Source organism: Marmota flaviventris, chromosome X, assembly GCF_047511675.1.
Source record: "Marmota flaviventris isolate mMarFla1 chromosome X, mMarFla1.hap1, whole genome shotgun sequence".
Taxonomy (NCBI): Eukaryota; Metazoa; Chordata; class Mammalia; order Rodentia; family Sciuridae; genus Marmota; species Marmota flaviventris.
Genome location: NC_092518.1, coordinates 60721828 through 60793916, shown reverse-complemented (window position 1 = coordinate 60793916; position 72089 = coordinate 60721828).

Sequence of the window (72089 nt, the reverse complement as noted above, 5' to 3'; positions counted from 1 at the left end):
ATACAAATGCCAGGATAATCTATATAAAATTAAACCCTAACTCTTTCCTAAATAAACCTTTCAACTTATATCCATTGTCTATAGGATGAAGTAAATATTAGTGTATGAGTTCAGCTACATCAACAGGACTTAAAGGTACAAATCCCTCTTCCAAATTTTCCCAAAGACAACTTCAAACACTGGAAACTATGTTCTTCCAACCCATTTAAATCCAATGCAATGGGCTGCTCAGTGGTAGAGCACCAGCCTGGTTTGTGTGAAGTGCTGGGTTTGATCTTAAGCACCACATAAAAATAAATAAAAAAATAAAGGTATTGTGACCATATAAAACTAAAAATATTTTAAAAAATCCCATTCTATTTGCAATGATATCCATGTTCTTTAATATAATATCATTTATAAGCTGACATCTGTCCACCTCTGTAGCAACTTTTCACCTCTATTCTTAAACAACATAAGCACTAAACTACATATTATTTTATACCCCTGTGGAAATGTACTTGTATGTGCATACACAACAGTCAATTTTGAAATTTTTGATTGATGTTTTACCTTTGCCTTGAAAGCCTAGATAATATAAAGTATTATTCATAGTCACCATATTCACAATTCCAATTTTGTTTACTCTCTAACTCACTGTAGTCTGGTTTCTGCCTCTTATCCTTCTCCAGAAGCAGTCCTGACAAAGATCTCCAGTTAACTTCTACCTCTCAAAGCTAATAGACACCATTTTAAAATTTTTTTTCAGTTATAGATGAACACAATACCTTTATTTTATTTATTTATATGTGGTGCTGAGGATCAACCTAGAGTCTCACACATATGAGGCAAGCACTGTGCCACTGAGCTACTACCCCGGTCCCCCCAATAAACGCCTTTTAAGCTCTAATTTTTCTTGAAATCACTACAACACATGGCAATGCTGATTATTCCATCCATGAGATTTTCTTATGTATTTGTATAATATCCTTATCATTTTATGACCTGCTTTATGATTGCATTTTTTCTGCTTCATCTCTCAAGGTACCACAGTCAGGTTCTTTCTCTTCTCAGTCTACACACTCCTCCTGAGTAATCTGATTTATGCAAATCACTTCAACTTCCTTCTCTGTTCTAATGATTCCTTTCTTTTTCATTAACCCTTATTTTTCTCTCCTGATTATCAGTATATATCCATCTGAATGTCTCAGAAGACATTCAAATTCAATATATTGAACTAATTGTCCTTTCAATGATTCTGTCCCTTCTTTTTTTTTTTTTTTCTAGTTGGTTGCACTAACATCCATCCCATTGCTTAAACTGGAAATCTCAGAAAGGGCATTACTATTTTCCTTCCCCTCACTTCCCCGACCATGTCTGAATCAAAATAAGTTTTATTGATTCTATCTCACAAATAACTCAGAATCTAATTGCTTCTTTCTGTTCCTGCTGATGCTATGCCCCTTTAAGATCATATCATTTCATGCTTAAAGTAATGCAATAAACTCCCTAGTCTCTGTGCCTCTAATACTTCCTAATCCATCTTCTTCTGTCATAGTGCCCTTTCCATCTGAAACCCTCTGTACATGACTCAAAATTTTTCAATAAGTATGTACTACCTAGAGGCGAGTCCTAAAAATATACCACTCCCACTCTCAACCTTAGAGCACAGGTCACTAACAAATTATAAGCTCTTTCTAACTGAGCTCAACATGGCTTCAAAATACTTTTAACATACTTTTCCAAGAAGCTACAATGAACTTATCATAGTTGGAAAGCAAGATTAACTATCACTTCAGTCTTGGGTTCAGAGGATTAATCGAAACTACTCTGCATAGGTGTCAAGTCTCTTCATGATCAATGCTTCTTACTACCTAACCAAGCTTGTCTCTGGTAACTTCAGGACAATGCAGTTTTACTCCAGCAACGTTTAACTACTTGCACTTCCTGAAGGACGGCGTGTTCTTTCACGTTTTTGAACATCTGTATAGGCTATTCCTTTCACCTGGGAAGACTACCTCTTTTTTTGTCTACATGGTCATCTTAGTCAGTTCTTCAAATATTAGCTCAAATGTCACCACTTCTGTGAAGGCTTAATTAGTAAAACCTGATGCTCATTCTTAAAGGTAGTATTATATACTTCATATAGCTCAATTGAGGTGATTGTCACATATAATTGTGTTAAAATATATACACATCCATCTCCTTTTGAAAGTGTGGTTTGTGTTAAAATATATACACATCCATCTCTTTTTGAAATAGAATACTCACAATTTCCTTGTGTTCTTTCGGATGTTTTACCAAACTCATATAATCCTCACAATAACCTTATGAGGTAAGTATATTATTATCCCATTCCTATATTACAGATGAAGAAAATTAGTCACACGCAGATTAACTACTTTACTCAAAGTTGCACACCTAACAAGTAATGGAGCTGGGATTCAGACTCCAAATGCTTCAAGATACTGTGTCTAGCCATTATATCATGTTGCCTAAACTCAAGTTTTTTTCTTCAATTCTAAACACAGTCTTGATAGTAGGACTTAGTAATACTTGCTTGCTAGGACAAAAGATTAAGTGAGAGGGTATAGAAAAGATAAAGGGAGATGGGGAAAAAGAGGAAGGGCAAATAGCTTTAAAATCAGGAGATTGGGGAAATTTCCTGAGAGTGAACTTCAGATTAAGCAAACTTTCCAGAGATCAGGCAACCTGATAAAATTGGGATAGTGCATTTTCATTACAGGAACATACAGGGAGTCTAACACTACAGCAACACTAGATCAGAAACATGTCAATATGATTTTACTAAATATCAAAATATTCTGACTCATCCATGTAGTGGAATTTTATGCAGTCATTAAAAGTCATGTTTTTGAAGATTATTTAATGAGATGAGGAAATACCTATGGTATGCTTTTAAAATAAGATGAAAAGCATAACTTCACATAGATAACAATGACAATTTGTCACTATATACAACCATTTTAATTGTCTGCTTTCTCATATAGTACTTCCAGTTTTCAGATTTTGGCCTACAGATATAATTGCATAAAGTGTAATAATATAAGTACAACAATGTCCATTGAAGCATTGCTTAGAATTGAAAAATAAACAAAAAACTAGAAATGACCTGCAAATTATTCAGTGATAGATTGGCTGAATAATTTATATCACATTCATAAAACATTTAAAAGGATGATTGGGTTCATATGTATGCAAAGAAGTATGCAAGAAGTTAAAACAGTATGCAAGAAGTTACTTAATCAAAAGTAACAGTACCATCCATTATAAGATGAAGCATCACTTACATATCATTATGAAAGAAAAAAAAAAACTATGGCAAAATATAGAGGTTCTCAAACTTTAATTTCGACTCATTTTCATTAACAAATTACTGGGAATCCCAAAATATTTTTAAGGTATATCTGTCGATATTTACTATGCTAGAAATTAAAATTGATAAAAAATATGTATGTATGTACCCAGTACATAATACAATTGATTATATTTTTAAAAATTAGTGAGAAGGGTGGCTTTTATGTTTTTGCCAATTCCTTTAATGTTAAGGTTAATAGAAGACAGTGTATTTACTCACTTCTTACTTTGATCTGTCAAGATATGCTGCTTTACCTGAAAATTTATATGGAACGAGACATTTCTCAGGATAGCAAAAAAAAAAAAAAAAAAAAAAAAAACAATGCTAGAAGCATCACAATAACTGAATACAGAGCTACAACTACTAAAACAGCACTGTACTGGTATAAGTATAGGCATATAGAACAATGGAACAAAATAGAAAATCCAAAAATTAATTCATACTCAGCTAGCTAAGGTGTGTAGAAAAGACTAAAGTTTGAAATCTGGAATATATAAGGAACTAAAAAACAAACAACCCAATGAAAAATAGGCTATGGAACTAAATTGACACTTTTCAAAAAAGGAAATACATGGTGGCACACACCTATGGTCCCACTGACTTTGGAGGCTAAGTAGGAAGGATCACACATTCATGGAATCCTGAGTCATTTAGTAAGACTCTATCTAAAAATGAAACTAGAAAGGACTGGGGATGTAGCTCAGTGGAGTACCTCTCTGTTCAATCATCAGTATGGAAAAACAACAACAACAGACATACAACTGGCCAACAAATACATGAAAAATGTTCAATTTCACTAATTGACAGAGAAATGCAAATCAAAACCACAATGAGATATCTTACCCCATTTAGAATGTCTATCCTCAAAACAATAAGTAATAGCAATGCTAGCTAGCAAGAATACAGGAAAAAAGGGACTTTTATACACTATTGATGGGAACATAAATTTAATTAGTCCATCCACAATGAAAAACAATATGAAGATTCCTCAAAAAATTAAAAATAGAGCTATCATATGACCGAGCAATTCCATGATTGGGTTTACTCCAAAAAATTCATTCTTTATAGCAGAATGATACTTGATGGCATTGTTCAGGTTTATCACAATGCTATTCACAATAGCCAAAATTTGGAATCAACTCAGATGCCCTTGAATAGTTTAAAAAAAAGAACACTTTATACATTTACGAAATTAAATATTATTCAGCCATAAAAATTAAAATCCTGTCTTTGCAGTAATTTGGATGCAATTCGAGAATATTATGTTGCATGCAACCAGCCAGACACTGAAAGACAAGGACCACAGATTCTCATTCATTTAAGAAAACCAATAAGTCAACCATGTAGAAGTAAGGTACAGCATAGTGGTTACTAGAGATAGGGAAGAACAAGGGGGAAAGAAGGCAGAAAGAAATTAAGAGGAATTTTTATGGACTGGAAAGAGTGCTGTGGTAAGGAGGAGAGAAGATTGAGAGTAGAATTAGAGTAGATGGACGTGATTAATGCACGATTTATGCATGGTTAGAAATATCACACCGAATACTATCAATTTGTGTAATTAACATATTCATAATTATAATAAAAATTCTGCTTCACTTAGATATATAGTTGGAAAATGAAGGGACATGTTAATAATCTTTTCAGATAATTGAGGATATTATTCTCTGATACTAACTACATCAAAATTCAACAAGTGGTACTTTCCTAAAATGATCAGCTGCAATGTGTCATCTGAAACCATTTCAATTACCTGTTTGAGCTCTATTACATAAAAATTTCTTGATCATGCATCACTTTGAATGAAGTTTTAATTACAGGGTTTTGTAACTTTATAGGTCATTTGGAAAATATCGGTTCATTGACTTATGCATTTGTATTATTCATATTATTGTACAATATAAAAATACTATTTATTAATATCACTAGGGGCATCAATTAAAAAAAAAAAAAACTTCACAGTGGCAGATACAAGTTTTCCAAAATTCTAATTTTCACTTGCTTGCTCAAAGTTTATGATTGGCAAAATAGAAAAAAGAAGAAAAAATGACATCTATTCTTCTCCCTTAAATGACAAGTTCTTTTTGTTCAGTTTCTAAGGAAATGTCTGTCAAAAATCCAAATTCTGAATAATAATAATAATAATAATAATAATTTGTCAGCTATTCTCTCAAGTTATGATGGTATTCCTTGAGTAAAGGGAACTAGTTCAGTTAGCAACTCAAAAAAAGTTATTTTCCTAGAGACAATGTTATGCTCGAATTCGGGACCCCCAAAAGACCACCAGAGACCAAGATCCATGTAAGCAGCAAAGAGGCATTTATTGCGAGCTAGTTTGGTCCTCCGCATGTGCACACAGCAACTGGTGACGCTGAGAGGCCCTGAGCCCAGGGTTTGTCAGATCAGGCAGGGAGGCTTTATTGAGATATCACTCCCGGGCGGAACTTGATCAGACTCACAGAGGGGACAGGGGAAGGGTCTGAAGAGAAACCTTGTGGAAGCTCGACTGGACTAGACTTTTATGGGGCTTACAGCAGGAAGGGAAGGGCTCAGGACAGGAAAAGGTGTTCCTAGGGTCCCTTGCCCCCTTGAAGTTGCTCAGGGGAGTTGGCTGAACTCCAGGATTGGCCAGGGGGTCCTGTTGATTGACAGGCGTTAGTCAGGAGATCTGGCTGATTGACAGGCGTTTCCGCCGGCATCTGATTGATGTTCTTTTCCGGTGCGGGCTGCTTTGTTCTAAGTTGCCACCAAGTCGCCACCAAGTTGCCGCCACTGACCTAACAGGGTTTGCAGCAGTTTTATACACTCTTTGGGGAAGGCAGGGACCCCCACATACATCATAGCATCTCTTAGCAAATCATCACACACCGCGGGAAAATCAAATAACAACTCTAAAACATGATTAGCACATTCACTGGCAGGAACAAGTTGGGTAGGGATAATTGGTTACTACAAGAGGGGGATTCATTTGAACTGATTGGTTTAAGCCAAGAGGGGTGTTCCTGCTGAACTACATGGTTTCCCAACACCATAAACTACTGGGAGGGTCTTCTGGCATCCCAGGTATTTCCCTGTCTCATGCTGAATGGTGGCTGCTAGAGGGTTGCTATGGGTCCCCACCTAGCCTGACTGAGTCAGGGACACCTGGCGCAGCAGATCTCTCCTGTTATTTGTAGATAAACAACTTAGCAGAGTGGGAATGTGCCTAGGAGTGCTCTGTGGGTCTTTCCAAAGACAAAGGTCATGTCCTTTCCTTGGACAGGCTTTGCTCTGAGGTAGAAGCTGGTTTTTCAACAATACATATCCTTTCATGTGCACCAAAAATACCCTGTGAAGTTGGACATAGTAGCGTACCTCTAAGTTTTAGTCAGCCTTTTCACTGCTGTGACCAAAAGACCTGACAAAAACAACTTTAGGGGAGGAAAAGTTTATTTGGTGTTCATGTTTTCAGAGGTTCAGTCTATTGATGGCCAACTCCTTTGTGCTGGGCCCCAGATGAGGCAGAACATCATGGCAGAAGGGTAAGAAGGAGGATAACAGCTAGGGACATGACAATCAGAAAGCAGAGAGAGAAAAGTAGTGCTTTATTCACCAGGACAAAATATACTCAAGAGGCTTGTCCCCAATGACCTACTTCCTTCAGCCACACCCCGCTTGCCTATAGTTACCACCTAGTTAAACCATTCAACTGGATTAATGTGCTAGCTTTGGAATTATGATCCTCCTGCCTCAGCCTCCAGAGCCTCTAGGATTATAGGCATGCACCACCAAGCCTGAGTTAATTTTTTTGATTATGAAATGGTAGATAAAATAGGAATTTTTTTTTCTTTTCCATAGCTCACTATTCAATAAATGATACTGCTGGTTACCATGAGGAGTCCTTGCTTCCCTGAATATTGAAGTATAACACCAGAGAAGTACAATGAGACAAGAGTAAAGTAAAAGGCTTTCTTAAAGGAAAGCAGAAAAGACATACTCCCCCAGGAAGAAGGGGATCTAAAGGCAGAATCCATGGGATGGGGAGGACTTATCCCTTTTATATCTAAGGATTTCTTTTGTCCTTCTACATTTCTGTCATTTATCTTGCTTATTTCCCTCTACCCTGCTTGTGATGGGGGATACCAGTGGGAAGGCCAAAAGGTGGAAAACAGGTGGACCAAGGGGCCTGGGAGAAGTGATCCAGGCCAGAAGGGCCTAGGGTGATATGATGAGCACCTCGCTATTTGCTGGCAGCTGCTTCATTAACAATTCTTTAGGATGGACCTGGGGCCTGGGGGGACATTAACATTTCAATCTCCCAGGTGTAGTTCTGATTTTCCAGGCTCAGATCAGACTACATTTTCTTTGTAGACTTCATTTTCTTTATTTGAGTTAATATCAGATCCGATTTACCTAGCTACACTAACTACCTATCTTTATATCTGGCTTCATAAGTATGTTGAATTTGTGGTTCATAGGAACCTGAAACTTCTCTCAAGTTTTGTAAAGCTTTGTCTTTTACTTCTTTCTCAGACTTGGAGTCTCATTACCCAACTCCTTTCTCTTTGTTATATGTCTTTCAAGCAACCTATGCATTTTTTGTATTAATTTTCTATTCTACTCTAGCAAATTACCACAAATTTAATTACAATACAAATTTATTATCTAATTTTTCTGTATGTCAGAAGGTCAAAATGGGTCTTCGTGGGCTAAAAATCAAGGTTTTTAGGATAGGGCTTTATTGCAATGGAAACTGTGGGGGAAAATCTGTCCCTTTCTAGTTTCTAGAGGCCTTTTGCATTTATTGATTCATGTCCCTTATTCTTCTTCTGTTTTTTTTTTTTTTTTGTAGTTGTAGATGGACAGAATGCCTTTATTTTATGTGTTTATTTTTATATGGTGCTGAGGATTGAACCTAGTGCCTTACACATGCAATGCAAGTGCTCTGCCACTGAGCTACAGTCCCAGCTGACTTCTTCCGTTTTATTAAAATACATTTTTAGTTGTAGATGAACACAATATCTTTATCTACTTACAGCCTGACTTCTTCCATTTTTAAGGACACTAGTGATGACACTGGGCCCACCCATGTAATCCATGATAGCCTCTTTATCTTGAGGTTAGCAGATTCATAATCTTAATTCCATCTGCAATCTTTGTTGCCCATTGACATATCAATTAACATAGTCACTTCTGGGAACAAAGATGTGGATAACTTGGGGGGTCATTATTCCATCTATCACTTATTGAAAGCTAATTCTGGAAGTAACACCCCCTGTCTTAGAGAGGTGACTGACACTGGAGTCTTGTTCACTTAATTCCAGGACCCTCTGTGGTGTTTCTTTTCCCAGAGATTTCAAGAGCTGACATTAAAATGGCTGATTTTATAGTAAAATAGACCTCATTCAATTCTTAACCATGCTAGCTTTGTAATTTTAGAAAATAACTTATTCTTTCTATATCTTCCTCTATTATTGGTAAAGTCAGCAGAATAGTACCAACTTCAATTAAATCATTTAAAAAGTACTTAGTAGATGTTTACCACATTCCATACATTGGACCAGCAATTTGAGGTACTAAGACAAAAATGTTTCAGTTCTTTTCCTGAAGTCACTCACAATAAAACTTTTACATGAGTGATTAGAAAGATAACTTTATACACATAGAACGGAGTGGTTGATTTTGACTGTAATCTTATGTGGTGATATGTATGAAATGAACATTAAAATCTAAGAATGCATTTATCAGGAAGACAGAAAGTAAACTTTATGAACAAAAGAAGAAACAAGTTGTTATATATTTTTTTTTTCTTTAATTTGGTCTTGACATCTCTGGAGAGAGGATATAAACTCTAGCTCTGCCTGACAGATCTCCGGGAGATTTTGTTGGAGATATTTACAATAAACCTTTCACAGGATATTTTTTATCCTGGTTGATGGCCTCATGCCTACGTGTCTGACCCATGATCAGGTGTTCTCATAGGAAACTTTCTTATACTGGCAGACACCTTGTGTCTCTTGTCTGACATGTGTCTAGTTTATTCTTGCCAAGATAGATATTCTTAGGAAAGCTTTCACCAGGAGGAAATTAGATCTAAGTGTACTGGTTGGACAGATCATAGGGGAGGTAACATAACAAAAAGGCCTGAAATGACAAGAGTATTTTAATACTTCCACATCCACAAGAGAAGTATACCAACAATGGCTAATGGGAAGATCATGAGGGTAATGCACTCAACAAACAGTTGTGATGCCAGAGGGAAATTCACAGATGGGCTAAAACTGGTATGGGGCATTACTGAAACAGGTTTTCCATGAGGAGGCCTAATTGATAGGTTTAGGGCAAGTGATGCAGGTTCCACTGGTTCACACCATGGTTGATAATGTGATCACTGAGGCATACCTAAGCAGTCTATGTAGAGTGTGAGGGCCAGCAAGGCATGTCAAGTAGGTTATATTTACATATTTCATAAAGAAGTTGTCACCAGGAGGCAGTTGTGTAAGGCACAAATCTTGATCAATGACATCAAACAACTGGGAAGAGTCAAAGAACAGAATTTATGTTAAGGGCGATTAAGTCCTATTTCTGGTGTAAGTTAAACTAAGATTCAGAATTCACTTTTGTAAGTAAAAGTTGAGACAGGAATTGCCTCATATGTCCTAAAAATTATAAACTAGTCACTACTGATGGAGCATGAGATGGAAAGGTATGACTGAGTGAAGTTAAAGGAGCACCATGGGCCATGGATCTAGAGTGATAGTGTTATGAAAGTCATGTTAAGCTCTGTTATGATCAGAAATAAAATATGTCTAATTTAATGAACTGGGAAATCTGTGGGTGTATCCCCAATGATATGAGAGTTATCTGATAATTTAAATAATTGAAGTATTTATATTTCTATTAGATATGCTTTACAATTGATATTCTCATATCCCTATTGCAACCAATTATATCCCTAACATTGCAGTGTTCCCATTTGCCTTTGTACTTATTATGGATGGTGTTGATAACAAGATAAAATACCTCACAGAACACTAAAGGAACAAAACTTTTAGCCATTCAAACAGAGGAAAATGAAGGAAAATTGAATCACAACATAGCCAACTGCATAAAGCCACTAAGACTGAACATAAACACTGTAGTAGGTACATCCATAGTGATAGCATAATAAGATATACTATGTGATCCCTGGCCTTCATATATAAACAAGTAGTTGTGGCTCATTAACAATGAACATAATAACAAATAAGCAATAAGAAATTTGTCACTAAATGATTTATTTGTATTTTTCAATACTGAATTTTAGGATACACCAGTGAATTTTTTACCCTTTCAGAATAATGGCTTAGCTGTTAAAATGAGTGTATTATTTAAAATTTTATAAAAAGGATAACAAGTATAGAAATCAGTAGACTAAAAAGGATTTTTAAAAATGAGGTAACTTTTTATAGCTTTATTTTATTCATTTAGTTTTTATGTAGTGTTGAGATTTGAACTCAGGGCCTCACATGTGCTAGGCAAGTGCTCTACAACTGAGCCACAAGCCTAGCCCTAAAAAAGGACTTTTTTTTAACAAATTAAAGGGGACTTCAGAGATGTTAAAAAAAATGTGTAATCCTGGATTGGATTCTGGACCAGGAGAAAGAATCTATACAGTAAATTACTGGGTCAAACTATGAAATTTTAAAATGGACTAGAGATCAGCTATTATATGCATTTCATAATCACATTATGATTCCTTGCCCTTAAGCAATACTTAGTAAATTAGTTAAGGGCAAAGGAGAATGATGTCTGAAACTTGTTCTCAGATGGTAGAAAAGACAATGATAAAGTAAGTGTGGCAAAATCTGCATGATAGTTGTGTTTGTATGTTTGAGATCATTCCATATTAAAAGTTTAAAAAACAAAAGAAAGGTAATGACTAAGATGATGACCATCCTTTTCCAAAGTGAAAGAATGAGGGAAAAATGAAACAAAAATACACCCTTCCACTCAAAATCAGCATGAACAATTTAATTTTAGTAAAAGCATTATTTATCACATTAATTTCATGTTATTCATTCATATATTATTGCCTTTGAAACTGACTTTGTATTTAAATTATAAATTAATTATATGAAAATTATTGACACCCCAAGACTCCACAGTTTAATGTTTTTTTTTCCCATTGTGAATAACATAATATGCAAATAACTGAACTGAAACCCAGAGGTCTGGTATAATACACATATTTCTCAAATTTGAGAAATATTACTGGAATCATTGAGGAATAGACAAGGCACAGTGTGGACAGCTATTAAGATAACATCTTTTGCTCTGTGAGGAGACTGAATTGAAAGGGCCAAGGAGAAGGTAAATCCAAATGTAGACCTTTGAATGGCCCTGTCACTTCTCTTTGCAAACTCACTATTTTTGCCATTCCTTGTTACTTTGAAACAAGGATTACAATATTCCAGTGATGGAAAAGTCCGGCAAGATTTCTTAATCCAAGCTCTTCTAGGTAAATATGGGGAAACTGAATCTCAGAAAGGGGACTATATTATTTAGTCACATAGCCTGGTAATTCGGCTGAGCTGTGAAAAGAACCTTTATGACTTTAATTATGCCATACTGAAATTGTTGTTTCTAACTGTGGGTCTGAATAGTCCCTTCTATAATAGCACTTTGTTCATTCTGAGTCTTTATATGATGCAGGTTAATGCTTGTTTATATCTGTGAGAAACTCAATGAATATGTATTCCCTCTCAGAATAAATTAATTCGTCAACCAATATGTATCCTTATGCTGTCATTATTTCTTTCCCATTATTGAAACAAATGACCATGACAATACTTACACAAACATTAGCAGCTGGCACAGGGTACATTGTGTCTATCATATTAACATTTGTACATCACATCAATAGTTTTTTTTTTTTTTTTAAGGGCCTAGTGTGATCTTTTGTTTCCAATGCTCTTGATGTTCATTTTAATTTTTTTCAAAGTTTCCAGGCCTACTTCTCATTCTGATGTAATATGGCATTCAATCATACTATAATACAAAACAAACAGAGAGAACATTTATACTGCCATAAATAGCAGAACAAGGTATATTTCTCACCACCACTACCCTGAATCAGGACCTCTTATTCGCTTGAATGGACAACTGCAAACAGATCACTATCCATTTTCCCATCTGCAATCTACCTACACCCTACCACCCACATCTGCCCCCTCCAAATATCCCTTCCTTACCCAATGTTGACTCAAAAAATGGTTTACAAAATCATGTGCAAATTCCTGAGCAATACTCAAGATCCTCTATATTTTGGCTCTTACCATATATATGATGTGATTCCAGAAGTGAAGTCAGGGAAACAGATGAGGGTTATAGTATCAGATGTACTTAGAGGTGAATTACAATTCTGCCATTTTCTTTGTAACCTTCATTATATCTGGATCACAGTTCCCTAATCTGTGAAACAAGTCAATAGTTATGATCATAGGATTGTTGGAAGAAGAATGAATAATGTAATATCTGTAAAACTGCCTTGCTAAATTGCTTTCAACCATATAATCTGTGTGTGTGTGTGTGTGTGTGTGTGTGTGTGTGTGAGAGAGAGAGAGAGAGAGAGAGAGAGAGAGAGAGAGAGAGAGGAAAAAGAAATCAGTAAGAACTGTCCCTGAGGATACTCACATGTCATACTTATTAGAAAAAGACTTCAAATCAGCACTTCTCACTATTCTCAAGGAGCTAAAAGAAATCATGTCTCAAGGAAAAATGGAAATATTATAATAATGCCTGGATAAATTAAAATTCTCTTTAATTAAAAATAGAATTAAAAAATCAAATGGAAACTCTGCACTTCAAAAGTATAAAAATATAAGGGAAAATTTCATTAGTTGAGTGCAGTAGAAAATTTGCTCAGAATGAGTCATTAATTAGCAAACTAAACTCAGGTCAACTGAGACTATTAAGTATTAAGGCTAAATAAAACAACAAAAAGGAACAAAGCTTTGCAATCTGTGAGGTATTATTATGTACCAACATGTGTTATGAGTGTATCTGAAGGAATGGGTAGACAGAAAAGGCAGAAGGAATATCTGAGGAAATTATAGCCAAAAATAGCCTAAATTTTGGTGGGGAGGGGTACCAGGAATTGAACTCAGGGACACTCGACCCCTGAGCCACATCCCCAGCTCTATTTTATATTTTATTAGAGACAGGGTACCACTGAGTTGCTTTGTGTCTCACCTTTGCTGAGGCTGGCTTTGAACTTGTGATCCTCCTGAGTCACCTGGGATTACAGGCATGTACCACTGCACCCAGCCAAATCATCTCAAATTTGATGACAACCCATTTACACATGGAGGAGGGAGATAGACAAACTGCAAGGAGGATAAACTCAAGAAAACACATGTCTATTGTCATCATGATCAAGCTGTTGAAAAGAAGCAGCAAGTGGTAAATGCTGTGTCAACTAAATGAAATCTTCAATAAGATTAATAGCTCATTTCAAACTGGGTGTGCTGCACCCCTGTAATCCCAGCATCTCTGGAGGCTGAGGCAGGAGGATCACGAATTCAAGGCCAGCCACAGCAAAAGCGAGGCCCTAAGCAACTCAGTGAGACCCTGTCTCTAAATAAAATACAAAATAGGGCTGGGGATGTGGCTCAGTGGTCGAGTGCTCCTGAGTTCAAAAACTGATTTCTTTGTTATATATAAATTTAGGTGGACACAATATCTTTATTTTTATGTGGTACTGAGGATTGAACCCAGTGCTTCATGCATGCTAGGCATACACTCTACAACTGAGCCACATTCCCAGCCCCAAAAAGCTTATTTCTCAACTGAGGCATGGAAACCAAAAGGCAGTGAGATGGAATAGCCAAAATCTGAAGAAAATAAAAACTTAAATTTTGCATCTAGCAAAACTTTCTTTAAAAAGTGAAGAAGGAATTAAGATAAGTTCAGATAAACAAAACTGAAACATTTTGTTGGTAACTGACTTGCCTTACAATAAATATTGAAAAGAATCTTTCAGAATAAAATGAAAGATAGTACTTAAAATCTATCTGAAGAAACAAAGATCACCATGAAGGTAACTGCATAAGTAAATATAAAAGAAGGTATACATTTATTTTTTGTTTATGAATTATTTTTCCTCCTCCTTGGTTTAAAAGATAAATGCATAAAACAATTACAAATCTATATTGATGAGAACACAATGTATAAAAATGCAATTTCAAACATTAATAGTCTAAAAAGAAGTGGAAGAGTCACATTAGAGCAAAGTTTATGAACATTACTAAAAATAAATTGATATAATCCAAACTAAAGTGTTTTGAATTAAAATGTTAATGGCAAACAATTCCTAGGATCACCACTAAGAAAATAACCCAAAATAATTAGTAATAGAAACTGGAAGGAAATTAAGATGTTACATTAAAACATCCATTGAACAAAAAAATAGGCCATAATAGTAGAATTGAAGATGAGAAATAAGACAAATAGATAGCAAATATGAATGGCATACATGAATCCTACCTCATCAGTACTTGTATTAAATGTGAATTAATAAATCTCCCAAATAAAATCAAAGGTTGGTAGCATGAATAAAAATAACTACATGTTCCTACATGAGATACAACACATTCACACATGCAATAGTTTGAAAATTAAAGGCTGAAAGATATTCCACATTAACAGGAGCCAAAAGAGAACTGTAACACCTATACTAAGACAGAGAAAATAGATGAAACTGATATTAGAAAAAAATAAGGGGCTTTTAAAGAAAAAGGATCAAGTCATCAAAGTACTAATTTTGATATATATGCACCTAACAATAGTCTCAAAATACATGAGATAAAAACTGTCAGAATTCAAAAAAATAAATACATAATTCAACTAGAATGGTTGAAACTGCAAAATTCCAGTTTTACTTATGGATAGAACAATAAGATGGACTGTCATCAAGGAATTCAAAGTCTTAAACATCACTAATAAGGTATGCCTAACAGATATCTATAGATCATTCCATCCAACAGCATCATACATATATTTGTCAAGTGCATGTGAAACATTCTTCAAGATAGATATTTATGGTTATTCTAGACTATGAAATAAGTCTTAAAGAATTTAGAACTTAAAAATACCACGAAGTATGTTAGAAATCAATAACTGAGAAATGAAGATAATTTCCAAATGGGTGAAATTAACACCACATGGCTGTATATTCAGTGAATGGAAAAATAATATAGAAAACATTTTTACATGCTTTAAAGTGATTAACAATGAAGTCAAATATACTGAAATATAAGAGATGTAGGAAATATATTATGCAGAGGGAAATTTATAGTTGTAACACCTATGTAAGAAAAATGATATATATTCTCACAAATAGTTGTTCATGAGAGTTTATAGACATTTTATTAATAATTTCCAAAAGAAAGCATCCAAGACATCCTTCAATATATTAATGAGTAAACAAAGTAAAAAATTCTGGGATATTCATACAATGAAGTATTATTTGTCAATAACAAAGAAAGAAGCTATTACACCACAAAAAGAAATGGAGAGTCTTAAATGCATTTTATTAACTAGAAGATGCCAGTCTGAAAAAGCTATTTATTATATGATTTCAACTATAGGATGTTCTGAAAAAGGAAAAACAATCAGTGGTTGACAGGGGTTCGGAGAGAAGAGGGCAAAGATGAATGAAGACAGCACAGGGTGCTTTTAGAACAGTGAAAATATTCTAAGTTATGATAATGGTGGATTGCCTTTATGTATTTGTCAAAACCCTTAGAACTGTAAACACTAAGTGAAAACTAATGTGAGTTCCAGACTTTAGTTAATAATAATGTATCAATATTTGTTCATCAATTATAATAAATGTGCCACAAAAATGCAAGATCTTAGTAATAGGAAAAACTGTACTTACGAAAGTAAGGGAGAGGAGATATATAGGAACCCTTTGTACTTTTTGCACAATTTTTCTGTAAACCAAAAACTCTTCTAAAAAAAGAACTATTGAAAACAAGAATAATTTCTAATAAATAACCAAATATACTGTCTTAAGAAACACAAAAAGAGCAAAAGAAAAAAGAAAGAAACCCATAGTAAGCATAAAAAAGGAAATAATTGGCATTAAAGTAAAAGTCAATCAAATAAATAATAGAAAAGAGTTATTTAAACCAACAAAATTGATGAATCTTTAGCTAATATAAACAAGAAAAAAGAGATGAATCAAGGTAGTAAAATCAGGCATGAAGAAGGAACATTACTACCAACTCCACAAAAAAGAAGAATATAAGAATACTATGAACAATAAGTTGCTAAAAATCAGATAATGAAGATAAAATGAATAGATTCTTAGAAATACACAAGCTATCAAAACTGGCACAAGAACAAACACAAAACATAAATGTATCTACAAAAATAAATAGATTATTAGAAATAAAACAAATTTCACAAAGAAATATCTAGGTCAACATGATTTCACTGGTGAAATGTACCATATGTTTAAAGAGGAAAAATAAAGCAATTCTTCAAATTCTTTCAAAAAATAAGATGAAAGAACTTTTTACCTCCATTCTGTGAAGCTATCAAGTATTACTCTGATAGCAAAAGCAGAAAATCACAGAAAAACAATGACCTTTGTAAGTATAGATATAAAGGAAAAAAAGAACAAACAAACTGGCAAACCTGACCTAGCAACACATTAAAAAAATATACATCGTGACTAAATCTCATTTTTCCCAGGAATGCAAGGTTATTTCAACTTATAACAATTAAGCAATATAATCAGGAACAAGGCAAGGCTGACCAGTTTCCACTTCTAATGAACATGTTATTCGAATGCCTAGCCAGAACAACCAGGTAAGAAAAAAATGACTAAATGTTAATAAAGTCAGAAAGGAAGAAATAAAATCATCTCTGTTCTGAAAATAAAAACAAAACCAAAAAGTGATAAACTAATAAACAAATTCTGTAGAGTTGCAGGATACAAAATTAACATAAAAATTAGTTGTGTTACTAAACAATGACAACAAACTAAAAAAAAAACAGAAAAACAATGAAATTTGTAGTAGCACCAAAAATAATAAAATAATTAAGAATAAATTTAAACAAGGAATGTACCCTAGTTAGTGGTGCTATAACAGAATACCACAGATTGGATGAATTAAATAGGAAGCATTTATTTCTCATAATTCAGGAAAAACTTAATGCAGAGGAAAAGCCACCCCAGAGAGTAATACCTGGTGGAACCAAAGGAAAAATACTACTTTAGTTAGGCCCTGCTAGGGCAATGCCTGGTGGAATAATTGGAGTAGAAGTAGCCTTTCAGACCATGAGCATACAACTCCAGCCTAGGATAGCTGTAAACATGAAATTACAATCCATGAGAGCTGTGGGTGGACCAGACCCAGGAAATCCATGGGAACAGGACTGGTTGAGGCCTTGGCTTTAAAGCTTAATATTCTTTTTTCCTATTGAATTCTTGACTTACTTGGGAACAGTACCCTCTCTTCATGCCCCTTTTTCCCTTTTGAAATGTGACTATCTATCCTTTGCCTATTCTACCAGTGTATATTTGAAGAAGATAATTTGAATTGATTTCTCAGGTTCATAGCTGATGAGAATTTGCCTTTTGATGAATTGTTCCTTGAGTTTTACCCATATCTTATTTAGATGAGAATCTGAACTTGGGAGTTTTGAGTTGATTCTTTAGTGAGTTAAGTCCTTTGGAATTATTTGGATGGAATGCATATGTCTTATATTATAAGAAGGACATTAATTTTACTCCAAAAATTACCATGGAAACATCCCCAATACAGTAGTTTTGAGACATGGAAATTTATGAGGTAATTAAATCATAAGGATAGAGCCTAGAGTACAATTATCATATGAGTGGATTCATTAGCACAAGAGTGTTTTGTTTATAAAAGCAAATATGGTCTCCTTTTGCCCTCCTGAGGTCTCTGGCCCTTTCACCTGTCATGGAATGACACAGCAAGAGAGCTCTCACCAGATGTGGGTCCCTCAATTGTAAATTTACAGCCTCCAGTACTATAAGAAACAAATATCTGTTTAAAAATTACAAAGTCACAGGTATTCTGTTGGGGCAGCACAAAATGAGCTGCATTCAATAAAAATCATACAGGTATCAACTTGTAGCTTTCTTATCTTGGGTCTCTGTCTGCTTTTGGTGTCAGAGTAGTACTGGCCTCATAAAAGATTGGGAAGTATTATCTTCACATTTTTTGAAAGAATTTGAGAAGAATTTGGAAGGATTTAAATGTTTGATAGCTTACTGTAGTGAAGATGTCAGGTCCTGGGATTTTCTTTGATGGAGACTTTTTTGGTTGCTTATTCAATCACCAAATCCATAATTGTTCTGTTCAGATTTTCTTCATGATTCAGTCTTAACAGTTTGTGTATATCTAGGAATTTCTCTGTCTACCCCACCCAACACACACATGTTCTCGAACAGTAGAAGAAGTGAATTGAAGGGGAGGGAGAAGGGGAATGAAATGGTAGGTATTTGGAAATCAAGTGACCCACACTGTATGTATGAATATATCACAAGGAATCTCAGTTTATGTATAATTATAATGCAACAATTAAAAAAAAATAAATAGAAAGGAGCCCAGTAGAGTAGATGAAAGAGATCAGGGGAGGGAAGAGGAGAGAGAAAAGGGAAATACTAGGGTATGATATAGAACCAATTATGTGCATGAATGAATATGTCCTATGAATTCCAGTATAATGCACAATCATAATTCACTAATAAAAATATTTTAAAACATTCTCCAAAAATATATATAAATTGCCAGCACATACATGAAAAAAAAATATTCAGCATCATTCATCATCAAGGAAACAAATTAAAACCAGAGAGAGATTACCTCATATCTGTTGGGATGGCTATTGTAAAATAATCAAGAGATACATATTGAGAAGGATAAGGAGACAAAGGAACCCTTGTAAACTCTTGGTAGGAATGTAGATAAGGGCAGTATTTACAGAAAAAAGTATGGAAGCCTTATCAAAAAAAATCAAAATAGAACTACCATATGATCCAGAAATCCCTCTTCTGGGTTTATACAAGAAGGAAATGAAAACAACAGCATGCAGAGGTTTATGCATGGACATATTAACAGAAGACTTATTCTGAATAAACAAGATATGAAAACAACCTGTCTGTTGATGGAGGCCTAAAAATCATGATATCTACTTATATCATCTATCTATCTAGATGGATAATTATCAAGAAATTATTAAATATATATGTACATATGAATATTATTCAGCTTTAAAAAAAGAGAGTTCTGGGCCGGGATTGTGACTCAGTGGCAGAACACTTTCCTACCATGCGTGAGGCACTGGGTTTGATTTTTGGCACCACATAAAAGAATAAATAAATAAATAAACAAATAAATAAATGTTAAAAGAGGGAGTTCCTTTCATTTGCAACAAATGCATGAACCTGGAGAACATTACCATAAGTAAAATAAGTTACCCATGGAAAAACAAATACTGTGTAATTTTTCTTATATGTTGAACCTAAAAAAAATTAACTGCATACAAACAGAGCTGTGGTTAAGAAAGCAAATAGAGAGAGATGAAAAGATGTAAGTCAAAGGTACTAAAGTAGAGTAATGTAGGATAAATAATTCGAGATATCTAATGTATATCATGGAGTCTACAGTCAGGAGTATTATATTACATACTGGAAATTTGTAAACAAAGTAGATTTTTCGTGCTTTTATTTACAAAAATAAATGGTGACTATGTAAGGTGATGGATCTATTAATTGTCTTGAGTTTAGTAATCAATTGATTATGTATGTGTATATAAAACTTATGCTATCAACTTTAAATATACACAATCAAAAAGAAAGTCATTTGTTGTGTGAGAAATGGGGAGTGATAGAGGGACTGTAAAAGGGCATAAAGAAATTTTTGGGAGTGATATGTATACTATCTTGATTGTGGTAATGAATTTATGAGTGCATAAGTAAACTAAAACATCACATTATACACTTTATATATGTATAGCTTATTGTATGGTAAGTAATACCTCAATAAAAAGATGTTTTACTATCCCCCTTCCAGTATTTCTAGTGTCCTTTTCTGAGAGTACATTCTTTCTATCACAGAAATTCTCCTTCTCTAAGATTTAAGTTCAGTTATGCTTATACTTTCCAAGGCTCCCATTATCTCATTTGCAGTGCCTGGATTCATATCCAAATTCTGCCACTTATCAGCTATGTGACCTTGTATAATTTCTCTGTGCCTCAGCTTCATTATGTGGTAAATAAAGATAATGATATCACCTACCAAAAATGGCTGTTGTAAATATATGAAAAAATGTTCATCATCTCTAGCAATCAGAGAAATGCAAATCAAAATTACTCTAAGATATCATCTCACTCCAGTCAGAATGGCAGCTACTATGAAGACAAACAATGACAAGTGTTGGTGAGGATATTGAGAAAAAGGCACACTCATACATTGCTGGTGAGACTGCAAATTGGTGCAGCCAATTTAGAAAGCAGTATGGAGATTCCTTGGAAATCTGGGAATGGAACCACCATTTGACCCAGCTATTCCTCTCCTTGGACTATACCCAAAGGACTTAAAAACAGCATACTACAGGGATACAGCCACATCAATGTTTATAGCAGTAGAACTCACAATAGCTAAACTGTGGAGCCAACCTAGGTGTACTTCATTGGATAAATGGATAAAAAAAAATGTGGCATTTATACACAATGGAATATTATGCAGCACTAAAAAGAACAAAATAAGGGCATTTGCAGGTAAATGGATGGTGTTGGAGAAGATAATGCTAACTGAAGTTAGCCAATCCCCAAAAAACAAATGCCAAATGTTTTCTCTGATATAAGGGGGTGCCTCATAGTGGGGTAGGGAGGGGGAGCATGGGAGAATTAGATGAATTCTAGATATGGAAGAGGGGTGGGAAGGAAAGGGAGGGGGAAGGGGATTAACAAGGATGGTGGAATGGGATGGTCATCCTTATACAAAATACATGCATGAATATTTGAATTTTGGGTCAATATATCTTATATACAAACAGAGATATGAAAAATTGTGGTATATATGTGTATTAAGAATTGTAATGCAAAAAAAGAGTACATGTATAATGGCATAAAAATATGGCTATTGTGAGAATTAAGTTAATTCATACACGAAAGTCTTGAAACACTTCATGGTATGTAGGAAAGGCTCAATATATGTTAGCTGTTCTCATAATCATTATTATTAATTTCCATATCAGCCCTTTAAAGAAGGCATCTATGTTCTGTTGGTTTCTCCCCTTCCATCAAAATAGCATATCCTATAGATAACTTTAAAGCATATTTTCTTTCACTCACTCATTTCTTTATATAATGACCCCTATATTTAAAGGGAAAAATCTTTCTCCTAGCTTATACTTAAAAGTAGAAATTCGATCTTCAACCATACAAGCATGTCTACATAGCACAATTATATTCACCATTAAACTGTAACCTTTTCTTTGGCATGGCCCTTCTCTTGTTTTTATTTGTACTTCTTCATCATCCTAGAACATTGTTTGATATGTAGTGGGTAGTCAGAAAAAATAAAAGACAATAGCTGAAATAAAGTTGTGTCCATTCAATAAATTAATTTTGTACCTCTTCATTTATCTCTGCCTAGTTTTAATTTTATTCTAAACTTTTTTTGGCACTGGAAACTTCTGAGAAGAATGAGTCACTTGTTAATTTTATAATTATTTTAAGTCTCTGGTTAAATATTAGTTATCCTTTTTTAAAAAACTTTTTAAAGCATATACTTAATGTTCTGGATTTTTCTTTCATTAGAACCTTGGCTGCTTCCCAAAGATAGTGTGCCTCTCTCTTCAGTAAATCATCTCCAAATAATTTTTCAATTTTTATCTCCTTAATTTATATTTCTTGGTCAATTGAGTAACCATTTATTCATAATGTACTGAAAATAGCACTGAGTAGAGGTTCTAGAAATCTGAGCATTTGTATTGGATTTACCATTTTCTATAGAGAAATTTTAATATATCTTTCTTACTTTATGAGCCCCAGATTTCACATTTTTTGTAATGGAGAAGTCAGATTAAGATGATCTCAAAGTACTAACTTCTAAAGCTCTCACCTCTCAGTTTTTATGAAAAATGACTTTTTTTATTTAAAGAGAGAGGTGTGTGTGTGTGGGGAGAGAGAGAGAGAGAGAGAGAGAGAGAGAGAGAGAGAGAGAGAGAGAGAATTTTCTTAATACTTTTTAGTTATTGGCGGACACAACATCTTTGTTTGTATGTGGTGCTGAGGATCGAACCTGGGCGGCACGCATGCCAGGCGAGCGCGTGAGCCACATCCCCAGCCCTGAAAAATGACTTTTCCAAAAGGGACCATAATCTTCCTGTCTAGTATTGTCCCCTAAAGCCCATCATTGCCTTTCCCAGTACTACTTGCCTTAGGTGTTATTCCCTGATGCTAGGCTTTAACAAAACCCGCTTTCACTATAGAGGCATCCTGAAAAACATCCTTAGTTTTAAGTGACCTCTGCCTCCTCAGTATTATGGACTATAGGTCTGTCCAATCCATCTGGTAATTAACCATGCCCTTCCCAAGGCATTTCTTCTATTATTTGCTTGAACAATGTTTTAACCCTTTTATTGCAACTAACTTGTCTTGTGAGGCAGCAAAGTATGATTGAAAGAGAAAAATGCACCTGGAAATCAATGACCTGTTTGATTTGAGTCCAGAATTTACAACAACCATATAAATATCTTCCTCATTTCAGGCCTAAATTTCTCCATGTACAATTAGGGAAGGGGCAGGATCTGGAAAAACGTGAAGTACATAATCTCTTAGCTTATTTTTAATGCTCAGCATCCTATGAATCTATGTTATTCTCCTTAATTAGAAGAGTAAACAACTAGAAAATGTATATATACCTCATATTTAGCTACACCAACCTGCCTCCCACAGCATATGCTTTGTATCTTATACTAAGAACATATTAAATATTTACATGATTTTAATTTAAATTTCTACTCTTATTATCTATAATGTTGTTTTGCAGTCAGGAAAAAAACAGTTTGTTCTCTAACTGTTATACTGGACAAAACTATTTTAGGAAAAATATCAAATCCTAGAGAGAAAAAAAATGCACCCTCTTTTGCTCTAATTTTATCCTTTCCCACGTCATAAGAAGTGTGTGTGTGTGTCTAATGCTATATTTGAGGCTTGTGTGTCTTTTGACATTTTTCCAGTTGTCAGAACGATCTAATGTCAGTAATAGCCATTACTCCTTGCCTTTCATTAATATGTCATGCATGACTGTGCATGCTAGACTACTGCTTGTTTTTCCTTTCTGTTTTGAAGTATTCATTCTTTTTGTAATTATTAGAGTAATATGACTATATTATAGGGAGTGTGGCAAATAAAGGAAAGAAAAAATATCACCCATAGGTGTGAAGCCCTAGAAGAGGCATTATTATCATTTTGATCTATTTTCTTCTTGCTTGCTTTTTCCTGTTCATAGATTTTTTTTTATGTATAGAGCACCTACAATTTTTTTTGCTTTTTGGGCTCTTCATTATAGAGGATCATTGCCCATTTTACCACATAGTTCTTAAAAGCCTTATTTTAATTGAAAAGATTATGTAATGTTAAAATCTGATGCAAAAAGATAGAATCACTCTTCATCAGCTTGATATAGTAATAGCTATTATTTTTATGGTTCATATCCTATTGTTACTTGTATGTTTTCATTTTACATATTTACTATTTCTACCATATCCCATATTTTAAACTGAACATTTCCTCATGTTGCTACATATTCTTCATAAGCTTACCATAAAACTTCAAAAGAAATAAACAAGATGGAGTGGAAAATTCCCAACATCCTTAACAAATATAATCACCGATACCACTTTAAGCATTCTATTCTTTTTCATCTCCATATTTTTATATTGTAATCATAGAACACATAGGATTTGAACCTCATGTTTTCATCCTTCCTTAAAGATTAAGCCTTTCCCATGGTGTTATATAGTCTCCATAAACAGTTTTAATTGAAAAAACAATGAAACATTGCAATTTGGAAGAATTGAGAATAAAACCATCCCTCATTTACACAGAACACATTTTCTCACATTTTTGTGTAACACTTTTAGCTAAGTTTTGTCCACAATTTTTTTGCAATTATATTTTTAAAACAGTTAGTAACATGCTATCTTGCCTTACCATTAGATTATAACTATGTTACATATGTACATAATATTTAAAAGCCATAAATATAAGATAAAATTATTGTGAAATTGGAAAAAAAGAAAATAAAAAATACTGTTTCCATTCAGACACAAACAATTACATACATATCAATCACATTTTTTCAATGCACATATTTATTTTTGCATGGTATTAGCTGGAATTTACCACCCCTTCATTTTGAATAAGCTTTTTTTCCATGTTGCCACATAATATTCATAAACACATTTTAAAAAAATTCCCAAAACCCTATTTAGGCATCATAATTTTTAGTATCTATATAGTCTTACTAAGCATTCTTAGTTTTCCATCATGTGAGATGGTAATTTTTTTACTTTTTATTATATTTATCATATTGGAATATAATGCTTATAAACATTTTTACTATTATTGAAAAGATGATACAATAATATTAGAGGTTATTCTGGTTGAAATTATCAGATGGCAGCCACTATCATTTCTATGTATCTCTTTTCCTATGTTCATATATTGCATAATTACAATTATAATGTGCATACAATTTAATTCTATCTTTTTTACTTTTCATTTTAGAAATAAGCACTTTCTATGTTGCCATGTGGCATTTATGAACAAATTACATTTTTAATTGAAAACCTTGTGTAACAACATTTAGGTAAATTGTAAATGTTGAAAATATTTCCCTCATCTACCATACTAACCCAACTATCTGCAGTTTTTATGTCTGTAGGTAGTTACTATGATACCTGTATACCATTTTGTGTCTTTTTTTTTCATTTAAATATACATAGTTTCAAAACTAAAGGAGAAAAATACTAATCTTATCAACTAACACATCTATTATAAGCACATTTAATTTTTTTTCACTTTTTTTTTTTTAAGCGGGGGAGTACTGGGGATTGAACTCATGGGTTCTCAACTACTGAGCCACATCCCCAGCCCTATTTTGTATTTATTTAGAGGCAGGGTCCTACTGAGTTGCTTAGCACCTCTTCATTTTTTTATATAGTTGGGTTTCTAAATGCACTTAAAAACTTGTGTTGATGGATATTTAATGACTTTTAAATAGACAGAACCTGAGCTAAACCTCTCTGAATATAGTGTCCCTAATTTGGGATAAATACTATTTCTTTTTTTTTTTTTGAGATATCAACTTCTTTGTTTTTAAATTTTTTATTGTTGCTTGTTCAAAACATTACAAATTTCTTGATATATCATATTTCACACTTTGATTCAAGTGGGTTATGAACTCCCATTTTTACCCCATATACAGATTGCAGAATTACATCAGTTACACATCCATTGATTACATATTGCCATACTAGTGTCTGTTGTGTTCTGCTGCCTTTCCTATCCTCTACTATCCCACCTCCCCTCCCCTCCCCTCCCCTCTTCTCTCTCTACCCCCTCTACTGTCATTCATTTCTCCCCCTTGTATTATTTTTCCCTTTCCCCTCACTTCCTCTTGTATGTAATTTTGTATAACCCTGAGGGTCTCCTTCCATTTCCATGCAATTTCCCTTCTCTCTCCCTTTCCCTACCACCTCTCATCCCTGTTTAATGTTAATCTTCTTCTCATGCTCTTCGTCCCTACTCTGTTCTTAGTAACTCTCCTTATATCAAAGAAGACATTTGGCATTTGTTTTTTAGGGATTGGCTAGCTTCACTTAGCATAATCTGCTCTAATGCCATCCATTTCCCTGCAAATTCTATGATTTTGTCATTTTTTAATGCAGAGTAATACTCCATTGTGTATAAATGCCACATTTTTTTTATCCATTCGTCTATTGAAGGGCATCTAGGTTGGTTCCACAGTCTTGCTATTGTGAATTGTGCTGCTATGAACATCGATGTAGCAGTGTCCCTGTAGCATGCTCTTTTTAGGTCTTTAGGGAATAGACCGAGAAGGGGAATAGCTGGGTCAAATGGTGGCACCATTCCCAGCTTTCCAAGAAATCTCCATACTGCTTTCCAAATTGGCTGCACCAATTTGCAGTCCCACCAGCAATGTACAAGTGTACCCTTTTCCCCACATCCTCGCCAGCACTTGTTGTTGTTTGACTTCATAATGGCTGCCAATCTTACTGGAGTGAGATGGTATCTTAGGGTGGTTTTGATTTGCATTTCTCTGACAGCTAGAGATGGTGAGCATTTTTTCATGTACTTGTTGATTGACTGTATGTCCTCCTCTGAGAAGTGTCTGTTCAGGTCCTTGGCCCATTTGTTGATTAGGTTGTTTGTTCTCTTATTGTCTAATTTCTTGAGTTCTTTGTATACTCTGGATATTAGGGCTCTATCTGAAGTGTGAGGAGTAAAGATTTGTTCCCAGTGTGTAGGCTCCCTATTTACCTCTCTTATTGTTTCTTTTGCTGAGAAAAAAAACTTTTTAGTTTGAGTAAGTCCTATTTGTTGATTCTAGTTATTAAATTTTGTGCTATGGGTGTCCTATTGAGGAATTTGGAGCCCAACCCCACCGAATGTAGATCGTAGCCAACTTTTTCTTCTATCAGACGGCGTGTCTCTGATTTGATATCAAGCTCCTTGATCCATTTTGAATTAACTTTTGTGCATGGCGAGAGAAAGGGATTCAGTTTCATTTTGTTGCATATGGATTTCCAGTTTTCCCAGCACCATTTGTTGAAGATGCTATCCTTCCTCCATTGCATGCTTTTAGCCCCTTTATCAAATATAAGATAGTTGTAGTTTTGTGGATTGGTTTCTGTGTCCTCTATTCTTTACCATTGGTCCACCCGCCTGTTTTGGTACCAGTACCATGCTGTTTTTGTTACTATTGCTCTGTAGTATAGTTTGAAGTCTGGTATCGCTATACCGCCTGATTCACACTTCCTGCTTAGCATTGTTTTTGCTATTTTGGGTCTTTTATTTTTCCATATGAATTTCATGATTGCTTTCTCTATTTCTACAAGAAATGCCGTTGGGATTTTGATTGGCATTGCATTAAACCTATAGAGAACTTTTGGTAATATCGCCATTTTGATGATGTTAGTTCTGCCTATCCATGAACAGGGTATATTTTTCCATCTTCTAAGATCTTCTTCTATTTCTCTCTTTAGGGTTCTGTAGTTTTCATTGTATAGTCTTTCACCTCTTTTGTTAGGTTGATTCCCAAGTATTTTTTTTTTGAGGATATTGTGAATGGAGTGGTTGTCCTCATTTCCATTTCAGAGGATTTGTCGCTGATATCAGGAATGCCTTCGATTTATGCGTGTTGATTTTATATCCTGCCACTTTGCTGAATTCATTTATTAGCTCTAATAGTTTCTTTGTAGACCCTTTTGGGTCTGCTAAGTATAGAATCATGTCACCTGCAAATAGTGATAATTTAAGTTCTTCTTTTCCTATTTTTATGCCTTTAATTTCTTTCGTCTGTCTAATTGCTCTGGCCAGTGTTTCGAGAACTATGTTGAACAGAAGTGGTGAGAGAGGGCATCCCTGTCTTGTTCCAGATTTTAGAGGGAATGCCTTCAATTTTTCTCCATTCAGAATGATGCTAGCCTGAGGCTTAGCATAGATTGCTTTTATAATATTGAGGTATGTTCCTGTTATCCCTAGTTTTTCTAGAGTTTTGAACATAAAGGGATGCTGTACTTTGTAGAATGCTTTTTCCGCATCTATTGAGATGATCATATGGTTCTTATTTTTAAGTCTATTGATGTGGTGAATAACATTTATTGATTTCCGTATATTGAACCAGCCTTGCATCCCAGGGATGAATCCTACTTGATCATGGTGCACAATTTTTTTGATATGTTTTTGTATCCAATTCGCCAGAATTTTATTGAGGATTTTTGCATCTAGGTTCATTAGAGATATTGGTCTGTAGTTTTCTTTCTTTGAAGTGTCTTTGTCTGGTTTAGGTATCAGGGTGATGTTGGCCTCATAGAATGAATTTGGAAGTTCTCCCTCTTTTTCTATTTCCTGAAGTAGCTTGAAAAGTATTGGTATTAGTTCCTCTTTAAAGGTTTTGTAAAACTCTGCTGTATACCCATCCGGTCCTGGGCTTTTCTTAGTTGGTAGTCTTTTGATGGTTTCTTCTATTTCCTCAATTGATATTGGTCTGTCTAGGTTGTCTATATCCTCCTGACTCAATCTGGGCAGATCATATGACTTAAGAAATTTATCTATGCCTTCACTATCTTCTAATTTATTGGAGTATAAGGATTCAAAATAATTTTTGATTATCTTCTGTATTTCTGAAGTGTCTGTTGTGATATTGCCTTTTTCATCCCGTATGCTAGTAATTTGAGTTCTCTCTCTTCTTCTCTTCGCTAGCATGGCTAAGGGTCTGTCGATTTTGTTTATTTTTTCAAAGAACCAACTTTTAGTTTTGTCAATTTTTTCAATTGTTTCTTTTGTTTCAATTTCATTAATTTCAGCTCTGATTTTAATTATTTCTTGCCTTCTACTTCTTTTGCTGTTGTTTTGCTCTTCTTTTTCTAGGATTTTGAGGTGAAGTATGAGGTCATTTATTTGTTGGTTTTTTCTTTTTTTAAGGAATGAACTCCAAGCAATGAATTTTCCTCTTAGAACTGCTTTCACGGTGTCCCATAGATTCCGATATGTTGTATCTGTGTTTTCATTTATCTCTAAGAATTTTTTAATTTCCTCCTTGATGTCTTCTATAACCCATTGATCATTCAGTAACTTATTGTTCATTCTCCAAGTGATGCATGCTTTTTCCTTCCTTCTTTTATCGTTGATTTTCAGTTTCATTCCATTATGATCAGATAAGATGCATGGTATTATCTTTACTCCTTTATATTGTCTAAGAGTTGCCCTGTGACATAATATATGATCTATTTTTGAGAAGGATCCATGTGCTGCTGAGAAAAAAGTGTAACTGCTTGATGTTGGGTGGTATATTCTATATATGTCAATTAAGTCTAGGTTATTAATTGTGTTATTGGGTTCTATAGTTTCCTTATTCAACTTTTGTTTGGAAGATCTGTCCAGTGGCGAGAGAGGTGTGTTGAAGTCTCCCATGATTATTGCATGGTGGTCTATTAGACTCTTGAACTTGAGAAGAGTTTGTTTGATAAACATAGCTGCACCATTGTTTGGGGCATATATATTTATGATTGTTATGTCTTGTTGGTGTATGGTTCCCTTAAGTAGTATATAGTGTCCCTCTTTATCCCTTTTGATTAACTTGGGCTTGAAATCTATTTTATTTGATATGAATATGGACACTCCTGCTTGTTTCCGAAGTCCATATGAGTGATATGATTTTTCCCAACCTTTCACCTTCAGCCTATGTATGTCTTTTCCTATCAAATGCGTCTCCTGTAGGCAGCATATTGTTGGGTCTTGTTTTGTGATCCATTCTACTAGCCTGTGTCTCTTAATTGGTGTGTTTAACCACTAACATTTAGGGTTATTATTGAGATATGGGTTGTTGTTCCAGCCATATTTGTTTATTTATGTTACTAAACATGGTTTGTTTTCCTCTTTGATTATTGCCCCCCCCCCTTTACTGTCCTACCTCCCACTGTTGGTTTTCATTGTTATTTTCCATTTCCTCTTCCTGTAATGTTTTGACTAGGATGTTTTGAAGAGATGGTTTTCTAGCTGCAAATTCTTTAAACTTTTGTTTTTCGTGGAAGGTTTTAATTTCATCTTCCATCCTGAAGCTTAATTTCGCTGGATACACAATTCTTGGTTGGAACCCGTTTTCTTTCAGTGTTTGAAATATGTTATTCCAGGATCTTCTAGCTTTCAGAGTCTGTGTTGAAAGATCAGCTGTTATCCTGATTGGCTTACCCCTAAATGTAATCTGCTTCCTTTCTCTTGTAGCTTTTAAAATTCTCTCCTTATTCTGTATGTTGGGCATCTTCATTATAATGTGTCTAGGTGTGGATCTCTTATGATTTTGCACATTAGGCGTCCTGTAGGCTTCTAGGATTTGGGATTCTGTCTCATTCTTCAAGTCTGAGAAGTTTTCTCGTATTATTTCATTGAATAGATTGCTCATTCCTTTGGTTTGGAGTTCTGTACCTTCCTGTATCCCAATGACTCTTAAGTTTGGTCTCTTAATGTTATCCCATATTTCTTGGATGTTCTGCTCATGGTTTCTTAACAGTCTTGCTGAGCTGTCTATGTTCTTTTCCAGTTGAAATACTTTGTCTTCATTGTCTGATGTTCTATCTTCTAAGTGTTCTACTCTGCTGGTAGTATTCTCCATTGAGTTTTTAAGTTGGTTTATTGCTTCCTGCATTTCTAGGATTTCTGTTTGTTTGTTTTTTATAACCTCTATCTCCCTGTATAGTTGATCCTTTGCTTCCTGGATTTGTTTGCGTAATTCATTGTCGAAGTGATCTTTCATTGTCTGATTTTGCTGTCTAAAGTCTTCCTTGATACTCCAGATCATCTGAAGCATGTATATCCTGAATTCTTTATCTGACATTCCATCTGCTGCAGCTGTTACCTCTTCTAAAGTTGCGTTGACCTGCATTGCTTGTGGTCCTTTCTTTCCTTGTCTTTTCATACTGCTTGCGTTTCTTTCTGCTTGGTGAAACTGTTGTGTTTTTGAAATGTTTTTTTCTCCTATATATTTATATTGCTCTTGTATAGTTGAAAAGTCTCCCTTGCAGGGTCAGGCGGTGGTCTGCCTACCTTGCAGGCGCGGGTGGCGGCTCTGCTCTCTCCTTACTCCAATTGGGGTGTCGTGACTACCACGCCGGCAGGTCACTGGGCCTGTTCCGGGCGTGGGCGGCGGCTCTGTTCTGCCCCTACTCTAATTGGGGTGACGAGTGTACCACGCCGGCAGGCCACCGGGCCTGATCTGCCGGTCGGTTGCAGGTCTGCCTACCCTGCAGGCACGGGCGGCGGCTCTGCTCTTCCCCTACTCCAAATGGGGTGACGTGTCTGTCGCACTGGCAGGCCACTGGGCCTGTCCCGCTGGTCAGTCGCAGGTCTGCCCACCTTTCGGGCACGGGTGGCGGCTCTGATCTGCCCCTACTCCAATTGGGGTGACGTGTGTACCACGTCGGCAGGCTCCTAGGCCTGATCCGCCGGTCTGTCGCAAGTCTGCCTACCTTGCAGGCGCGGGCAGCGGCTCTGCCCTGCCCCTCCTACCACGCCTGCGGACCGCTGGGCCTGATCTGCAGTTTGGTCACAGGTCTGTTCACCCTGTGGGCACGGGTGGCGGTTACGCTCTGCCCCCACTCCAATTGGGGTCACATGACCACCACATTGGCAGGGCCTGATCCGGGCACGGGCAAAGGCTCTGCTCTGCCCCTACTCCAGTTGGGGTGACGTGTGTACCACGCTGGCAGGCCGCTGGGCCTAACCCACCAGTCTGTCACAGGTCTGGTTACCTTGCAGTTGCGGGCGGCGGCTCTGCCCTGCTCCTCCTACCACGCCCGTGTACCACTGGGTTGCGGGTCTGCCCACCTTGTCGGCGCGGGTGGCGGCTCCGCTCCGCCCCCTCTCCAATTGGGGTCATGCGATCACCACGCCGGCGAGCCGCTGGGCCTGCTCCGGGCGTGGGTGGCGGCCCGGCTCCTCCCCTCTGGCTCGACGACAAATCGAGAGAGACTCAGGTGTCTGTGCCTCACCCTCCCTACCAGGAGACTAACTGTTTCTGTCGCCGCTGGTATTGATGAAGTTCTCTCCTCCGCCGCTTTCTGATGACATCAGATCTCTGCCATGTTGGTATCTTATGCGAATGGCCACATTTCGTTCCCTTTGCCGGGTAACCAAAGCAACGGGTGAGTCCTGACCGGCCCTCAGCAGGACCCGGACCGAGAAGCAGTTTCCGCGGGCTCCTTAGCCCAGGGCCAGAGCAGTTCCGGGAGCCGGAACTCGGCCGCTTCGTGCTCTGATAAGAGCAGGCTCCAAGAAGCACTCAGGCACTGAGCCTGAGTAATCTGTCTGCAAGCCGCAGGCGAATGGCAGCCTGAAATTACCTGTTCTATGGCTGAATGAGCTGCGGTCAGTCAAAAACAGGGATGGTGATGTCAGCTCTCCAAGATGGTGGCCGCTGGCCTCCTCTGTGGTCTGACCGGTGTGGAGAACCGAAATGGACCGCTTCCTTCCCCCGTCTCAAACCCAGAATTCAGCCCTGAGTACGGTGCTTGCACGGCTGGCAGAAACTGCAGCGCTGTATCCCTGTGCCACTATCTCCTCCTCGTTTCCCAGCACGCGCTGCAGACTCTAGCCGCGGGGCGATTTGCTGAATAAGCAGTGTTACCCTCCGTGTGACAAATCTCTCGCGTTTGACTCCCCGTAGCCGATCCTCGTGCGATGGAAATCCTTCCTCCAGGTTCCGGAGCACCCCACTATTGCTGGAAATTCCTAACAAGATAGCCTTTAGCCGTCCTGACTTGTCATACTCCCACACAGTGACGCGGCACACAGGGACAATGCAGTCCCCTTGCCGCCATCTTCCCGAGATCTGGATTAATACTATTTCATTAAGATAGATTTAACTACTGGATCAAACATAGGGCCACTTTTATAGTTTTTGATATACATTGCCAAATTTCTTTCTAAGATGATTTTATAATTTTACACAGTGATCAGCAATACATATGTGGCTTTATTTCCTTTGATATACTTATTAGCTCTTTTTCTTTTTTCATTTTCCCCGCTTCATCTCAGCCCTGAAAGCATGTGTCAGTCACCCTTTCTGCATTTCTGATTTAACTCAAACTCCTTTACTTTGTGAATTCCATGTGATGGAAGACTGCAATTGAGTTATTTATAAAGAAGCTCTTGTTCTTAGTTAAATGTTATCTTATTATATAATAAATAAAATAATGGATGTTGCCAGATCTCAAATCCCTTTCTTGCCGGGCATGGTGATGTATGCCTATAATGCCATCAGCTTGGGAGACTGAGTCAAGAGGATCACCAGTTCAAAGCCAGTATCAGTAATGGCAAGGTGCTTAGCAACTCAGTGAAACCCTGTCTCTAAACAAAATGCAAAATAGGGCTGGAGATGTGGCTCAGTATTTGAGTGCCTGAGTTCAATCCCTGCCCCCCCCCCCAAAAAAAAATCCTTTTCTTCCACTTCATGTGGTCACCGCATCTTGTCTTTTATTCTTATTGATGCATTCCATTCAGGAGTTATTGATCACCCACTGAGGAAGTTACTGGGCTTAGGCATTAGATCAAATGTTTCATCATTATTTACCTAAAAATATCTTTATTAATGAAATTTCTTTCTCAAAGCTCTTCTAGAAGTCTTCCCCACATAGTTTTTTTCCTTAATAATTTTTTTCCTGTTTTCTCCAAGATCTTCTATAAATCAGGAATTACTTCTTGACTAATTTTCAAGATTAGTAGTGTGTTTTTTTTTTTAAAGACTCATTGTTTCAGTTAAGAATGAATTGATTTCTTCTGTTTTTCCTCCTTTTCCCTATGGTTGAAATTCTGTCTTCTCTGTACATACTTGATTGAGCTTCACAGGTTTTTTTGCTTACTACTTTGTAATTTCTTGTCTTTTTTGGAAATATGTCTTGGGTATAGACTAGAGTACCACAGAATTTGGCCTCAGATAGCCCCAACCCAATTCTGCCTCTATCACCAATGTGTGTTCTCGGATTTGAGAAAGTCTTACACATTTCCAGGCCTCATTTTCACACAAGAAGTTGACCTAATTGGTTTGTAAGTTCCCTTTCTGCTTTGTCAGCCAGTTATGGTTTCTGCTGTTCTGGAAACAACTACTCAGTGCTGCATTATGATTCTGGCTACTCAATTTTCCTCTTTGTCACAGGTATTATTAAGAAGGCTATTGCCTGGAATCATTGTCCCTGTCTGAAAAACATTGTTTTGTCTTCATTTAATTTGTGTTTGATATTTTCTCCAGAGCTTAAAAGAGGTCTATTGTTCACCATATCCCTCTCATCACCCAATTCTCCATCCATGGGTCATTGGTGATTTTCACAGAAATAAAAAAATGCCAGTACAGAAGATCACAGGCTACCCACTTCATTTGCAGAGAGGGTAACTGAGGTAAGGACAGTGTTCTGAGATAACACAGAAAGAAAATATCATATTCAAATCTATGCCTACTGACTTGATTGTACCTACTATACAAGGATGCATAAAATCCATGCTCTAAATTACATAGGGAATATACTGTATATTATACTATATTGTATTAAATTTTTATTAAGCATCCATTCTGTGCTAGGCACAATGATAGGTATGCCCTAGATATGTGCAGTGTACACTTTGTAAGACTATATGGCAGCCTGTTTCTATGAGCAACAAACACAGTTTCATGACCAAAATCTGTCCTATGGACTCAAAGACAGTTTGCTGTGTTTCTTTTTAACAAAGGCACCCACAATAGAGTTTTCTGGAGTTTTTTTTCCCTAAAACTTTCACCATGACTCCCCTTTACCTCCCTAAACAGGGATGACAATGTGGGAGAAGAACTAATCATCCCTAAATGAGGTACATTTTAAAGAAACTTGAATTGTTAAGTTATAAGAAAAAAAGCATCTAAAAGAAATTTCCAAGTTTCTCCAAATTGGGGCAAGCTCCTTTTACCAAGAGTTATGAGTCATTTGTTTTCTTGAGTCATTAAAAAAGAATAGAGACCAAATGGTAGCATAAGGAACTGAGGTTAGATAGAAAGAATAATTTTCTAAATCACAATTCCTATGGGGTCATTCATCTGTTCAATGTACTTAAATGGCTCTTCATTGTCTATTAAATTAAGGAAAATCTGTTCACTCAGATAACTCAGTCTCTCTACAATTGAATCCAAATTACCCAGCATTATGTCCTATGACTTGTTTTCATGTGATTTTTGCTCTGATAAAGATATATTTCAATATAGGTAAGGGGAGGCAAGAGGAGAATCAGAGGACACCTATCCTAAATCCTTTCCTATTAAAAGAATTCCTTCTTTCTTATCCTGGACCCTCATTTTGTTTAGTAATAGGTTTTGACCTCTAATAACAAGAAAATTACTATTACTCCCAAAGCTTGTTCCAGTTATTAAGATCTCAGCAGAAATATATCACCCAGGCTTGCTAGCCTGGTTTATATCTGTTTAAGAGTAGAGATAATTCAAGATATGTTTGTTTAAATTTCTAGCAGAACCAATGATAAGTGAAGAAGAATTTCATAAGTACCACATTAGAGGGCCTGGACAGTGTTGGGAAACAGGAAGATGAATCAGGCAGATCTGCTTTAACATGTAACCACAAAATCTCAGTGACTTGCAAAAATCATTGTTTCTCTTGCATATTTAGCTTACCTGTGGTGGCACTGTTGAACACAGTGAACTCAGTAGAGGCTAAATAAGACACAAGTTACGAAGTCTCCATTTACCCCACTGACTTAGTCAGGAATGTCTTTTCATGGACATGACAGAGAACAGCAGGTATAAACACTAGGTACAACATTTTTTAAGACTAAGGCATAAAATTATCACATTGTCACCTTCTGCCCATATTCTCTTGGACCAAGCAAGATCACATAGCCAAGTGCAAATTAAAGGGGCAAGAACACACAGATGAGTATTGATATTGATCATCTTTTCATATGTTAACTAACCATTCATATAATTTACTTTGAGAAATATCTGTTCAATTTGTTTGCCCATTTTAAAATTGGATTACTTTTCTTTTTATTAAGTTGTAAGAGGTTTTTAAAAATATCCTCTAGATGGGGTTGGGGCTAGGGCTCAGTGGTAGAACACCTGCCTTGCATGTGTGAGGCACTGGGTTCGATCTTCAGCACCACATAAAAATAAACAAATAAAGATATTGTGTCCATCAACAACTAAAAAAAAAAAACTTTTGAAAAATATCAGTTATAATCTTTTATCAGAATTGCAAAAAAATTATAGTTTTGGCTTTTACATTTACATCTTTGCTCTGTATTGTGTTAATTTATATATGTGATAAGAGGTAAGAGTTTAAGTTCATTGTTTTGGATATGGATACCCTGTTGTAACAGAGCTATTTGTTGAAAATACTATTCTTTTAACCATTGAATTTTCGTGCCTTGATGAAAAGTATTTGACTGTAAATGTGATGGCTTATTTCTGAACTCTCAATTTTTTTCCATTGATCTTTGTGTCTAGCCTTATACCAGGAACATCTTGTCTCAATCACTCTAGCTTTGTACTAAGTTTGAAATAAAGAAGTATGAGTGCTTCAACTATGTAATTCATTTTTAAGGTTATACTAAGTCCTCTAAATTTCCATATGAATTTCAGGAAATTTCTGTAAAATAAAGCCAGCTGGTATTTTCATAAAAAATCAATTTGAGGAGTAGTGCTTTCTTAAAATATTAAAAGTCTTCCAACCAATGAACATGGTGTGTCTTTTATTTAGGTCTTAATTTTCTCAGCTTTATGGATGAATAATTGGTGAGTCAAATTGTATATATTTAGAGACCAATCTAATGATTTGATGTATGTATATATTATGAAGTGATTACCACAATCATGTTAATTAACATAATCACTTCACATAATTACTTCATTTTGAGGGAAAGGACCCTTGAGATGTATTTTTTTCTTAGCGAATTTCAAGTATACAATAGAGTACTATCAACTATAGTTACAATACTGTAAATTATAACCTCAAAACACACTCATCAGATAACTACAAATTTATATATCTTGACAAAAACCAGCATTGTCCCATTTACCTCACCCCATAGCCTTTAGAAACCATGATTCTGCTATTTGTTTCTAAGAATTCGATTTTTTTTTTTACATTTTACAAATAGATATTAGCAAGTAATATATGCCTTTCTCTTGTATTTCACTTAGCATAATTCACCATGGAATGATACTTAGGTTATTTTCATGCCTCAATGAATATGGGAGTGCAGATATCCCCATAAAAATGTTGACTTTTTTTCTTTTGGATATAGATCCAGAAGAGGAATTGCTGGATCACATGGTAGTTCTATTTTAAAAATTTTGAGGAACTTTTATATTTTTTCCATAATGGCATTACTAATTTATACTCTTGCCAACATAAAAAAATGCCTCTTTATCCATATCTTTACCAACATTTGGTTTCTTTTGTCTTTTTGATAGTAGTCGTCCTACCAGGTGTGAGATAATATCTCATTGTGATTTTGATTTGTATTTTCTTAATTATTTGAGATATTAAACACATATTTATGAACCTGTTTTTCATTTGTGTATTTTCTTTGGAAAAAAAGTGTATATTCAGATCTTTTGACCATTTTAAAATTTCATTTTTCAATTTTTACCAGTGGGCTGTGTAAGTATCTAATGTATTTAGAATATTATTTCATTGTCAGTTATAAGAGTTTGCAAATATTTCTCTCATTTTGTAAGCTGCCTTTTCATTTCTTTCTTACTTTTGAAATTTTTTTTGTTGTTACTGGGGATTGAACCCAGGAGTGCTTAACCACTGAATCACATCACTAGTCATATATATATATATATATATATATATATATATATATATATATATATATATATATATATATATATATATTTTTTTTTTTTTAATTTAGATAGGATCTTGCTAAAGTTGCTCAGGGCCTCGCTGCGTTGCTGGGGCTGGCCTTGAACTTGCAATTCTCCTGCCTCAGCTTCCTGAAGCCACTGGGATAGTAAGCATGTACTACCATGCCCAGCTACTGCTGCATTTTCATATTGTTGTTTGTTTCTTTTATTGCAAGGAATTTTTTAGTGTGATGTAGTCCCATGTTTTTATTGTTGCTTTTGTTGCCTTAGTTTTTGATGTCTAGTTAATCTCCACTGACCTATTTTTCACTTTACTTACTATTTCTTCTGCAAGCTCAGATCTGCTCTGGAGCCCTTGTAGTGAATTTTTCATTTATTTTACTTTTTAAATAGAGAATTTCATTTTTGTTTTCATTTCTATACCTTATTATGCTCTAATTGTAGAAACATCATTCTCATAATTTTCATTCCCCAGACATAGTTTTTCTTGGTTATCTTAACATATTCATTACATATAATTAAATATTTTTGTTTAATCAATCCATCACTGACCCTCACAGAACAATTTTTAAGGACTTTATTATTTTTCTATGGATGAGCCATGCTTTTCTGTTTCTCTTTATACGTCATGATTTCTTTTGAAAACTGAACATTTTAAATAATATATTGTGGGAACTTTGTAAATCAGATTTTCCCCAAATTCAGGGATTGTTTCTGTTATTATTTGTTGTTATTTAGTTTTTATGGAAAATATTTAGTCATATCTTTTCACCAGTGTCTCTGTTTAACTAGCTTACATTTTGTATTCTCTGTTTTGGCCACTAAATCTTTAGCTTTACATAAAATATTGGTTTTATCTGCTAGGTCAGGTCTCTCCTGAAATAAATTCTTAGGTCTCTACTGCTGTGAACAAGACTACCTTCTCTGATTATACTACCTAAAATAGTAGCACCCATGTCCATTAACTCCATATATCTGTGTCTCCTAATTAATTTTATTTTTCTTTTTAACACACATATATGTGTTTCTTTCTATGTTTCTTCCCATGAGAATGCAATCTTCATGAGACCAAACAATTATTTCACTGCTATATTCTTAGGGCCTAGGAGGTGTGTGCTAAATAGTAAATAAGTGAACATTTATTGAAAGAATGAATAAATGAGACAACCTGCATCCTCAAATCCATGTTTTTTATCACTGATCTAATAGTGCCTCTAATTCCCCTATTGCAATATAATCTCATATTATTAATCTATGCACATCTCAAAAAATAATGCTATCCTTTATCTCTGAACCTTCAAATTTTATGTAAACTTTAAAGTGAAGCTTAAAGTAAATCTCCTTCTAGAAATTTTACTGACTGCTTTAGTCAGTCCCATTGAACTAAGACTCTAAATTCTTACAGAAATTTAAAATATAATCAAGGGCTAATATGGGGAGAACCTGTTTGCAATGTCTTCTGACTTTATCCATTATTGAACATAGTTTATTGAATTGTGTAACTATAATTGTTGATTTGTCCCTTTCCTCCTTTGCTTGATTTCTGTTTCATGCATTTTAGAACATTTTTATTAGGGGCATGTATGTTTACAATTGCTAAAATTCTTGATGGATTGTCTTTTTTTGTTGCTAACAACAGTGGTTGTCTTCCAGTTTATTTTATCTCTTATTGTTGCAGCCACTTTCATTCTGTTTGCTATGAACAAGGCATGTGTTTTCAATCCTTTTTACTTTCTACTTATTTGTGACTTTGAATCTGAAGTCTGCCACTTGTAGACACTATACAGTTGGATCTATATTTTTCATCAGTTCTGCAAGTCCCTGTCCTTTGATTGGAGTGTTTAATTCATTTAATGTAATTACCAATTAAGTTAGGTTTTACCCCTGTGATGGCACTGTTCTGAAATTTTTGCCATTGTGTGAAAATCATAGAGACTACTTGCACAAACCTAGTGGGTATAGCCTGCTATACACATATACACCAAGGTGTTATGTGTGTGCAGGTGCGTGTGTGTGTGTGTGTGTGTGTGTGTGTGTGTGTGTGTGTAAAGAGTGAGAGAGACAGAGAGACAGATATTGTGACAGAGAGACAGAGAGACACACACACACACACACAGAAGTCTACTGCTTCTGTTGGGGCCATGATGAACAAAACAACAGCAGACTAAATCAAACACAGGAGAAAAATGTTGCAACTAAGATACAAGATGAACTTTTTCTTAAGTAGAAGGAGCACACACTAATATAATTACTAAATGTATAGAATATGGGCTGGGGCTGTGGCTCAGTGGCAGAGTGCTTGTCTGGCATGTGTGAGGCACTGGGTTTGATCCTCAGCACCACATAAAAGTAAACAAATAAAATAAAGGCATTGTGTTTATGTACAACTACAAAAAATTTTAAAAAGTGTAGGATATTAAATACAAAAGCCAGTAACATTGTTGTTTATTATCTTTATCAATTATTGTTACTATACTAAATTATGTATTACATTTATACTGACAGCACAGTACATATTTTACACAATATTACCACAAACACATGAATAATGTGTTGTACTATGACATTATGATGAATACAATGTTACTAGACGACAGAAAATTTTCAGCTTCATTATAACCTTATGGAACTACCATCATACATGCGGTCCATCATTGACTGAAACATAGTTATATGGCCCACGCCTAAACTTAAAAAGTACCAATAAGTTTATAAGCTGAAACCTGTGATAACTGAATTAAAATATTTAATAGACTAGTTTAATAGGTGACTACATAAAGCAGAAGAAAGAATCCACAAAGTTGGAGATGATTCATTGAAAATAATTCAGACAAAAGAGAAAACAAACAAAAAAAAGAATGAAAATAATTAAATAAAGCTGGAAAAAGTCTGTCTAGAAATTTCAGTGTTCAGGCTTTATTAGATATGGTACTTATTCATTCACTATTCCCTTGCAAATGAAATATACTCTCTCATTTCTTTACATGTCTCTTAAATTTTGTTGAAAGGTAGACTTTTTTGATATTAAAGGATCTGGAAGTTAGAATTTTCCTTTTTCTCATGATTTGTTGATAATGCTTGTACTGTGGATGGTAGTTGTTTGTTTAGTGCTGCTTCCTTTGGTTTTCTGCACTTTGAATATACCAGCATGCCTAATTTTATTGTGCCTCACAGATATTACTTGTTTTTCATTTGTTTAATTTTTTACAAATTGAAGGTTTAAGGCAACCCTATATGAGCAAGTCTATCATCACCATTTACTCATAGCATGTGTTTATATTTTGTCTCTGTATTACATTTTGTTTTGAGGGGGGTGTACTAAGGTTTGTACTCAGGGGCACTTGACCACTGAGCCATATCCCCAGCCTTATTTTATATTTTATTTAGAGACAATGTCTCACTGAGTTGCTTAGCACCTCGCCCTTGCTGAGGCTGGTTTTTAAATTGCAATCCTCCTGTCTCAGCCTCCCAAGCAGCTGGGATTACAGGTATGTGCCACTGCGTGTGGCTCTGTATTACATTTTGATAGTTCTTGCAATACTCCAAAACTTTTTCTCTATTAAATCTTTTATGGTGACCTGTGTTCAGTGATCTTTGTTGTTAATGTCGTAATTGTGTTTTGGGCATCACAAATTATGCCAATATAAGATGGGAAGCTCATTTGATAACTATTGGAGTATCCTGGCTGTTCCACTCATCTTCCTGTTCCCCTATCTCTCTCTCTTTTTCACCTCAGGCTTTCCTATTCCATGTGAAACAATATTTGAATTAGGCCAATTATTAATCCTACAGTGGCCTTTCAGAATTTAAATGGAGCAAAGGGTCACACATCATCTCTCACTTTAAATCAAAAGCTAGAAATGATCAAGCTTAGTGGAAAGGGCATGTCAAAGATGAGATAGGCCAACAGCTAGGTCTCTTGTGCCAAACACCTGGCCAAATTGTGAATGCAAAGGAAAAGTTCTTAAAGGAAATTAAAAGTGTTACTTCAGTGAACTCACAAACGATAAAAAAACAAAATAGCCTTATCTATGACATGGAGAAAATTTCAGTAGTCTGAATATATCAAACCAGTCACAACATTCCCTGAGACCAAAACCTAATGTAGACCAAGGTCCTAACTCTCTTTGATTCTATGAATGTTTAGAGATGTTATAAAATGGCAGAAAAAAGTTTGAAGCTAAGAGTTTAGCTCACAAAATTTAAGAAAAGAAGCTGTCTCCAAACCACAGAAGTGTAAGTGAAACAGCAAGTGCTGACATAGAAACTGCAGGAAGTTATCTAGAAGATCGAGCTAAGTGCAATGATAAAGGTGGCTACACTTAAAACAACAGACTTTCAATGTGGATTAAATAGTTTTTATTATAAGATATGCTACATTGTACTGTCATATCTCAGGAGGACTCATTCCCTGCTTTCAAAACCTCTCTTCCTCTCTTTTTTTATCATGCAAGGTCAGGCCACAATGCTCTTGGGCTCTGCTTGGCCCCGGTTATGAGCCCTTGTAGGATATCAGCCCAGAGGGTTTGCCAGGCTTCCATACATACCTCCTTCCATATTTATGGGCTCAACCTGTGGCACCTACTGAACCTGAATCTGAAAAAGTCCTCACTCCCTTGTTTGCACACTTGCTCTCTGAGCAAATCATATGTCTGAACTAGGAGATCCTCCATTGTTCTCAGGGTCCTGGCTTTAAGGGACATCTTGACCCATCAGAATATATTCCCTGATAGCTAACAGCACTGTATGAATGTCAAAATCCAGACCTGCCCCCATAACAGGTGACTATATTATCAAATGGAATGTAAAACCTCGGATCACACTTATGACTTCTGAACACACCCCTACATCCAATCCTGGCTCTGTCTCCAGCATTAATCTAGAATTTGCCTCTTCTTGGCTTATTGCTCAAGCCAAGAACACTTCCTTTCCCTTTCCCTTCACAGGCCCTTTCTAGCACTGTAGTTAGATGCACTTAAACCCCAATCCTGTGGCTTTCATACAAAAGACCAAGCTTCACTCCCTCTATTGAAAGACATAGGTAACAAGGTTGCCAGGATAAACACAATTTGTACTTCTGCTTTCCTCATTCTGATGTCACTTATAACCTTTCTCCCCAACTCACCTTCAGTGATATTGACCTGGCTCCTATCCCCAGACCCAAGGCATCTGACCCCAGACCAAATGTGCTGAGGTAGATAGAAAGAACTAGGTATGTAGCTCAATGATAAAGCACCTCTGGGTTCAGTCCCCAGTACCAAAAAAAAAAAAAAAAGAAAGAAAGAAAGAAAGAAAGAAAGAAAGAAAGAAAAAGAAAAGAAAGAAAGAAAGAAAGAAAGGAAAGAAAGATATAGGGACTCCACAAATGGCAGAAATATGAACTTGGTAAAGCACTCTCACACAAAATATCAAAAATGCTGGAAAATAACTAAATTATTTCAAAATTCTTGAAATTAACTGAAACCAAAGAATGAACTAAAAATGATATATTAGAGAAAATTGTGGAATATAAGTAAGTGAGTAGTATAGCTAGTCTTTAAAAGTTCTTTTACATTGTGATAAAATTCACATCACACAAAATTTACCATTTAAACCAAATATTTCTAAGTGTATTGTTCAGTAGCATTAAGTACAATCATTCCTTTGGGTAACCCTCACCACTATCTGTCTCCTAACTTTTTCAGTATCTCAAACTGAAATGTTTTATCCATTGAATAATAATTCCCCATAACTCTTCCTCATACCACCATAAATACTTTGTGTATTTATGAACTTGAGTACTCTAGGTACATCATATAAGTGGACTCATACAGTATCTGTCATCAGGTCTAAAATAGTAAACACTTGCAAATTGAGTCAAAAAGTAAATTGCTCAAGGACATTAATATTAAAACTCTATTATTGAAGTTTTCAGAATGTCAGACAAGTTTCTGTGATCAAGTGTTCAGTCTGGGTAGGGTCCCTCTGGAACCCGGAGGGGAATTAAGACGAGGGGATTTCACTGTGACCTTGACCTCTTGTGGAAAGTGGGCTTGAAGGGAAAGAGATAAAGTGGGTCCTGAAGTTCAGGAGGGGAACCCATGGTACAGGAGGAGGATGGGTTAGTAGCTTAGGTACTTTCTGAGAAGGAAGCAGTGCCTCAATTTTCTCTAAGTGTGATCCCAGGTATAAAGAGCCCTGGCAGCCAGGTGCACCAATGGAATGCCACTTGGTACCAGGTTTCTCCAAACGTAGCCTTCCACCACTACTACACTTACCTACCACTGCAATATTGTGCCTGATGCATTTATTCACACCCCTACCTGGACAGTGTAGCCTGTGTTCTGAGGGAAGTAGATTGGAATGGGGTTGTAGAAGCCCTCAAATCTGGGGAGGGGGAAGCTAGCCCCATGGAGGCCCTAGGAACCCTAGTGTGCTGGGTACATCAAGGCTGGGGGAGTAGCTTCTGTGGGCCTCAATTTCCCAATCTGGGACAAACTGGGGTGGAAGTGGGGTTTCCTCTTCCCTGAGTATCCCCTAACCCCAAACCTGCTTGTTACCCAGCTCCTTCCTGACATCCTGTTTTGGGATAGACCTCTTCCCTGGCCAGGCCTTTCACAGCACTCTACTCTGAAAGATACACCCCCCAATGGCTGAGGAACTGTCTCTTGGCCATAATCCCCTATATCTGCTGGCTTGAGATGCCAAGTGAAAGCAGGTATTGCCTGTAGCCCTACTGTCCAGCCTGGAGGTAGAGTGCCACAGAAAGTGTTATGAGAGATTTCTGGTTGGAGTCCAATAGAGAGGAGGTGTTGGAGGCAGATACCCATCAGCACTCCATTTAGCCCTGGAGATACTGATGAGAACTGTGGGATTCCTGCTGGTGGGGCTGGGCTATCCCTTCCCTCTCTGGGCACTGGCTTCCCACAGATCTCTGATGTTGGATGTCCTTACCTATTCAAGGAGTAGAGTCATCTTTGCTTGTCAGTCCATTCCACCCAACAGGCTGGGGAAGCTGAGGTTTTTTGGGGCTGAGTTAGTCTTCACTGTTCCTTCATATTTGCTTTCCTCAAACTTCAACCCAGGCCTTGGGTACCATGTTGCTCCTCTGGGAAAATTCAGTACCTCACTCTTGAGCCTTTCCTGATACTGATCTTGGCCTGGTGAAAAGAGGGGAGGGGTGGCTCCTGGAAGCCTCTGCTTCTGTGCTCTAGGAGAACCATGGAGAGACATGAATAATGATCATTTATTTAGCACTGACTGTATGTCAAGCTCATTCTATGCTTACCCCATTCTCCCTGCTGTGTGCATGTCCTCAGCTCTCACTTGCACCAGGTCCCATTCCTGAGTGTGTGGGGGCAGTCCTAGGAGTTCATGAGAGCCTTACCATCAGGAAATGAAGAATGCCATCACCTGCCTCCGTATGTCCAAGTTTGCTGGTGAAGCTCATGGAGCTGCTGGAACAGGTCAAGGTTGGGAGACTTGTGATCCTGTCCTGGCAGCACCTACTTGGGTAAGAACCATTATTCCCCAAGCTGGCCTTCACTGAATGCCTGAGCAAGGACAGCATGAATGTATGGAACATTCCAGAGACCACCTTGCTCAACTTGGTGTAGTTGCACTAGAGCCAGCCTACCTATGCTTTACCACCAGTGGCCCTGCTCCCACAATCTCAAGATCACCTCTTCCCCCAAGCCCTGGACATTTTTGCCTTCCTCTGGAATTCATCCACTTGCCCCTGAATTATACCTACCTCCTCTGGTGGTCTGCAAAGTGATTGGCTTCAGTCATTTCCCTTGCACAGCAGGACCACACATTTTATATAAAGATCTCCCAGACAGGTGCCTTTTATTTATATGTGTATGTTGCTTATTTAAATGTAGAAATTGGTTATTTATATGTCACAGGGGCCACCCTGGCAGACAAGTAGAACTACTGTGGGAGGCTCTGTCCCTCCCCTCCTGCCCTTAGGATTTATTCTCTTGGGCAGGGAATAGCAATAGGCTCCAGGTTTGAGGTAATATTTCTGGGAAAACAGGCATCCACAGTGTTGTAAGGGATTCCTCCTGATTAATCTCCAGCCTCAGTTTATGCTTTCACAAAACTATGATGGGACTAGAATTTCTTAGAACAACAGCAACAGAAAAATGTCTGATAACATCTCCACATCAGTGGTCTCTTGGGTTTTCCTTTACTGACACTGGGCCCAGGCTGGTTGCAGGCCTCATCAGGGCCACGGTGGAAGAGAAAAAGTATCCCTTTATTTTCTTTAACAATTATTTAATTTAAGTAGAAATATGTTATTAAACTGATAAGTACATCACTAAAGGATAACCCCATACCATATTCTCCCTCATCTCTGGCATTCTACACCAAGCTGATTCCCCAGGAACACCACTAATCCCAGATTCTCATGATGTGTCCTTCCTGAAAAGTCACTTCATGGATGAGAAGGTACATCCAGGTTGGAGATAGGTAGAACACAGCAAGGAGTTTCTCAACCCTGTGTGTTTTTCACCTGACAATATCCCTGGGGAAGGCTCAGAAACTTGTCACAGAGATGGATTTCTCTCCCCAAAGTTGAGACACTACCTCTACCCTTTATTATGTGAGCATCTAGAGTACTGTCCCTGCCAGGGACATGTGTCTCTGAGAAAAAATTTCTTGAGGGGTGTCAAGGGCATGTGCTCTTATAGCACAGATTGAGAGCCATCACCAAATTACCTTCCTTAGATGACTCCTCAGGTTTCCCAACTCTGGAAGGGGCCCAAGCCACTTGGCAGGGCAGTCCTGATGCCCTGAGGCCCCCCTGGACTTTTCTAGACCAGGGACTGCCAGAATACCCTGGCTTGCACTCTAACTTTATTGGGAGTGTTTAGTTAAAGAACCTCATCTGTGGAAGGGGAGTTCAGGCTCTGGGAAAACTCAGGACCTCAGCCTCTCTCATTTGTGGGCCCAGCACCCTCCTCCAAGGGTTGACGTTGGCCATGGAGCTGCTGGTAGTTTTAGGACCTCTCCTGCCTGAAAAACATTTTCGCTCACTGATAAACACCTACCATTTTAAAGAGTCCTGAAGAGGAGAAGCTGCAGAAAAGAACAAGGACATGATGCTCAGAAGCTCACAAGAGAAAATCTCAGGGAATACTTCCTAGAAGAGGTGGCCTTTGTCTAGATCCTGGGAGGGCTCTTCCTCATTGTTTATTTACTGAGTGTCTACTAAGTCCATGAAACAATTCTCTTCACTGGAAATAAGGCAATGAAGAAAAAGGACAAAATTGCTGCCTTCTCCCATGGGTGACTGAAAAAAACAAAGGAGTGGCTGCTTTTGTATATTGATGATGGAGTTAAGGACAGAGATGATTGGGGAGGGGTAAGGGACATGCTCCAATTCAAAGCAGAACACCAGGGAAGCCTACCTAGAACATCTGCGTAGAGACTTATAGGAGAGGAAGACAGAGTCAACCAGATGCTCTGTACAGGTTTTTGTTTTGTTTTGTTTGTGTGTGAAATTTATAAGTATACACTGGTTATTTATATGTACCTGGGGTAACTCTAGCAGGCAGGCTGGAGTGGTGTTGGGAAACTATCAGCACGCCCCTTCCCCCAAGCCCATGGGATTTTATAGCAGGGAAGAGCTGCAAGGCCCTGGTTTGAGGCAATGTTTCAGAAAATTTGGCACATCCATTGCCTTCAAGGATTACTCCTAATAGATCTCCAGCCTCAGTTTACCCTTTCACAAAACTGAAATGGAAGGACCCCCACTTCCTCTCCTAGAACTTCTTGAAACAATAGAAACAGAAAAGGTATCTGCTGGAAACTCCACCTCAGAATCTCCTGGTCTCTCCTCCTCTAATTATAAGGAGAAAATATTGTCATTTTTTTCTTTACATAATTATTTCTCAAAGAATGGTATGTTTACCATAGAGTTAGGTAATGATTTTAGGCAGTACACACGTGGACATTTTTTTATTACCCTAATTATCCATTGGTTCTACTCATAGAAAGTCAAAATACATTTTCATTTACAGTAGTCATACAGAGACATATTAAAATATTCGTATTTAAGTAAAGAAAACTGAGTCCATTTTTGGAACACTGTTACCAAAATACAGATTGTTAGTAAGTGCTATAAAATCGTAATGGTGGTATATGAATGGGTGGTAGTTTTGCCTTATTTTACTATGACAAAAATAAGGAAAGCTGTGTAGTCAATAAACATCACTTCTCAGCCACAGAGCCTTTATCTAGGAAATGGAGAGAAGTGGATAAGGTAAGTATTAAGTATATAAAGATCCCATAGAACCATACCAGGTACACAGTTAACATAATATCTTCCAGGATGAAGATGGTTTTCAACTGGTCTAGCCCTGAATTTTTGAAACTTTGATAAGTTGAAGAGTTGGGAATAGTTGTTAATTAAGTCTGTTTTAAGTACATTTGTGTTATTATGAAGATATAAAAAGAAGAGAAGTGGGTATGGGCATAAACTGAGTGCTAGAAAGCATGCATGAGGCCCTGACTTTGACCTTTGGAACAAAAAGAAGATGAGAGAGAGAGAGAGAGAGAGAGAGAGAGAGAGAGAGAGAGAGAGAGAGAGAGAGAGAGATCTCTATAGAGATACTTTCTATCCATTAAATTAAAATAAATTAAGCAAGGTAAGGATGACTAAGGGTAACATACTACCGAGAGAGATCTCTCTATAGAGATACTTTCTATCCATTAAATTAAAATAAATTAAGCAAGGTAAGGATGACTAAGGGTAACATACTACCTTTTTATGTGAAGGGAAGTTAAGAATCTATATTACTATTTGGTTGTAAATTAATACAGAAAATTATGGGAGTATACAAGGAAGTTAAAATTGACAAATGATTGTTGCAGACGCTGGGATGGAGGATGAGACATATGCAAGATATCAAATGGAAGGAGACTGTACATGGTAAGCTGTTTAATAATTTTTTATACCACATGAAAATATTATGCATTTGGGGCTGGGGATGTGGCTCAAGCGGTAGCGCGCTCGCTTGGCATACGTGAGGCCAGGGTTCGATCCTCAGCACCACATACAAACAAAGATGTTGTGTCCGCCGAATACTAAAAAATAAATATTAAAAAATTATCTCTCTCTCTTTAAAAAAAGAAAATATTATGCATTTTAAAAGTATAAGAGAGAAAGATAGTGTCTGAGCCAGGCATGGTGGCTCACTCCTGTAATCCCACCAGCCTGGGAGGTTGAGGCAGGAGGATTGCAAGATCAAAGCCAGCCTCAGCAACTTAGAGAGGCCCTAAACAACTTAGCAAGACTCTGTCTCAAAATAAAAATAAAAAAGGGGCTGGGGATGTGGCTTAGTGGTTAAGACCCTCTGTCTGGGTTCAACTCCTGGTACAAAAAAAGAAAGTGTCTGAACTGTCAAAGGAGGTGAAACAAATTTGTCAATATCTTCTAGATTTTCCATTATATTTATTGAAATATAACTTTTCAAAATACTTCCTAATGATGCTCTGGATTTCAGAAATGTTTATGGTGATATATTCCTTTTCATCAGTAATTATATTGATATGTTTTTTTCTCTCTTCTTTTTGACTAAAGGCCTATCCTTCTTGCCTATCTTTTCAAAGAACCAACACTGTTACATTGATCCTTTGTATAGTATTCTATTTCATTAATTTCAGCTCTGTACTTAATTATTACTTGTTTTTTAATGGCTTTGGATTTAGTTTGTTCTTGCTTTTCTAGGGTCTTGAGATGTAACATTAGATAATTTATTTGGGATCTTTCTGATTTTTTTTTAAATGTAAGCACTCAATCCTATAAAATTTCCTCTGTTAATTAACGTATTCTGTAATATATTTTAGCACACATTGTTTCACTTCCCCAACCTATTACCCTTCAATTCAGGTTGGATGTTCAATTATTCACAGGACCTGAGATAATTCCTAGGGGCATAGGGAATGTTTGACATACCTCAACTCCAGTAGCAGGTGGGACCTCACCTCAAGTCACACCTCTTTGTGTTCAGGTGAGCTCTTGGGCAACTGGAGAATTTTCTAGTCCCAGAACATCCTTATTCTTCACTGCCATGTTGGCACTTTCTATAGAACTGCATGCCTTAGAGCCCCAATATAAACCCTGAGTTTCTTTTGTGTCAGGTCTGCTGATATCTTGCCAACACACACTTATTTTCTGCTTCTCAGATACAATAAGAAAGCAAATCAAAGCAAAAGTCTTTAAAGAGCACTTTAAAGTCTTTAAAAGGCATCAAGAACTAGAAGTCTGAAAGCAGATGCTAAAATAAAGGTGGTTATTAATATGAGGTACAACCAGTAGAAACCAGACAGAAACTGTACATGTACGAGGCATACTAGGAGCAAGTTTATCCCAGGATCACTGCAAATGCCAAAGGTATGTATAGCCAATGTTTCAGGGACAGACATATGAGACATGGAAATGATGAAATTATTTAAAATTATGGAATAGAGAAAAACACTTACATACTGTTAAAAGAAATGTAAGTTAAAACAACCATCATGGCAAATGATATATATGTGACTCAAAAAATTAAAAATAGAACAATACAATCCAGCAATTCCAACACTGGATATATATCCAAAGGAAATAAAATTAGTACTTTGAAGAAATATCTGCAATTCCATGTTTATTGCATCACTAGTCACAATAGATATCACATGGAAACAAACTAAGTGTTTCTCAACTGAGGAATGGATAAAGAAACTGTGGTGTATATACAATGGAATACTATTCATTCATAAAATGAATGGAATCTTATTATTTGTAACAACATGGATAGAACTGGTAGACATGTTAAGTTTCACACTTGGAATATAAAAGAGAATTTGAGAAGAGAATAGTGGTTATCCTGGAATTTGAGAAGAGAATAATGGTTATCAGAGGCCACTGAAAGTAGGGGAGAAGGAGAGATGAGGAGAGGTTGGCTAACTGGCACTAATTTGTATCTAGAAAGAAGGAGTAAGTTCTGATTTTCTATTGCACAGTGGGGTTACTATAGAAGACAATAATGGACTATATGTTTCAAAAAGCTAGAAGAATGTTTTCATTACAAAAATGATAACTTAGGAAATAGATATTCTTATCCTGATTTGAACATGATACAACATATACATGTATCAAAACATCACATGGGACCCCATAAACATTAGATATATATTCTTCTGCCTAATTTATTCTAGAAGATATTTTTCTTCCTTTTTATGTTCTTGAAAATATTTTCATTACTGATTGGTATGTATGCACACAGATATATTTAGAGCTATTATTAAATTTTTCACTATTATAATTATTTTATTATATATTTTATTTGATTTTTACACACACACACACACACACACACACTATCTTTATTTCATCATTTCCAAAGGTTAAATTTCTAGAAGCAGTGTTATTCAAGGTCTAAATATTTTAATTCTATTAATTTGTGCTGTTAAATTGCTTTCAAGAAATGTTTGGCACAATGCCTTTATTTTATTTATTTATTTTTATGCGGTGCTGAGGATTGAACCCAGGGCCTCACACATGCTAGGAGAGTTCTTTGCGGCTGAGCCACAACCCCAGCCCATCCACAAATATTTTATTTGGTCCTCTACAACTGTGGTAAAGAAATCTAAGCTGCAACTCCCCACATAATGTCCAGACTTAATACTCAGAACTGTAAAATAAAGAAATGTCATGCTATGATTATGTTAACTTAGATAGGTAAGGAGATTTCATGGTTGACTTTAAATTAATCAAAAAGTAAGTTATTTATGTAGAAATAATCTAATTGTATTAGCCAGTTAAAAGCATGTAATTGATCTCCAACTGGTAGGTTGAGAGTCAGAGATTTGAAACTTGAGAAAAATTCAATGAGCTCCTGCCAGCTTTGAAGATGGAAGGACAGAGAATGATATCTAGGGACTGAGAGTGGTCCTGTTCAGCAGCCAATAAAAAGAGTGGGACATCTATTCTAATTCTGCCAGAAACCTGAATGAACCTGAAACAGCCCAGCACCTCCAAATAATAGCCTAACCTGGCTATTACTATTATTATTATTATTATCATCATCATCTTCATTTCAGCTTTGTGGGACCCTAAGTGGAGTTCAACCACACTGTGCTAGATTTCTGACTTACAGAATAGTTAGCTAATAAATGCATATTATTTTTACTTGCTGTGTTTGTGGTAATATGTCATTCAGCCTTAGTAAACAGATATCCTATCTCTTATACCAATACCCAAACTCAGATCTTGTGATCTCTTATTTGCAATATTTCTATAGTTTCTTTTTTCCTCATGGTGGCAAAAGCTGGTAGGGTAAATTCAAGCCAAAATTCTTGGTAGATGCCATTAGAAAATAGCTATGGAGACCAGTTGAAAATCACAGATCCTAAATCTCAAATGCCATGGAGCCTGTGAGTGAAATTATTATCCTTCATCTCTATTCCCACTTTCAGACCATTGGTCTTTCACTCTCAAATAAAACCTCATGTTCTTTGTAGGCTCTTGATACCTATGTCACTGTCATCATCCCCTAACTCTGGGACACTTCCCCTATTTACTGAAGATTTTTCTATCTAATTCAGTCTTCTCCATCTCAAGTTCTGTCATGTTTGTTGATTTTCATTTCCACATTCATGACTATTCAACTAGACCCTTGATCCTGTTATATTTATTTTATATCTTCTCTATTTCACTCCCTTTCCATATATACAAGCTGTGGACTTTGTAATCAACCAAAGCTGATCCACCTTTGACATTTGAAACTACATTTTCTCTCTAACTATAGCCTCTGTTCAAATGCCTCACTCCGATACTGCTTCTATATCTATTCTCTATCTCATGAAACACCCAGTTCTTTAACTATTCCATTTTCTCAAAATCTAGTAGGCTCATATTTAATTGCTTCTTTAGTAAGTATGATAAGTGAAAAGCCTAAATTCTGGAATCTGATGCATTATGTATTGAATTCTGGCTCTATCATTGACTGTGTGATCTCAATTACTTTACCTCTTTGTGTTTTGATTTTTCTGTCAGGTAAATTTGTTATTATAATAGTACCTTTCTCAGGTGGTTGTTTAAAACATTAAATGAATTAATCCATGCACAGGGCTTACAACACATCCTGGCACATAGTACATTTTCAACAGATATGAGTAATTTTCATTTTCATTGCTATTATCATCATCATAGCACCATAGTGCAGAACACAAATCACTTCAACTACCCTCTTGTCAACACTTTTATCATCCTTAGTTCTCCTTTTGTCTTTCACTTGTAGCAAGTAAATCAATTTAATCATCCTCCTTTTCCCTTCTATACACATACTTCTGAGTATTGCCAGAGGAAAACACAAAACTATGCTGATTGGTGGCAATAAAAATTCATCACCTGCAACCTCATCTGGACCTTCAGTTCTTCCTGGTAGTCATTAAGTGTAACAAATTAATTCTTGGAGGTAGTTTTTTCCATCAATTATTTCCAATCTTCATCATTCTTTACAAGATCCTACCTCACAATTTACCTTCTGACTCTCAGCAAATGATCACTTCCATCTCACAAAAGAAATAGCAGTTTTTCAAGTGGGAAATCACTAAAGATGCCACCGTCCATGAACTCAATGAAGTTATTATTATCTTGAGCTATGCACTTTCTTTCTTCATATTTCAGAAGAAGTAGTATTTCTTTTACATTAAGAAATTTAAATGTTAATCCACTTATTTTCTCATTCCACTCAGTGTTTTAAAATTTTTATTAGTGCATAATAATCATATATATTAGTGGTGTTCATTTTGGCACATTCATTAAATGCATATAACATAATTTGCTCCATTTTAATCCCCAGAATTTCCTCCCCTCTTTCACCCCTCATTGCCTTCCTCTACTCTACCGGTCTTCATTCTATTTATTTCTTCTATTTATTGATTTATTTTTTTAAATTGGTGTGTTATGTTATACATGAAAGTGTGATTTATTGTGATATATTTATAAATGCACATAGCATCATTTGGTCAATTTCATTCTACAATTCCTCTTCTTTCCCATTTTTCCTTCCATTTATTCTTTCACATTTTTTATTGGTGTATTACAGTTGCATGTAATGATGAGATTTGTTGTTACATATTTGTACACACACAATATATAATAATATAATTTGACCAATATCATTGCCTCATATTTCCCCCTTTCCTCCAACTGATTCTTGCAACACTATGCCATTTATGATTTTAGTTCCATCTTATATATTAATTGTGTTTCCAAGTTCTTGCCTTTCTATAAATAAAACAGCTCAAATGTCTGTCATCTTAATTAAAACACTCCTTTATACACCTCCAGCTTTTAAATGATAGCTCCTCTGCTTTATAACACTCTTGCAAGAGTAGTCTATACATTCTTGTATCCTTTGCTGCCACATCCATTCATTCTTGAGTCTATTGCAATCTGGGTTCTGACACTCCTATTCCATGGAATTTGTTTATGAAAAAGTTTCCAGTAACATACACCATCCCATTGATTCCAATACTCAGTTTGTTTTTAGCTTTTTTTTTTAAACTGAGTTTCTCTACCTCATTTGATATCTCCTTTCTTGCAACTGTCTCCTCCTTTTAATTCTGTGACAATCTCTCTCCTCTCAATATTCTTCCACATTCCTAAGCTTTTCTTGTCAAGCATTATCATGAAACCCTCTTATTCTGTTCATTCTTATGTTTGTGATTTGAGGGGTTATGTCCTTGATTTATTTCATTTTGATAGATGCCCTTCATGGGTATTCTTAACTACAGCCATGGTTTTAACTACCATCAATGTCTAGGTAACTTCTCAATATCTATCATCATCCCCGGTCATTCTACTGTGCTCCACTTAGATAGTTCACAAATCTAGTGAGTATAAGATATCCACACCCATAAATCTTCTTTTATTCTATGAGCCATCCAAGTGAGGAACCTGAGAGGTTGTTTTGGGGGGTTTGTTTTATTTTTGTTTTTGTAACAGGGATTGAACACAGGGGCACATAACAACTGAGTCACACCCCAGCCCTTATTATTATTATTATTATTATTATTATTATTAATTTATTTATTTTTGAAATGAGTCTTGTTAAGTTGCTCAGGGTCTCACGAAGTTCCTGAAGCTGGCTTTGAACTTGTGATCCTCCTGCAGTAGCCTCCCCAGCTGCTGGGATTACAAGTGTACTCTACCATGCCTGGCTCCTGAGAGTTATCTTTAACCTGTACTTTCTCATCACACCTCATCCCCTTCCCCTGTCCAATTCACTTTCATTTCCTATAGCTTTTATATCCTGAATGAGTATGGGAGCCAATTAGGGACTCAGCCATTGGAGTTATAACACCTGTTTTTTGTTTGTTTTTTGTTTGGTTTTCCTTTTTGACCTTTTGTAAGTTACTTAAACTCTCAGGACTTTGGTTTCTTCTTATAAAAATAGGAACTTTGGATTAGACAGAGGGGAGTGAAGGGAAGGAAGGGGGTTAGGGGTAGGAAGGATAGTAATATAAACTGGACATTATGAATCTATGTGCATACGTGAGTTCACAACTGGTGTAATTCTACATCATGTCCAACCAGAAGAATGAGAAGTTATACTCCATTTATGTATGATGTATCAAAATGCATTACACTGTCATGTATAACCATTTAGAACAAATTTTAAAAGTAGGAACAAAACTATTCCCTTCTTTTAAGATGTGTTTAAAGGGCTAATATATGTAAATAATGAATTAACCCATGTAAATTTCAGCACCATATTAGTGGTTTTGTTAGCTATCTTTTTATCTGTCTAATTCTGTTTCCATTGCCACTACCTTCGTTCAGGCTGTCATCATCCTCTTGTATGTGTTACTACAATAACCTCTCAATTTGTTTCCCTGCCAACAGTCTTGTCCCTATTCAATCCGTGTTCCTCGTTGTTATCAGAGCAATCTGTTTAGAATGAATATCTGATTATATCACTCCCTTTGAAAATAACTCAATGGCTTTCTGTGACATACAAAAGAGTATTCGGGTTCTTTCAGATGACACAGAAGACTGTCCAAACCTGCATCATCATTTCTTGTCATGTCCTCTGCATGTGGCAGTCCGTATCTTTTAAAATATCCTGCAGCACCTTAATGCTTATGTTCTCTTATGCCTCTTTGCCCTTGTTCATCCTGTTTTTTCCAAATTTCACCCGGAAAATTCCATCTTGATCATTAAGACCCCATGCAAGTGCCACATCCTGTGGGAATTTTCTAGACTTTTTCCCAAACCCATGTTAGATTCCCACTGCCTGTGCTCTTATGGCACTCTAGCTAGTCTATGATATCCCTTATTATACAAGATAAATATATGGTCCTCCTATCAGACTACAAGCTCAACCAACCAGACACATTTTGTCCTGTATATCACTCTACTTCTCAGACTCAGCACTAGGATACACACAGAGTGCATACTCAAAAAATGTATATAGATTAAATCAGTGAGATGCATTGGGAATTGAGGGCCAGACTAGAAAGGAAATCAGGTGAAATAAGGTCAGGAAGCAGGTACATCATAGAGTGTCTAAGGATACTTCTCACAGATATTTGATTCACTCTCTTTTTAATTTTTTTTAAGTTGATAGACATTTATTTTATTTATTTATTTTTATGTGGTGCTGAGGATCAAACCCAGTGCCTCACACATGCTAGGCAAGTGCTCTACCACTGAGCCACAACCCCAGCCTGGTTCACTCTCTTTAGACAGAATTTTGGGGAGTGTAAGCATCTTGGGCTAGCATAAGAAAATTGAGAAAAGGGAAGGAGAGAAGGAAAAAAATTATCTTAACAACTTTCCTGAGAATTCCTTGCCCAACTCCACAATAGAGTTGTCTCTAGGCATCCATGGGGCATTTGTTCAAGGACTCCCTTTGCATACCCAAATCTACAGATCATCAAATCACTTATATAAATGGTATAGTTTTTGCATATACTTAAATTATCTGTTGATTATTTATAATACCTAATACAACATAAATAGATGCTACATTGTATTGTTGAAGGAATAATGACAAGAACAAGTCTATATGTATTCAGTACAGATGCAGTTTTTTTTCAAATATTTTCAACCTGAGGTTGCTTAAATCCATGGATATAGAACGCATGGATATAGAGAGATGACTGTGTTTTCTGAAGCCAGCTCTGCTCACAGCATTCTTGGTCTCCCTTGCAGTTTTTTAACTCTGAATATTTATGCATCTGTAAAGCAAAAATAATGGGGTTTGCTGGATAGTAGCACACACATAACAATACTGTTTTTCCATCAATTTCAGAATATAATTTATTTGTTACACATAAAAACTGCTATCATTTGTATACCTAATAACTCACAATAGGCAACTCTTCTGTTGGAAAGCCTCCAGGGTTTTGAAGTGAATCTTGATGTCATATTCCACTTGGAAAATAGTCTGTGATACATCTTTGAGAAATGCCTATTTGAGTGTCCATAGAAGTAATTTTATAATAAAAGAACTGTACTCAGGGTCTTGTCAGTACCTCCTGCCCCCAGCAAGTTCAGTCTCTGAGGTTAGTAAACAAAGAATTCTTGTTTAAAGCAAAAACATAGATCTCTCTCTCTCTCTCTCTCTCTCTCTCTCTCTCTCTCTTTCTCTCTGTCACACACACACACACACACACACACACACACACTTCATGTAGCCACATTTACACAAACATATACACACTGTCTAAAGTTTTTCAGGATGTTGGATGCTGTGATAAGAGCAGAAGGATCACTGCAGACAATCCTGTGTGCTGCTTCCTATTTTGGGATCAACTCAATCACAGAGTGAGTCACCATCACTGATGGTTAAAATTTTACTGACGCATTCAACAGAGACAGGCCAGACAGTCATTTATGCGGAATGATTTGAAGGGTGCTTGGAGACCTCCTTGTACCTCCAAATATCATCTCTTACAGTCTGCTAATGATATTTGCAATTTCTACCTCCTAGTCACTCAAAGGATAATAACATTAACCCATTATGCAGTGATCATCCCATCAACACAGAGTTAGCTGGTCAGATCAGACAGCTGTCAAATAGCAAGGATTGGAGATGGAATGAAAACCAGAGATGTTTTGATGTAGGAACAACTTGTTGGGCTATTGTCTGAATTGGAGGACTGCAGAATTTTCTGAGTCCTTTAGAAACAACAGAAGTGGGTACACACACAGGTTGGAGGTGCCACCACACATATTCACATAATGGTTACCAGTTTACTTGCCCCTGACCCTTCTAGCTCCCATTGTAGGCACAACTGTTCTCCCCACCTGAAGGGCCCCTTTCTGCCCCATTTCTCCAACCATTTCAGAAAAAAGAATTATTAGATTTCTTCTGTCTCTGTCCCCCCAAAACATAGATTTTAGGCCATCACATTCCAGTACTCATCTTAGGACCAACCACTTGTTTTATGCCAAGTCACATCTGTCTATGCCAATGTGTTGCAAAAATGGCTGTTGCATGGACCCTGATCTCTGAAACAATAATAGTAAACCTGCAACTAATTATCAGAGCCCCAAAGGATGGCAGTTTCCTGTCATTCCCTCAGGTATCCTCATGTCTCACAATGTTTTCTTCCTCTACCAACCTTACCTGTATTCTGTTCATATTCTGAACCAAATCACTAGTTCTGGCACTACCATATCAAACCCTGCATAGTTGCAATAACTTATGTCCATCACTTGTATTTGGAGTGTTCTTTAAGGAGAATAAGAAGATGGAAATAAGGATATTGTTTTAATAAATTTATAAGAGCAATTGAAGAAATGTAAATTGTGTTCACTTCTTATATGTGCTGTAAAGATATTAAGCACAAAGAAATAATTCCAACATGCTGCTGAGAGTCTTAATGCAAATAATTACCAACCCAGTAAATTCAATTTAAATAATACCTTATTACAACAAATCAGTGTTTGTTGATTCAGGTATTATATTCATTCAAATAGAATGCACTCATTCAGATGTAATTGCTCAGCATTCTTCTGATAGAATCACTATCTCTCTCTTCCCTTCTCCCTCCGCTCTCTAATCTAAAAGTGGAAACAGGTGATTTTATGTCTTGTTTTATATTACTTCCTGTTGCCTTGTAGTGATGACCATTTCTGCAGCTGTCCTCACAGAATATGACACATACTGCTAGGCAAGGGGCCTGGTTGGGGTTTCACCTGCTCTCAGTATATCTTCTTTCCTCTTATGATCCTCTTAATTCTCAGAAACTTGGCACGCACTGTACTGAGAAACACAGCCAAGAGCTTCAGGCATTTCGTAGTTCTCATATTTACTCTGATTCTCTTTTTCTGTCTTCCACTATGTATTTGCATAGTGCTTATTTAAACAATTACATCATTTGGTGAGGTAGGACAATCATCATCCCTATTTTACAGATGAAGAAACTGGGGATTAAGAGAGGAAAATTCATTCATCTCTATATATTACATTTTTCTTGGTAATATATCTATATAAGAAAGACAGGTACAATAATAAGAGTAGGGACAGATGAAAGGAGAGCAAATAATGTGGGGCTCAGTGGATCTAAACACGATGGTGACAAGGAATGTAATTACTTCAAATTCTTTAGAGCTATGGTTTGTGTATGATTTGAGTGTGTTCATCAAATGTTCATGCATTCAAAGTTTGCTCTCCAGAATGGTGATGTTGGTCCTTGACCTGGATTTCCTTGTTATATTCTCTGTGTCTTTAAATAAGCCATTTAACTTCTCTGAGAATTTTCTTTCAAATGACAAATGAAAAAAATGGCAAATGTATAGAGTTATTCATATATTCTCTTATAATCATTTTATTACTGTAACTTAGATAATGTTCTCTTTTTCCATTCTTGATTTTAGTATTTGGGATATTATTTCTTCTTTTTCATCATAACTAAATATTTGGAAATTTCTAAAGAGGATTGATTTTTTTCTGTTTTCATTCTCTATTTCATTTATCTCTACTTTAGTCTTTATTATTTTCTCACGTCTGCTTACTTTAGGTGTTGTGTGCTCTTACTCTTTTAATTTCTTTAGAATAAATACTAAGGAATTGGTCATTTTTTATATATAGGCATTTTTAGCTAAACATATCCCTCTAAGCACTATTACCTTTGCATTCCATAGTTCTGTTATGTTTTCTTTTCATTTTAATTAAATTTTCATCAATTTTATATTTCACTTTTGGTTGTATGTTAGATATATTGGTTACTTAAGAGTAAATTCCTTATTTCCATAAATTTCTAAAATTTTAAAGTTTTTCTCTTCTTTGAGTTTTCATTCAGTATCATTTGTGGTCAGAAAATACTCTTTGTATGATCTTAATCTTTTCAGATTTACTGAGATTTTCTTCATGGACTAGCACATAATCCATCGTGATCCACATGTGCTTGAGAAGAAGAATGTGTATTTTGCTGTTTGGGGATGTTATATCCTATAAATGTCCTATATATATATTTACACATATAAATATATATCTTTGTATTTCTACCTGTACGTATGTATATGCCAGTATATATGCATACACAAACATAGTTATACCTAGACAAATAGTTGTTTTATAATGTTTTTGAAGTTTTCTATTTCCTTGTTGGTCTTCACTTTAGTTATTATATCCATTAGGGTAAGTGTGACACTTTTCTCCAACTCTTATTATTGAATAGACTATTTCTTCTTTCAATTCTGTCAATTTTTACATCATGTATTTTTGGTATCTGCATGCATATTGATAATGTTTATGTCTTCTTGTTGAACTGACATTTTGTTGTCTTTCTCTGTCTCTAGTAACAATTTTAGTCCTTAAGATTATTGTGTCTAATATTAGTTCACTAGTTTCCTAGTGCTCTTATAACAAATCGCCACAAACTGAATGGTTTAAAACTGAAGAAATTTATTCCGGTACATTTTTGGAGACTAAAAGTGGAAAAATAATGTGTTGATAGGGATGGGTTCTCCTTGAATGCTTGAGAGCAGAATCTTTCCTTGATTCTTATAGCTTCCAGTGGTTTCTGGCAATCCTTAGCATTCCTTACCATGTCAATGCATCACTCCACTATCAGCTTTTGCCTTTATATGGCCTTTTAGCATATGTATCTGTCTCTAGGTCTAAATTTCCTTTTTTTAAAAAAAAATTTAGTTGTTGATGGATCTTTATTTTATTTATTTGTTTGTGGTGCTGAGAATTGAACCCAGTGTGTCACACATGCTAGGCAAGTGCACTACCACTGCCACAACCCCAGCCCCAATTTCCTTCTTTTGATAAGGACACCAGTGATTGATTTTTGCTCACTTTCTCTGGTATGATTTCAACTTAACCAGATTATATCTGGAAAGACCTTATTTCCAAATAAGGTCACATTTACAGGTACTAGGGGTTAGAATTTCAAAATATTTGGTGGGAGGTTGGGCAAAATTAAACCCACAACTAGTATAATCACTTGACCTTTTTTTTTTTGGGGGGGGGGTTACTTTGTGTCCTGCTAAGGCAGGAGGATTCAAATTCAGTTCCAATCTGGACAATTTATTTTCCATTGTTTACATTCAACTAATTTTTGTCTTTGAATTTAAAGTATATCTCTTGCAGACAACATACAGCTGATATGTTTTCTTCATCCTTTCTGCCAATCTCTGCTTTTTGATTATTTTATCTATTTACATTTAATGCATTTACCAATAAGATATTTTATGTGAATCATTTTGCTATTTATTGTGTTTGTCTTATGTTTTACTTCTTTTTTTAACATCTTTATTTTATTTTTATGTGGTGCTGAGAATCGAACCCAGTGCCTCACGCACACTGGGCCAGTGCGCTACTACTTGAGCCACATCCCCAGCCCCTGTTTTACTTTTTTAAAATATTTTTTAGTTGTAGATGGACACAATATTTGTGTATTTTTATGTGGTGCTGAGGATCGAACCCAGGGCCCCACACCTGCCAGGCAAGTGCTCTACCACTGAGCTACAGTCCATGTTTTATTTCTTATTGCATTTTTTTCATTATTGCTTCTTTTGTGCAAAACCCTTTTTTTCAAGAATATCATGTTAATTTTCTTTTTGAACCTTTTTGGTATAGAGGATTGAAACCAGGGATTCTCTACCACTGAGTTTCATTCCTTGAATTCTCTCTCTATATATATTTTTAAATTTTGAGACAGGATTTTTTTGTGCTAAGAGTTCTAATTAGGTATTTTATTGATCCTCCCTTTAAGTCTGTGAGGCATTTTTTTTTTTTACCAATTATAGGGCAGCTGAGACTTTGAGAAGATATGTAAATACAAACATTAAATGGCAGAAGTAGGATGTGAAACCACATCCTACTTAATGGCTTGACTGTATCTGATTCATGTTTGTGCAACTACCATAGCATCCAGCACAACCTTGGGCCAGTCCATAGTTAGTGTTCAGTGTTTATCAGGTGGTGAGTGAATATATCTGAGTGATATTCATTTCATAGAAGTTATACTGTCACCACCATGCTTTTGCTTTCCCTTACTTCAACTGCTGACCAAGTTTGACTTTGGGAAAGTTTGGGGTTCTTTTAAAACCTAATTAGCATACTCCTATAGAACTATGCCCTTGGCACAAACTCAGCTTGCTTGCTCTTGAGAGAGGAGGAGAAAATCTGTGGAATTAAGTCCTGGATGAAGCATACTTGATATTCCATTTCAGTTATACATTATAGCTCTAACCAAAAGCCTTATCTTTGGCTGTACCCCCTAGAAAGAGAAAGCAGACTACTACCCTCTGTAACTTAATCTTTGCAAATCTTACTTGGTCTTTTTCTTTTCTTTAATCATGATGCAATGTGGTATGGGGTGTGGAGTACAAAACAGGGCATGAGAGTGCTTTGTATTTGACAAGACCTTGTTATTGACTATCTTTGAGACCTAGGAAAGTCCTTCATTCTCTGTGGGCCTCTTTTCTTCATATAACTTCAGGAGGTGGAAAAGATATTCTTCAAGGGCCCTTCTAGTACTAATACACTATGGGCCTAATTTCACATTCTTAGAATCCTTTATAGCCATTTTACATTTTCTACTTTTTTTCCAAGAGATCCAAAGTAGGAAGCTATTCTCTGAGAGGTGTAGAAAAAATCATTTTCATCCTCTCTATATCACCTGGGCAATATCACCAATTCATCTCCCTGGAAAGTAGATTTGAGGCAATAGGAATACAGATTAAAATCAAGCTCAGAGCTATTACTAAGGCCCTATTTGTGCACACTTCTAGGCTAGACATTAATCAGAAACCAAGACTGTTAAGCCAAAAGAACAAAATATGATATCAATGAAGAAATAATAATTGTATCTGTAATTTTTAGAGTATGAAGGAAAAGATCTGAAGAGCAGACTTTATTTCTTGCTATAGCAGAGAAGCAGAAAGAAAAGCTGAGAAAATCACAGAATATGCATACATGAGTTGTCTTTGAGGGCCATCTGGTTCATTTATCCACTTTACAGATAAAGAGACTAAGGTCCAGAGAGGTAAAGGGACTTTCCCAAAGACACAGATTAAATCAATGTCAGAGCTAGAACATCCTGATTCTCAGCCCAATGCTTTAAATGAAATACATAATACTTTGTGAAGACAAAATATTTCACAAATTTGTAAATCATTTTTAGGACAGAAACATACTATTCTACAGGATCTGGATTATTCCAATGGTCTCCTACACCAAGCTATCCACTCCCTCTAGTAAGATAGAAAAATGATAACTGACACTCAATTAATCTCCTTTATGTTTAACACTGACGTATTTTCTCTTACTAGTGCTGAACAACTTTTGAGATATGTATTATTTCCCATTTCTCAGATAAGAAAACTAAGGATTAGAATGATCATTTGGTTTGTCCAAGGTCAGATTCTAAGATGGTGGCAGAATGAGCATTTAAACACAGATGTCTCTTACCAAAACATGTACTTCCTTACAAACAACACCATGGTACTCCCCGCACATACAAATGTACATATACTGTATACTCATGGCATGTCTGTGAGTATCTGAACATAAAAGCCATGAATACCATGGTGGTATATAAGCAAGTGAATTGACCTGTTAGGAAGAATAGATAAAGTAGTTAATTTGATCACTCTGACCATTGATAATATTTCCTCCCACGTTCTCTGCTTCTCTTGGATTGAAGATTGAGGGTGGATGGATTGTTAAAGTGAACAGAACTAGAAAAGAGAAGCAGAGTGGTCAAAAGGAAGGGTAATGGGATTTGCCCACTCCTTTATCTGATTAACCATATGTGAAAAAAACTAATTTCCTCTACTCACTCTCCCTACTCCCTACTCCTTCATACTCCAAAGTTTTAGACAAATGAGATGTGTAGTAGTAACACAGTATACAAACCTTCCTAGAGTGAGTCATTGATTCCAAAGTTGTTCCCCTGCTTTTAGTCTATTGATGCTGGAAGAGCCTTTGCTTGTCTAGCAAGACTCTAACAATCTTAACACATACACAACATAATACCATTTCTGAATCACGTTTACTTTTTCTACCTTATTAATCAACATGATACTGCTTATAAGGTAGGCATGGAGGAATACTTCACTACATTTTAAAGATACAAAGGGAGTTTCAGCAAAATTAAGAGAGATGTTCAGAATCATGGATAGCCAGGAAATGGAGGCCAGGAAAGACACCTTTTCTTATTCCAAATGCATTATTGCTTCTTCTGTGCTTCAGGTGTTGGGGAGAGCCACTTCAGTTTCATCATCCTGTCTGGAAATTACAGTTTATACTGTTCAGTTTAAACGAAATTTCCAGGAGTTGTGTTTGTAATTTTTTTTAAAATTAACTGTTAACATATTGGTGGAATTCAGTTGACAGGTCAGTTTGGAACTAGAACTAGAATCTGCAGAAAAGAGAACTTGTCTAAGCAATAAGAAGGGTGGGAAAAGGAGAAACAGTGCATGGGAGTGGGGAAGGGTGGTAATAGAGCATATTGCTTCAGGGAAAGGGGCAAAGTGTAATTGATTCCAAAGGTGTTCCCCTCTTCTAGCCTAAGAGCTGTGACATTATTAAAAACTTCAATTTGGTGGCAAATCCCTCACAGGCTCCCTTGGGGCTGGCCAGGCAGGGGTGGCAGCTTCATGACAGGATAAAATTGCATTTGTCAGATCAAGGCAAGCTATGAAGACTGTCTATGCTTTGACTACATTGCACTCCATTCTGTCACAGCCACCACCACACAGACATAAACTCACACACATGGCCACTTAGAAAAAGTTCTAATATTCCTGGTAAAAAAAAAATCATTTTCTGCAAATTTAAGGACTGGAGAGCCAGAGAACTGGATGTTTCCCCATGGATGATCTGGATTAACCATCACCAGACCTGCCTGGAGGTGTTGGCCATCCTGGTCCTTATTTCCTTAGTCCATTCTTAGGATCTGGTGTGACCTCTTCAGGCTCTTGAGGCCACATGAGGGGAGAAGAGATGAAGGATAAAAGAGGCACAGAAAGATAGTTTATGGAGAACTAGGAAGTGGGGGGATAGGTTCTAGCAGCACATGCAGAAGTACAGTTGAGGGAAAGGAGAACAAGTGTCAAGAGAGGAAGAAACAAAAGTGAGAAGGAGAGCAGAGAAGAAGGGGTGACTAGGCTACGCCTGAGGTGAAAAAGAGTTCAGATTAAAGGAAGTCTTATGAATAGCTTCATCTGAGCAAAGAGATGCTTAGAAACATGCATCTGACAGAGTGGACTGAGGAGAAAAGTCATCCCCATGCAAGGAATCTTATTTGTCTAATTTACCAGAGCATCCTCAGCACTAGCATTGTGTCTAGTGCATAGTAAGTACCGATATTGTTGAACAAATACATAAATGAATGAAAATGCTTTTAACATATTATGATCCTGCTTGGGCTCAATATGAATCATTTCAGCTACAATTCCTGCTGCTGCTGCTGCTACTACTACTACTACTACACAACTACATCAATTGTATAACAGACATTACTATTACTATTAACATTGAACACATTCTCCAGTGATAGGCACTGACCTAAGTGCTTTTAAATTAATAGCTCATTTAATTTTCATAACACTCCTATAAAATTGGTTCCTATTATTAATACTATTTATGAGAGGCAGTATTTTATATTGGTTAATGGCATGGCTTCTGACAAATATTGACTCTATTATGTACTACCTTCTGACATTGGTCAAGTCATATAATTATTCTTTGTCTTAGTTTATCTATAAAGTGAGGATATAATAACAATACTTTACAGAGTTGTTGTGAGAATCAAATCAGCCAATATCTGTAAAGTTCTTGGGTCACTTACATTTCCTGAAAATCAATAACTGTTTTCATTTTATCGATAAGAAAATTGAAGAACAGAGAGGTTAAGTAATATCCACCAAATTGCACAGTTAAAAAGTGACATAGGCAACATTTGGTCCCAGGTAGCCTCTCCATACTCCCCATTGAACTCACTATCCTATAATGCCTCTTGCCACATATGTTGGAACTCACATAAGTGTATGGATTCTTTTACAGTTCTTAGGAAATCAAAATGTATTCTACTCATATCTCCCTCTCTTCTTTCTCCATAAGACTCTTTTAAAATCCTGGGTCCTCAATTTCATCATGTGACAATTCTACTTACTTCTTAATTTTTCTACAAAAATGTGTTCAGTGATAATGGAAACCAAGACAATGTTATTTTCAATGCTTTTACATAAAAAGGATCTAGGAGGCTGCCTATGAGTGGCTATGAGATAAGGATCTCTGAACCCTTTCTGCAACACACAATTCCTTACCTATTCCTTGGATTTCTGCAATAATCTCCAAACTGATTACCCTGCTTTTATACAATTTTCACTCTCATCTATGGTCCCCTTCCCAATGCCAGACACATTCAACAACATGTATTCTGTCATTCTCCCATTTAAAAATCTATGGTTTTTCCATTGTTTCTGTGGTGTTCAAGAATCTCTGTGATCTAATCCTTAACTAGCTCATCTTCTAACTCCTTTCACTTCTATAATACCTATTGTCCTTTACTATATACAATGATTCATCACTATTAGGGGATGGAGGAGAGGTGTTTAGAAGCTATGAATCCCCACCATTTTTTGGAGCTTCCAAATGGCAAGGATTATACATCTTTGAATCTATATATTCCTGGTCACAAGAAAAAAATGCCTAATACATAGTTGATATTCAATTAGTGTTGAATTAATAGATGAGAAGTAACTATCAATCATATATTTTAAGAGTGCATGAGTGTGACTATAAAATTTCCTTACTCTTAGCTAAAGAAATCATCAGGATTCACTCTTGCAAGAGGCATACATTAGATATGGACAAGACCTTTCTGGACTTTATTCAGTATATAGAAAAATGAAACAGATTTTCTTTTCATTGGGGATAAGAAGTGATTGAACAGTTGTCTGGTGAAAGTGCTATGCACTACCGATGGAGTGAGAAAAAACACTAGAGTAATCAAAAGTTTCACTTTCTAAAGAAGTTACAGCCTGTACCAGAAAGCTGCAGGAGTTTTAACACCTGGAAAAGCATAGTAGGGTGTGCAGAGCCATTCTCATGTCCTGACAAGCTCAGACAAGCTTAAAGTGACTGTTCAGAAAATTACACTTTAATACTAAGGGGAACATTGGGATTATATTAGCAACTATTGATACCTGACAATTACTGGGAAGATGCTGAATTATACCAAAATGCTTACAGTCTAATTTTGCTTTCAACTATGTATTAGTATTTATTACATATGTTTATTGTGCACAGAGGTTCAGAGAAATATGCCTGTTTTTATATAGACAACAAAGTTTATCCAGTTTATTTTGTCTATCTGCAGTCTCTTTACCTACTTAAAACACAATGTTGCCTGGAGAAAATTGTTGGCAAATTCTGACCTTGTTAAGTGAGAATAAGCTTTTTCAAATAGGTTTATCTTATAGCTCTAATTATAGACCAAGATCTCTAAAGGCAAGAAATGTTGTTAATATCTACATAGAAGAGTACCTGCCATTCTATGATTGGATTAATTAATTAATGATTCAGACAAAGAGCACACTCAGACAGTTGTCTGGATGGAACAGCTCTCATGAATTCAGCAATAACTTATTCTGCAACTCATATTTCTTCTTTTATGTTGCTGTTCAGTTCAAACCAAGAATGTCGTGACAGCTAATTTTGTGTCATCTTCAGTAGGTTAAGGATCCCAGATACCTTATTAAACATTTCTTCTAAGTGTATGTGTGAGGCTAGACATGCTAGAAGGAAAAAGCATTTGAATCAGTAGACTGAGTAAAGAAGATCCAATCACTCAAAGGCCCCAAGAGAACAAAAAGGTGGAGAAAGGGTGAAAAAAATTCTCTCTTCTTGAGCTGATACATTAAACTTCCCCTTCCTTCAGACTGTGAAACTCCTATTTCTCAGGCCTTAGATTCTGGAACTTAAATCAGCATCTTTCCCTCAGACCTTCAATCTTAGACTGATTTACACCAATAATTTTACTGGTTCTCCAGCTTACAGATGGTATGTCATCATATTTCTCAACCTCTACAGTCACATGAGCCAATTTTCAAAATAAATATCCTCTTAAATATATCTGTATATCCTGTTATCTCTGTTCCTCTGAAGAACCCTGAGTAATACAAATATTTCCTGGAATTTGTTGCATTATGCCTAGAGTAAAAAATGCTATCCAATATGGCCTTGGACTTAGAACTTTCTAGCTCAAGTATGGGCTTTTCCCTTTGCTTCTCACACTTTCTAAAAATTTCAACAAGGCCTGTCCTTATTTCAAGACCTATGAGCTTATTTAACATACAAAAATAAACAGATTTCAACTCAAGAAATGTTATGACTTGAAGATCCCTTAGAAATCATATAGTGACATCAGGTGTGGTGGTGCTCACCTAGTTGCTTTCCTAACAACTCAGGAGGCTGAAGCAGGAGGATTACAAGTTCAAGGTCAGCCTCAGCAATATAGCAAACCCTCTGGCAACTTAGCAAGACCCTGTCTCAAAATGAAAAGTAAAAGGATTGGGCATGTAGCTTAGTGGTAAAATATCATCATTTATAATAATCATTTATACTACTCATTTATAATACTCCACATTTATAATAGTCCACCCTCATTTAAAATACTACTACAAATAACAATGCTAATTATTTATCACTCTTTAACAATCTCCATTTAACATTTATTAACTTCTTTAATTCTCACATCTCTTTAGTGCAACTTCTATTATTATGCTACTTTTCTAGATGAGGAAATGGAAAAATAGGTTAAATAACTTCTCGAATGTCACATCCATAGAGAGATGACTTGATCTTTTAATTTGAGTTATCAGAATTGTAAAGGCTTTCAAAAATATAATTCTACTTCTCATCCTCCAGTATGTCTACATATTGCATAGACACACACACACACACACACACACACACACACTCACAGAGAGTTAATTGGTCTAATATCACATAACCAACTAGTGATTGAGGCATCTAGGCGTCTGGATAACCCATACATATTCAAAATATACAATCATGTTTTTCCTTTCAGGTGGTTGTTTTGTCTTTTCTGACCACCAATCTGGTCCAGATCATTGTCCTTGCTATAATTGATTTGTCACAGAAATCCCAGGCACTGAGTTATTGGGACCATGAAACCTGGCTTTTGTAAAACAAAAGTAGTACTGAGGAAACCTCAAGTAGCCATCAACATTCAGTCAGGTCTACTGGTTAGTAATCTTTCCCTCAAAAACAAATAGCAGCACCACAAAAAGAAGAAATGTGCAAGGGGTAGTGGGAAATTATTAGGCTCACAAATGCATCCTGTAATGAGAGACCTATGAGTAAGACATTGGCAGTATAGAGAGTGAGTATAAGGGGACCTATTTGCCTGGAGTTCACTCTGTACCATAGGCAAACAGAAAATATATTGCTAAGGTACACTAAACTGATCTTATGAGCCATTTAATATGTTATTAGCAAAGAGCAGTTGATTCAAATATAATTGACAGGTTTCCTGTGACCCTGGAAGAAGCCTGGCTGGCAAGCTAGCTCACTTTCCTTGATGACTTCTTACAAGTTGAGGAGCTAGTTATGTAGCTTGTTTCCTTCAAAGTAAAATATTTGAGAAGTTCCCTAGACCAAATGGTCCCAGAAAGTCATTAGTCTGGAAGACAGCATTATCTTTATAAGAAAACCCACAAATACCCATGTGTTAGGTTAGAGAGGGGGTAAATGACACAGGTGGCCTGTATTTATTACTAAAGAAGACCTGGCTGTCAGTTTGAAAGTAAAGAACAGAAATGGCAAGAAAGCAATACAAGGTAAGTTGATACTTGGGGTCAGAAAAGGTACAAATATAATAGGCCCATGCAGAAAGATTCCAGGTTAATGAATAGAATAGCAATTAAAACACACACATGATGTACACAGGGTACATAACTATTTTCTATACTATTTCATGTATACATTATTTTGTTTGACCCTCTCACTAACTCTCTGAGGAAAATGGCAATCCCATTTTCCAGATGAGGAAATATAGCTTCTAAGAGGTCAAGGTAATTTCCCAAGGTAACACCTCGAGTGGAGGAGCTGGCACTTGCACCTTGCTTGGTCAAACCCTGTAGGCTGGGTTCTCCATGATTCTACATAGGAACAATAAAAAAAATAAAGATAAAATAAGCAGTAATGGGGTCTCTTTCTTGCACCTTCACTTTGGGAACACATAAATTTAGAATATTGAAAGCAGAATTACAGGCAGTGTTACAATTATTAGCATACTCATTTACCCCCATGAAACATTTGCTTTGTCAATTATCCATAGTGAAGTTTTAATCCTACCCCAACTCTTCTCTACAATGCATATGCCATATACTGCCACCAATCTGAGTTGGAAAAAGCAAACAGAATTCTGCAGTTAAAGTTTCTCCTCCTCTAATTCAAAGAACACACTCTTATACCAAAGGAAATGATTTATTATTATTCGAGGTCATTCTTTAAAGCACAGAAGATCTCTTGACTATTGTCTGCAAGGTAAAATGTCATGAATTCATACCTCATTCATCTACCCTGAGTGATATTTTGCATGGGGACTGGACTTATTTCTTTCTTCATTTTGTATTAAAATAGTTTCTTTTAAAGGTGATAGTGTCAACCAAATTGCAAGGAGATAATTAAAGGACTAAATAGAATTGTTTTCAAGCATTATGAAGAACTGAGTTGCAAACAAACAATTGGTATGCTAATTACAACCCATTCTTGTCCACTCATTTAGGAATTTCCCTAAGGGAATTTATTGTAGAAATTTTTAGATACTGAGTATAAGTAAAAAAGTAGCATATGTTTTTCTCAATGCTCTGTAACTCAGACTTCACCAAGTCAGACTTATATGTATAACACTTACCTAAAATTTCCATTTACTGACTGCTTATTGAATTCATTTGAATGAATTAAAAGCATATTCGAAATATCAGGAGTACTTAGTTTATCTTCTGAAGAGGACATTCAGTTTCCTAAGAGAACTTCAGAAAAGTCCCCGACTGATCATGAAATTATTACAAGTGTGAAAGATACTTTCAGTGTCTGCAACCAGAGTAATGAAGCCCTCATCCTTGTCTTCTGTGCTTTCCAGTTCCTTTTATGAATGAGTCATAGTTACATCATGCTCTCAGGCTGTATATACGGAGTAGGAAAGCTTGCAGCAGGTATCCCTAGCATAGAATGCATCCATGCGTCATCCTCAGCCTGGTTACCTCAAGAAATCTGCCTTCTGTGGCTTAACCATTATGAGCCTGTGGCTTGGCTGAGCTAATCTCTGGTTAAGCTAAGAAGTCCTCATCTCCCCCTGACACAGGGTCCTTAAGTTACCTCTGGATGAGGAGAGAAAGTTCTAGTAGTCTGTGGTGGTGTTTTTTTGTTTTGTTTTATTTTATTTTGGTTTTTTGTTTGTTTGTTTTTTTGCCCATCTTGTTTGATTTAGTTTTTTATTTGCATTGAAGCAAGATCCTTAAAACATATAACTTATGAACCCCAAAGCCATTTGGTCCCTTTTAACTGCAGGAGACAGACAGG